Source organism: Hyperolius riggenbachi, chromosome 6 (genome assembly GCF_040937935.1).
Source record: "Hyperolius riggenbachi isolate aHypRig1 chromosome 6, aHypRig1.pri, whole genome shotgun sequence".
In the NCBI taxonomy this organism is placed as follows: Eukaryota; Metazoa; Chordata; class Amphibia; order Anura; family Hyperoliidae; genus Hyperolius; species Hyperolius riggenbachi.
This window is the reverse complement of record NC_090651.1, coordinates 74,505,797-74,577,885: the sequence shown is the minus strand read 5'-3', so window position 1 is coordinate 74,577,885 and position 72,089 is coordinate 74,505,797. Positions and strand designations below refer to the sequence as shown.

Below are 72,089 nucleotides of genomic sequence, written 5' to 3'. Positions count from 1 at the left end.
CTGTAATTTTTTATGCAAATTCAGCTGCCTGTGAACTCCGTAAGGAATTTGGCAGCATCCGTCCCTGTGAGCAGGAGGGGTGACAGTACAGAGAAGGAGAAGCAGTAGGCACAGCGACGGGGAAGGGGGGACATCTCCCCCACTTCCCACACCTGGGGCTCCCCTTCTTCGCTCCCCCCTCTGGAACTAAGTCTTGTGCGGCTGGCTGCGGGCGGGGACCTTCAGCCGGCGGAAGTTCTGTGTTCCGCTGCTCTGGTCTAGACCAGACCAGACTAGCGGCAATGCAGAACTTCATCTCGCGCTGGCCGGAACGAGGCAGAGGTAAGTCCCTGCCCACACCCAGCCGCACAAGACTTAGTTTCGTAGGGGGGAGCGAAGAAGGGGGAGCCCCAGGTGAGTGAAGGGGGGAGATGTCCCCATTTCCCTGCCGCCGTGCCTACCGCTTCTCTGCACTGCCACCCCTCCTGGGGACACCTAGAGACCTGGCTACCTATTCTGGAGACACATATACACCGGCTAACTATTCAGGGGGCATCTATACACCTGGCTACCTATTCAGGGGACATCTATATGCCTGGCTGCCTATTCAGGGGACATCTATATGCCTGGCTACCTATTCAGGGGACATCTATACACCTGGCTACCTATTCAGGGGACATCTATATGCCTGGCTACCTATTCAGGGGACATCTATATGCCTGGCTACCTATTCAGGGGACATCTATACACCTGGCTACCTATTCAGGGGACATCTATATGCCTGGCTACCTATTCAGGGGACATCTATATGCCTGGCTACCTATTCAGGGGACATCTATATGCCTGGCTACCTATTCAGGGGACATCTATACACCTGGCTACCTATTCAGGGGACATCTATATGCCTGGCTACCTATTCAGGGGGCATCTATATGCCTGGCTACCTATTCAGGGGACATCTATACACCTGGCTACCTATTCAGGGGACATCTATATGCCTGGCTACCTATTCAGGGGACATCTATATGCCTGGCTACCTATTCAGGGGACATCTATACACCTGGCTACCTATTCTGGGGACACATATACACCTGGCTAACTATTCAGGGGACATCTATAAGCCTGGCTACCTATTCAGGGGACACATATACACCTGGCTACCTATTCAGGGGACATCTATAAGCCTGGCTACCTATTCAGGGGACATCTATATGCCTGGCTACCTATTCAGGGGACATCTATACCCCTGGCTAACTATTCAGGGGACATCTATAAGCCTGGCTACCTATTCAGGGGACACATATACACCTGGCTACCTATTCAGGGGACATCTATACACCTGGCTACCTATTCAGGGGACATCTATATGCCTGGCTACCTATTCAGGGGACATCTATACCCCTGGCTACCTATTCAGGGGACATCTATATGCCTGGCTACATATTCAGGGGACATCTATACACCTGGCTACCTATTCTGGGGACACATATACACCTGGCTACCTATTCAGGGGACATCTATACCCCTGGCTAGTGATGCTCGGATAATTTTCATGATCATGGAATAGCCGTGATTCACGGGCATTTTTCCACTATTCGACTGCTGAATCCGAAGCCCGTGATGGATTTTCAATCACGGTAGTCGGCCCCGAGGCAGCCGTGATTACAAATCACACTCGTGATCGCGGCAAAAAGCCGTGATTAGATAGGTCGTGATTGGCAGAAATGACGTCTCTGGGCCAATCAGAGGCCCCCCAGCCAGGCCCCAGCAACCAATCATAGGAGGGGAGGCTATGCCCTCCCCTCCTGTATATAAAGCGGCGGCCATGATGAAAAGCTCCTTCCTTGCTAGACTGTGGCACTGAGAGGATCATCTCCAGGCCACTTGTTGCTTCAGCAAGTGAGTTTTTTTGTCCAAAACATAGAGTTTTTACTCCTATGTCACGGACGGTTGCGGGGCCGCAGGCGCGTCCTGGAACCGCCCGTGAAGAAAAAGCAATCGCACTCGATTCCCTGCATCGATTGCGCTTCAAATCAGTACAATCTGGGTTGAGTGTGTAGGGACAGCTGAAGTCCTTTTCTTAGCAAAGAGAGCACCATCCTAAAGGCTGGATGGCTCTTTTGATATGCTTCAAGCTGTGCTGATGGCCCATCCATCAGGTATAAGGTGACAAGCACCATGGCAGAAGCAATCTAGTTGGGCTAAAAGCCAGACCCACTGGCTCATTCCCAGCAGGGGAGGCGACACCTCGCTGGCTGCTCCAAACTTCAAAGAGCCTTTGCCTGGGAATAACCTGAGTCTCATAGCAAATCCATAACTTCCCAGATCTGTCGTATTTCTGGGGTTCCTGAGATGGCAGCTTCGCCAAACGTGGGGGAAGTGTAGCATGAGCCCCGGTGCTGGTTCTGAGGAAGTTTCAGAACATTCTGAGGTAAGGACTGCCAGTTAGGCAGTTTGAAAGTGCCTGATGATACCACAGGGGTCCCAACCCTCATGTCTGGTATCAGGGCGCTGGGTAAATCGAGACAGACCTGAAAATGTTAATAAATCTGCCCTGACCTGTACGGTTCTGTGAGATAGAGCCCATATATGGGTAGATATGATTTCTAGCCCCAGTACAAGGGGAGGGCTCATCTCATCTTCTAAGGGGGTGTATGGCTCCCCGCCCTCACTCCCTCCTACTGAAGCAGGGGCATAAGAATGGCAGAGGACCCAAACTCAGTGTCCTCCACACTGAACCATCTTGCACTCATCAGATGCCAGCTTGAGGATATGCTGGCATCCACCTGGTCTGAACTCTGAACTCTGGACTTTGAAACCAAGAACTTTATGATTCTTCCCACAATAAGGACATCTTTCCAGGAACTAAGTATTTTTCTCCCTTCTTTTATTTTTCATACTGGCTATTACTGTTTTAATAATTGTTGATTTTAATAATTGTCTGTATATATTAATTATTTATATTGCTGTGAATAAAAGACTTCCTCCAAGTCATTCACTGTTTCGCTACCCTGTTTATCAGCACACACAGAAATGATCCCGGGTCTCTGAAGATACGCTACTGTTTGTTTGTTGTTGGCTAGACAGAATATCGTGTGTTTAACCGTTTTATCCGCAGGATTAGTCAGTCAGTTAGTGGGCCCCACGGTCCCATGATAACCGCGGTGGTGGCAGTTTACTCTGAACCAGTGGGTGAAGTGGTAATCACCCGTGTCTCACAGGCTCCCTACTGAGTTGTCTGCGGCTAATTCTTAACGGTTCCTGCGCATTGACTGCGACCAGAGTTCGCACGATCTGTGCGCTGGCACCGTTTAGAAGGCTAAGTGCGGTCAGCCACTAGGGCTCCAGTGACAGTGTTAGGCAGCGGTTGGGACCTGTGTTGTGCTGAAAGTATCTGCGATAGCGCTAGCGCTATCGAGAAACGAACTAATTCGTTGGTGTAGCTGGAAGGCAATATATTTTTTATATATACAGAGAGACTGTGTAGCCAGTACCCCTCCCCAAAAGTTTTATTTTATTTGGCGTGGAAATGTCCGGGAACTACAAGAAAATGGGCCTGGCGGACCTGCAAAATCTTTGCCAAGAGAGAGGCATTGATGTCGGCCGCAAGAAACAAGGGGACCTGGTAACGGAATTGTTTCAATGGGATACCCAGCAACTGCAGGAGCTGGATGTGTCTGCTGAGGTAGACGCTGACCCATCTGACTCAAGGCAAGGGGAACCAGAGACTGAGACTCCTGACCGTACAGAGGTTGTGCATCCTGAGGGCCCTGCATCAACAGTTACGCAGGAGAATGTCAGTGTGGACCCCAATCCCAGAGTTTCTGAAAGTACTCGCCTGGAACCGGCCAGTACTGGACTGTCCGTTTGTACTGATCCGCTAATGCAGCAGGCATTACAAAAGCTGATGGACACTGACCTGGACAAGTACCTGCAGTACATGCGTGAAGAGCGCCAAATGCGGGAGGAACGGGAGCGGCAAGCTGCTGCTGCTGCTGCTGCAGAACGCCACGCAGAGAGGGATGCCGCTGAGCGAGAACGGGAGCGCCAATCTGCAGAGGCGCGGGAGAGACGACAGCATGAGCTCAACATGGCAAAGGTTCAACAGGCCAGCCGGAGTTCACCGCCCAGCCTCCCTGCTGAAGGAGCTGCACCACCCGTAAGTGCAAAATTTAAATTTGCTAATATTGAAAAAGACACAGACATTGACTTGTTTTTGCGGTCTTTTGAAAAAGCATGCCGTCAGTATCGTCTGTCCCAAGACCAGTGGGCCAGACATCTGACACCTTTGCTGCGCTACAAAGCGCTTGATGCCTTCGCAGAATTGCCTGCGGAGAAGGATAATGATTATGCTGCTATAAAAGACGCTATCATTACTAAGTACCAGCTGACGCCAGAAGCCTATCGGAAAAAGTTCAGGGCCTGGCAGAAAAAGCCTTCGGATTCGTACCGAGATGTGGCCAGCAGCTTGCTCACCACACTCCGCCAGTGGACACTAGGCCTCACCAAAGGGTCTTATGATGTCCTGGAGGACTTGATAGTCCTGGAACAATTTCTGAACATTTGCCCTGCTGATGTACGCCAGTTTGTGCTAGAACGCAGGCCGGCTTCAGCAACTGTCGCTGCAGACCTTGCTGAGACTTTTGCAACTACCCGGGTGGCTGATACCCGCAGAACTGTCCCATCCAGCTGGAGAGGAGGTCAGCCCAATACCTCGGCAGACCCTCCTGCCCCTGTGAGCTGTCCGCCACAGAGGCCACCCAGCGCAGCTGCTGCACCCAGGCCTGCAGCGCCTGGAGAGGTCACCTGTCACTACTGCCGCCAGCCCGGACACATGAAATTCGACTGTCCGGAGCGGAGACAGACACCACCAGCACCTGGATCATCTGCATCACCTGCACCTCACCCACAGCAGAGGCAGCCCGCCAGCGAACCACAGCCTGGATCATCAGATTTTGTCCTGTTTGCCCGCGGAAAGGAAATCCGCGACCGAACCGACCAGCAGCAACTTGTTAGAGTGAACGGCAAAGTTGTCACCGGATTTCGAGACACCGGAGCTGACATCACGTTAGTTCACTCACATCTTGTGCCAAAGGAGAGCATCAGCTCCAGCCGATCCCTTGCCCTTACTGGAGTAGAGGGCACCCTTTTTCACATAGCCCACGCGACAGTGAAGCTGGATTGGGGAGTGGGAGGAATCCAAGAAAGGGTTGTTGAGGTTATGAAGGATCTCCCAGTCCCTGTGTTGCTGGGGACGGATTTGGGCAAGCTTGTGTCCTACTATGAACCTGCCACGACCGCCTTGTCGCTCACGGGAGGAGACGGACTCTCCGCCCACCACCAGGTACTTTATACACTTGGGGGAGCACCAGGGGGAGGTGGGTTGAATGTGCCCAGTCAAGGGTACCAGGTTCAATAGTGCCTGCTTCAAAGGCACCTGAGTTTGATGTACAGACTGTCTGTTGTGATGATGCTGTAACTGTACCTGAGTTTACTGTACAACCTGTCTGTAATGAAAAAATGTCTATACCTGTCAATGTCATTACTGCATGCAATGATGATTTGAGTAATGTCCGTCTGTGCCATTCTGACAGTGTACCTGTGCTAGCAGTACCGCGCAGCTGCACTGCTCAGAACCCGAGCTCAGAACAGGTGGAGGGGGTTCCGGCCTCCTCCCCCTCCTCTGACCACAGGGATGAGACCTTTCAGCCGCTGGCCTCGTGTGACATGAGCCAGTTGGCTGAAACTGACAGCGCCGTATTCTCAGCCGCACTACAAAGTGACCCAAGCCTGAAGGTGCTCAGGCAGCAAGCCGCTGAGCCCCTCGCAGACGGGGCCGCTTTCAAGGTGTACTGGGAAGGTGGGAGACTGTACAGTGAGTCTGTACAGCCCCCTACAGGTAGATCCCACGCGAATACCAAATGGCTTGTGGTCCCGAGTGCGTTCAGGGGACATGTGCTGAAATCCGCACATGGTAATCCTCTGACAGGGCACTCAGGGGTCCGCAAGACACTTGCCGGTATTCGGAAACAGTTTTATTGGCCCCGGATGAACAGGGATGTAGCAAACTACTGCAGAGCATGTGCAGTCTGTCAGGAGCTGGGAAGGTCCAGGGATCCCCGCGGGGTTCCCTTAGGTCCACAGCCACTTAGCAGGGGAACCCCGCGTGGGCTGGCTGTTGACCTAACCAACCCACTGCCCGTTGTCAGCAGTCCCGGCAGACACCACGTCCGACTGCAGTGGCGCAAACGCCCTGTCCAGAACGGTCCATGTCGGGTCAACCCTGAGGGTAGCAGACCGCGCCCGGTCCAGGGTAACCGAGCCACAGGCTCCAATAGGTTTTCCCGCCGCACCGGCAACCCGAGACCCGTCAGCCAGGTTGGCTGACACGCAGCGGGCAGCCGACCCCAGAACGCCAACGGGGAACTAGGTCAGATCTCGCAGGTTAGCGGCAACGACACACATCTTGCTGATGAATGTCTATCTGCCTTCTCCCCAGGGAGGGCTGTCACGGACGGTTGCGGGGCCGCAGGCGCGTCCTGGAACCGCCCGTGAAGAAAAAGCAATTGCACTCGATTCCCTGCATCGATTGCGCTTCAAATCGGTGCAATCTGGGTTGAGTGTGTAGGGACAGCTGAAGTCCTTTTCTTAGCAAAGAGAGCACCATCCTAAATGCTGGATGGCTCTTTTGATATGCTAATGAGCCTGAGCCTAATCTGCCCCAGAGAGTCCCTGGCTTCAAGCTGTGCTGATGGCCCATCCATCAGGTATAAGGTGACAAGCACCATGGCAGAAGCAATCTAGTTGGGCTAAAAGCCAGACCCACTGGCTCATTCCCAGCAGGGGAGGCGACACCTCGCTGGCTGCTCCAAACTTCAAAGAGCCTTTGCCTGGGAATAACCTGAGTCTCATAGCAAATCCATAACTTCCCAGATCTGTCATATTTCTGGGGTTCCTGAGATGGCAGCTTCGCCAAACGTGGGGGAAGTGTAGCATGAGCCCCGGTGCTGGTTCTGAGGAAGTTTCAGAACATTCTGAGGTAAGGACTGCCAGTTAGGCAGTTTGAAAGTGCCTGATGATACCACAGGGGTCCCACCCCTCATGTCTGGTATCAGGGCGCTGGGTAAATCGAGACAGACCTGAAAATGTTAATAAATCTGCCCTGACCTGTACGGTTCTGTGAGATAGAGCCCATATATGGGTAGATATGATTTCTAGCCCCAGTACAAGGGGAGGGCTCATCTCATCTTCTAAGGGGGTGTATGGCTCCCCGCCCTCACTCCCTCCTACTGAAGCAGGGGCATAAGAATGGCAGAGGACCCAAACTCAGTGTCCTCCACACTGAACCATCTTGCACTCATCAGATGCCAGCTTGAGGATATGCTGGCATCCACCTGGTCTGAACTCTGAACTCTGGACTTTGAAACCAAGAACTTTATGATTCTTCCCACAATAAGGACATCTTTCCAGGAACTAAGTATTTTTCTCCCTTCTTTTATTTTTCATACTGGCTATTACTGTTTTAATAATTGTTGATTTTAATAATTGTCTGTATATATTAATTATTTATATTGCTGTGAATAAAAGACTTCCTCCAAGTCATTCACTGTTTCGCTACCCTGCTTATCAGCACACACAGAAATGATCCCGGGTCTCTGAAGATACGCTACTGTTTGTTTGTTGTTGGCTAGACAGAATATCGTGTGTTTAACCGTTTTATCCGCAGGATTAGTCAGTCAGTTAGTGGGCCCCACGGTCCCATGATAACCGCGGTGGTGGCAGTTTACTCTGAACCAGTGGGTGAAGTGGTAATCACCCGTGTCTCACAGGCTCCCTTCTGAGTTGTCTGCAGCTAATTCTTAACGGTTCCTGCGCATTGACTGCGACCAGAGTTCGCACGATCTGTGCGCTGGCACCGTTTAGAAGGCTAAGTGCGGTCAGCCACTAGGGCTCCAGTGACATCCTAACAGTGCTCTTATACTGTAGTATACACTTGTATTCAGCTAGCTAACCAGTGAGTGATTACTTAACTTCCCTGGCGGTAAGCCCGAGCTGAGCTCGGGCTATGCCGCGCCGGAGGATTTCTCAGGGCCTGCTGGGGCGATTCGCCCCATTCAAAGTGCTGTGCGCGCAGCCAGCACTTTGCTAGCCGCGCGCACAGCTCGATCGCCGCCGCTCTGCGGCGATCGCCCGCACGCAGCGGCGAAAGAGGCCCCCCCCCCGCCAGAGCCCTGCGCTGCCCGGACCAATGAGTTCCGGGCAGCGCTATGGGCTGGATCGAGTGCGCATGACGTCAGGACGTCGGTTGACGTCCATGACGTCATGCCGATCGTCGCCATGGCGACAGGAGAAGCCAAACAGGGGAACGCGTTATATACGCGCTCCCCTGTTTGCTATTGATGCCGGCGACGATCGCACTAGAGGGCCACATGCGCCCTCTAGTGGTGTTTCATGTAGCTACCACTCTGGTAGCTTTACATGAAACAAAAAAAAAAATACAAAAAAAAGGATTTTTGCCCATTTTTTAAAAAAAAATTAACCGCCAAGGAGGTTAAGTTAGTTGTAGTCAGTGTAGTTCAGTGAGAGAGTGTAGTGATTGATTGCTGGGCTGGCACTGCTGTGCTTAGTGCAGTGCAGGCAGACTGACTGATTCTATCAACTACTGCTCTATTACTGACTGTATACTTGTATTTAGCTAGCCAGTGAGTGATTACTCAAGTTAGTTGTAGTCAGTGTAGCTCTATTACTGTATACTTGTTAGCTAGCTAAGCCAGCCAGCCAGCCAGCCAGTGATCAACTTCAGTTAGTTGCAGACAGTCACTGCCACTGTTGTTCAGTCACTAAGTTTATTCAGTGACATTGTACTGTTCTATTAGTGCACTGCAGACAGACCGCTGTCCACTAATTTTTGTGTTCTATATATTACTGTATCTGACACTTGTATTCAGCTCATAGCCAGTGATCAACGTTAGTTAGTTGCATTCACTGCAACTTCTCAGTCACTACGTTTAGTCAGTGACATTGTACTGTTCTATTAGTGCAGGGAGACCGCTGTCCACTAATTTTTGTGTTCTATATTTTATTGTATCCGACACTTGTATTCAGCTTATAGCCAGTGATCAACTTCAGTTAGTTGCAGTCACTGCCACTGGTCAGTCACTAAGTTTAGTCAGTGACATTGTACTGTTCTATTAGTACAGGCAGTTACTTTGCTGTGCTCATAGTGCAGTCAGACCGTGGCGCTGTCCAGTGATTTTCGTGTTCTACTACTGTATTCAGTATTTGCACTGTCTGCGCATTTGTTTGTATTTTTTTTTTTAGGTTCTTTTCTGAAAAATCAATAAAAGGCCCCTGTTATACTCCATCTGTCCCCAGGCCCACACACATATTGACTGTAAAAAGCAGCACACTTTCTCCACCTTAAAATCTTGTGCATAGTATGCAACATGTCTGGCAGGGGTCGTGGGTGTGGCAGGAGAGGGAGTGCCATTGCTTCCGCCACTTCTGGACCTGGTCCACGGCCAGGGAGAGGGCGCTCAGCTGTAGGGGGTGCAACAGAGAGGCATCTATCCACAGCACAGCCTGAGCCAAATCAGCCAACACCGGTGTCACCCATTTTCAGCACCTTGCCTCGCCGTGTGGTCTTTCAGGAGCTTGAATCACAGGCATTGATGGACATGATGACGCAGGAGCAGCCCATCATGAATTTCTCCCAGGCCTCCACTGTGAGTAGCACTCCCAGCAGCAGCAGCTAACGCCCCACGCAAGTTGTGACAGTCACCCCAGCAGCCAGTGGTCAGCAGCCCTCCCCGGACAAGAGCGTTCTGTCCCTCAGTCCGGCGTCTGGGCAAGTATTGATGGCTGCCATTGATATGATGGGGCCTGATGTGGAGGAGGAGGTTAGGCTTGGGCCAGCATCCCAAGTTTCTTTTGAGGACGATGAGGGGTCTGTGTCTGGAGATGTTAGGGTGGAAGAGGTGGTGGGGGGTTCAGGAGAAGAGATTTTTCTGAAGAAGTGGATGATTATCAGGACCATACTTATGCGCCTGATGGCCCGGAAGACAGCTCGGAGGAGAATGAGTCACTTTCACCTAGGCAATTTTATCACCAGATGTCAGGCAAGGGCAGTGGCAGGTCCAGCAGTGGGCGTGGAAGACAGGCCGTCGGCCGCTGCTTCAGCCGGCACCACCAGCAGCAGCACCACCACCACCACCATGCAACCCCCAACCAGAGGTAGAGCTGCTGCAGCCTCTGCGTGCTGTAGGGGCCCAGGGCCCTGGGTTCTTTACCTCCCCAACCTGGAATTTCTTCGCAGTGTCAACTCCCCAACCTGGAATTTCTTCGCAGCCGTCACTACACAAACAGCTGTTTGCGGTGCGTTACACAGTGAGTTTGGTCTGTCAGTGTGAAGTAGTACACTAATTACACTACCTGATTGATGTATACACATGCAAGATGTTTTAAAGCACTTTAGGCCTCCAATTTAGCATGCAATGTGATTTCTGCCCTTAAAACACTGCTGTGCGTCAAATCCAGATTTTTCCCCCGGGACTTTTGGCATGTATCCCACTCCCCCATGCAAAAACTCAGATATTAGACCCCTTGAAACATCTTTTCCATCACTTTTGTGGCCAGCATAAACGTTTCTAATTTTCAAAGCTTGCCTCCTCATTGAAGTCTATTGCGGTTCGCGAAAGTTCGCGAACCGAACTTTTTGTGGATAGTCACGTTCAAGGTTCATCTCTACACAAACACTGGTCCACATGACAGCCCAGGGGCCCCAGGTCTCTCTCACTCACTGGGGCCCCCAAACCACCATGCGACACCTAGAGGGAAGTGCGGGCAAGCCCTGGACCTCTCACCTCCAGGGAACTCACCCCACCACCTCTAAACTGAATGCCAACTGCAACAAACACAATTGCTAACTTCCAGTCAGAGCAATATCCTGCCTCTATCTGGCCAGCAGACGCTAGTCAGCCAATCAGGTGCACTGTCATACACCCTTTGCCTGCTGTACCATACCTAGCAGGGATTACATAGATTAGCATTCAGGTGGGAGGCTTCGGTTGGACGCAATCGTGAATTGCGTCGTTTACAGGGACGCCCCGTGTAGGCACATCTCCCACACGGTCCCCTCCCTAACCACTCACCTGTCAACCGCATCCTAGAAGCTGCAAAAAATAAAATTTAAAATCACAAACACTGGTCCACATGACAGCCCAGGGGCCCCAGGTCTCTCTCACTAAGTGTCGCATGGTGGTTTGGAGGCCCCAGTGAGTGAGAGAGACCTGGGGCCCCTGGGCTGTCATGTGGACCAGGGTTTGTGATTTTAAATTTATTTTTTGCAGCTTTAAAAACGGGCTAGGTCTGTCACAGCACATTCGCGCCCGCCGTGCGCGTTAATGCACCTGTCCGCAGCGCCCACACGCCTGCCGCTTCTGGCCCCGTCCTCCCCTGCAAGCATTCAGTGTCTCTGCATCCCTGCACATGCGCAGTGCAAAAAAAGCACTGACACATGGACAAAGCAGGTCGCAGGGACACTTGCAAATTAAATATAGAGATTCCTTGAAAAAGATTTATACAAAGATGCTGGCTGGCCTCCCTGCTCGCTGTACGCTTTTTTTTGACAGTTGGATGGAGCAACTGCTGTTCAGGAAATGCTGTTAAAAACAAAGAAAACCCTGAGTACCCCCCATGAGAAGATGGGCTAGTCCAAAATCTGTCTGTAATGTCAGATTTCTACTACTTACTGTAAGTGACAGCAACATATGAGAAAAGTAATTTATGGCTCATTTTACTCCAGAAGAAACGTACTTCTTATTTGTATATGTTTACATGTATTTTAAATTTTAAGATTTTCGCGACAGAGGTCCTATTATCCAATGTGGGGGTTCACTTATGGTGGCAATAACAATGGGGGACACCTGGAACTTTTCAGTTCTATAATATATGATTAGGTGGCCTCTTCTCATTTTTTATGGAGGGACTGCTGCACTTAGGATGAGCATACATGTATCACTTTTTTATGGTAGATTCAATGTGATCACGAGGAGACCCCACAACGCATGCCTGCTCCCCCCATTTTTAATTGTTTCATGGACTAAGATATCCTTTAAAAGGCATTTTATGCAGCGGAGTAGTAATAGGGGTTGCTGAGGTTGTGACAGCATCGGAACTCCGCCTTAACCATAGTTTTAGCTCTTTATTGATCCTGTGCTGGTAATAATCATGTCTATAGATGCGTTAAATAGTAGTAATCATTAACAAACTGTTTTCCATCCTCTTCTTGCACCTCTGATACTGTGGTTGTCCATAGTAGTTCTTGGTGCTCCGTATCATTTGTTATGTATAGAGTGCTGGGGAGGTGAGGGAGGGGGGGGGGGGGGGGGGGCAATGTAAAATTTGCACCAGGGCCCATAGCTCCTTAGCTACACCACTGATTTTATGGATAAGATGTAAAAATATCACCTAGGAGAAAGCTTGGAGAAAAAAATGAATTGGATATGTGGCAGAACTAATCACTACCATCATCAGTCCTATATCGCTAGCTGTAGTGACTCAGGAGGGATGGCACAAGTTACAACATAGGCTTTAGTCTCATTCTGCAAACAATTTGGACTCGAGTTCAATTTTATTTCTCACTGCCTAAAATATCCAAGGAGCTATCGTCGGCTATGTTCTGGGTGAGTACTGGTGCTTCATTTTCAAGAATTAAATTTGCAAGAAACACTGTAGCTTCCTTACAGCTCCTAGGGGTCTGTCATGTGCAAGAACACCTATGTGGCTGCATACTGGCTGTGAACAGGAAAGAGTGGATGTGACACAATGCTGGAAACATATAATGTACTGTATACTGCTTACTGTGCACTACTCTGCATATATAGACTGGAATACATAAAGGCTACCTATTTGTAAGGGGGGCAGGAGATAAGGACACAGAAGAGCAGCTGGTATGCAGAGGAGTGGAGGTGGAGACAAAGGGTGAGTACTGGAAAGGAGGTGAGATGAGGGGGAGGGGGTACAGGGGAGCAGTAGATGTAGCAGAGATAGGAGGTGAGTACAGCAGAGCAGGTACGATACCTAGAGGAATGGAGAAGTGACATAAAGAACTTCCAGAAACTCACTATCTACCAATCACTACAGAGGGAGTACACAATGGATCCATATCTGGACTCTGGAGAGGCTACACCACCACAAAGACAGACAGACCCTGAGCCTGTACCGTCTGAGTGCCCACAGCCTGGAGATAGAGACAGGGTGGCACAGACAGACATGGAAGCTCCGGGAGGAGAGACTGTGCAGACAATGTGACCAGAGGGTCTTGGAGGATGAGGTCCACTTCCTGCTACACTGCAGTGCAGCAAATACGCACCTGTGAGGACTGTCCACCTCCAGAGACTCTCTGACCACATCCAGGATTTTACCTCCACAGATGAGGAGAGGAAACTCTACATCCTACTGGGGAAGGAGGAAACAACTGTGCAAATAGCTGCCCGATATGTCACAGCCTGCCACCAACTGAGAGGAACATGATACCACATGGACTGTACACCCCCAATACCCCCTAATGGACTGTATATCCCAGCCCCGCATATTGTCCCTTACATCCTCCACACCCTAAGGACTATATACCCCAACCCCCTATACCCTTGCCTTATTCCCACAACCCCCTCCCCATGTTAATGCTTTGTTATGCTTTGGCAATGCTAAATGTATGTGGTCCTGCTAATAAAGCTTTTTTTGGATTTGGATTTGGACTGGGGGAGACTATACTGAAGGAGGGATGGCAGAAACAGAGTGAGTTCAGTGAGGGGGCAAGCAGGGGCAAACCCAATATTTTTAAGGGGGGGGGGGGGGATTCCTGAAAGGTCTTTCTCAGCCATGCACAATATAATGTTATGGTAGTAGGACATTAGAGTATGACTATGGTAGGGATTAGATTGTGACATGACTATAATGCTGGGCATACACGGGTCGTTTTTCCCTTATCTATCGAGCCTCTGATGGCTCGATTGATAATATCCGATAGGTCCGATGACCCGCCGGATCGATTCCCTGCTCGATCCCCGCCGGCAGACAATAGTGGGTAATCGAGCGGAAGATAAGGAAGCGCCCGCGGGGATGAGCGGGAATCGATCCAGGCGGCTGCGGGGGCGCACAGGGACGCGGCGGGAGTCGATCTGGGCGGCTAATCGAGCCGCCGGGTCCACCCATGTATGCACAGCATAACTCTGTAAAGTGCTGCAGAAGATGTTAGTGCTATATACAGTAAATACATAATAATATTAATAATAATATGGTAGCATATTAGACTATGACTATGGTAGGATTAGTTTGTGAGATCCTCTGAGGACAGTCAGGGCCCATTCACAGCTGAAAGAGGCAAAACAGTTAGCGCTACTGTTTTGCACGGGTGATTTTACAATTAGCACGGTAAAATCACTGTACACTCTCGCGATTCAGAGCGATCGTGATCATTGCTTTTATAATCACTGTTTTGCGATCTTTCAAAAATCGCGAGAAAATGCTGCAGGCAACAGGTTTTGCGATTGACGTTAATCGCGAAACGCCCGTGAATGGCGGCAATTGAGGCAGTGAGATCACTGAGATGACTATGTACTCTGTTAGGTGCTGCGGAAGGTGTCAGTGCTATATAAATACATCATCTTTAGAATGATACAATGTTGAATTTGTATTTTTTTAGGGAGGAGAAGGTTGGGAGAGAGATGATGAGACAGAGACAGGAGTGTGGAAGAAAGAGAAGAGAATGGGGGACAGGTAGAGAGAGGAAAGTGAGAGGCAGTAGTATAGAGGAAGAGACATGAGTAAGTGTCAGTGGGGAAGAAAAGAGTGGGGGGGAAGAATGAGAGAGGAGAGGGAAAGAATGAGACAGGAATGGGGGTGTCAGAGAGGTGGAGAATGTGGGTGAGTACTGGAAAGGGTGTGATGGAGGGGGGGGGGGTACAAGAGAGCACAGGCGAGGAGGTGAGTATACTAGAGCAAGTGGAGGGTTATTACAGGAAAGATAGCAGAGACAGTGTGAGTTCAGGAGAGGAGGGGAGATGGGTAGGGTGAGTACAAGAGAGATGATAGGGACAGGCAGAGGGTGCAGAGGGGTGATTTAGACGGGGATGTCTGCAGTTCTTCTTGCTACAGTGAGTTCTATTGACTCAGTAATAACAGTTCTCAAAAAGAAAAAGTCCCGCCATGTTTATTCACTTCATCCACAGGTCACTAGATATACGTCCTCTGGGACTTCATCTAAGCCACAGGTCAGTAGATCTACTGACCTGTATTGAAGCAGTGCTGTGCAGGATTGGGCTTGCTCCTGTGCACATTTCTGGCACTATCTGATGCAGGACTAATTGGTGAATGGGAATATAAGTTTCCTGAGCTAATGAGATTGATTTTAACTATTAAAAATAAGCAGTGAGAATAGCCAAACAAAATGTGTGTTATCTACAGTAGCACTTTTTATTTTTAAACTGGAATTGTAAAACTGAGAAATGCATGTTTTTTCTATTTTTTTCTTTGTTTTCCCATTAAAATTCATAGAAAACAAAATTGTTTGAGGGAAAAAATGGCACACAATGAAAGCCTAGGTTGTCTTGAAAAAAACAATATATATTTCATTTCTGTGTCATAAGTAGGGATAAAGTTATTTCTGATTAAATATGAACATAGCTAAACTGTCAAAACTGCTCTGGTCAATAAGTTGAAAACAAGGTCTGGATGCGAAGTGGTTATGGTAGATTCTGAAGCAGAAGCTGAAACTATTGTTTCATTGTGGCAACAGTATTTCTCTTACACACCAAATAAACTGTAAAATACCACATGTTGAATCACATTTCAGGGGTCCTCAGATTGTGGCCTCAAAACCGATGGTGGGCTGTAGGCATGTGTGCAGAGTGCCGACCATGATTGTGATTTCCCTGTTTGGCTTAACTATGTGTTCTAAAGAGTTTTTAAATAACTTATACATTCTGTAAATTAAAACAATGAAAAGGCTATTAGCACTTTTCTTAACTGCAATTCAATATTAGTTCTTAGGTGCCCGATGCGGTAAAGTCCGCTAGTTGCCATGCGCAGGGAGCACACTGCAATTTTTGCCGTTACTAGCGCAGGGGGAGCGCCAGCCGTTAACTCTTAGTGGCAAGCATGCATTGCTATGGTAATGCACGTTATGTCGCATGTTACCAAAGCAATAGTCAAGATAACGCGCATGGTGCTAAGGCCCGTTCACATTTCTTGAATTCCGCTGTGCAATTGTTCAATGGTTCCTCACACTGCAACAGTCTTTGACCACTCCCTGACCGCCCATAGGCCACTCCCTGACACACCCTTCACCCTCATCCCCCCCCCCCCCCCCCCCCCACACACACACACACACAGCACCAGCGGGTGTATTCCAATCGTGTATCTGCCAAAACTTATCATTGTGCTTTAAAGTAAACCTGTACTGCGAAAAACCTCCCCTTGGGGGTACTCACCTGAGTGGGGGAAGCCCCCGGATCCTATTGAGGCTTCCCCCGTCCTCCACGGTCCCACAGCGGCGGAGGTTAAGCTTCCCGAACAGCGGGGATGTAAATATTTACCTCCAGGGCTCCAGCGCAGGCGCAGTATCGGCTCTGCGCCTCGGAGATAGGTGGAAATAGCCGATCGCTGTCGGGCCGCTCTACTGCGCAGGCGCAAGTCTCCTGCGCCTGCGCAGTCGAGTGGACCCGACGTAGATCGGCTATTTTCACATATCTCCGTGCGGAAAGCTGCAACAGTGCCCCCGCTGGAGTAAGGAAAGGTAAATAAATCAGCGCTTATCAGCGCTTGTCAAGATTGTCAATGGAGGATTCCGGGACACTTCGGGGGAGTCAGCCCTGGACTGCCTGCAGCTACAGGGGAGGGGGAAGCCATATTGGGATCCTGAGGCTTCCCCCTCCTGAGGTGAGTACCCCCAGGGGAACTTTTTTTTGTTACAGGGTCTCTTTAAGATAGTGCGTTTTGGAAGAAGTAGTTAAAAAGGAACTGTAGTGGAAATGACATACTTAATACATTTGCGTATTTTTTCCAATATTCATTTATAGCTTATTTAGTCAGTGTTTGCCCATTGTAAAATCTTTCCTCTCCTTGATTTATATTCTGAAATGTATCACTGGTGGAGACATCTTTAGTTCTGCCAGGTGATCTGTACGGAATGTTCGTTGCTGAGAGTTCTATGCACAGAGGGAGATGTTGCTTGCTTGGCAGTTGGAAAAAGCCGTTATTTCCCACAATGCAACAAGGTTCACAGAAAGCAAACTGTCAGGACGAAGGTCATGACTTCACACTATGAGAGGGGTTTCCCCAAAATTTCAAAGGTCGCAGCACACGTTACCGCTACAGTGAGTATACCTCACTTCCTGGTTAACTGCAAATGACACACTGCAGCTCTTGCATCACCACCACAGAACCCGCATTACCACGCTGCACCGCAACCAATGTGATAGCCCCGACGGGATGCTGCAATTTTGTGCAACGCAAAGGAACAGACCATAAGTGTAAAATAGCCCTTAGGGTTAACGGCCATTGCTCCCCCTACACTAGTAACAGTAAAATTGCTGTGCACTCCCTGAACACAGCAACTTTATCTGACTTTACTATATCAGGCCCTATAATTAATAAATGGACTAGGTATTCTTCAGCTTTTGAGACCTGTTAGGAGAGCCCTATCCTCCTAATGTTTACTGTTTTTGAAACAATATTTGTGCTGCTTGGAACTCTGCATTACATTTGTTAGTTGTATCCATGTTCCCCTTGTCGTCTTATTGTGCTTTGTAAAGCGCTGCGGAATATGTTGGCTCTATATAAATAAATAATAATGATAATAATAATAATGCAGTGGCGTAGCTAGAGGTCATGGGGCCCCATAGCAAATCTTTCATGGGGCCCTCAGATGTAGGCACCCTTAAGCAATGCAGAGGTGTATCTAGGGGGGTGCAGGCATGGCTCATGCCATGGGCGCCGCAGCACCATGGGCGCCATACCTACACCTGTGCTGCGCCACCATGCCTGCCCCCAAGCCTCCCCATCACTCAGACCTCAGATCAGATTAATTCTGTTATTTGGGGAACATGGCTACAATTTATGGATGTTGGGTGCACTTTGCTTAGTGTTAGAATAGAGGAAAGAGAGGAAATAAGAAGAGACAAGTAACTGCAGCAATATCCCAAGCCTAAAAACACAGGCAACCATACAAATGTATGTGAGAAAAGAGGCTGTTCTTAGAGAGGAGGGCACAATTTCAATGTTTGCCATAGGCTCTATATTACGCAGATACACCTCTGAAGCAATGCGACCTGCTCCTACCCCTATGGATATGAGTTATTTGGGCAATTGAAATTCTTGTGCAGTCAACACTGCACACAGTTCATGGGCACTGAGACACAATTTTAGGGTGGAGGAACAAGAAAGTTAATGGTGAATACATTAAGTACCACTTGAGCCCCCTCTGCTCCAGGGCCCCATAGCAGCTGCTATGACTACTATGGCTATTGCTACGCTATTGCCTGGACCTCTGGACCGCAGACGTTTGATACACACAGCTCTTGATAGTAATGTCACAGGACCCGGCCTCACTCCCATCTTTTCTTGATATGTTATCATAGTTTAACTCTAGAATTGTATTCACTGTTTCTGTCTCCTTGTCAAGTTTTGATAAATAAATGCTTTGGACAATATCTACAGTGTGCTTATCTCGTTCTATGATATACTCACTTTCTGTGGTTTTACATTATTTATACACTTACCTTGTTCAGCATTCCAGGAGACGTTTCTTAGGGTAGTAATAATAACCACAGCTGAGTAGCAGTCCTTAATCTGGACTGTAAGCTCTTCTCCATACACCTGGCCATACACTTGGATGGGGGGCACAAATCATCACAAAGCGGGTCACAGATGGGTCCTGGAGCCGATCCATGTGTATCTAGCAGGATGACAGCATCATCTGAAAATTTATTTTGACAGCTATGAATGATAAATATGCAGATATTTTTGTTTGAGTGATGCAACAGTATGCCTGTTCATAGTGTGACTACCTAGTAAAATGGTTGGAGGACAGCATCTGCTCAGATGATGATTCTGAGATCTGCTGTGACACTTGGTGAGGAGTGTGCTTTTGGGGGGTACCTTTAATCAGAGCCGGGACAAGGTCCTCCAGCACCCAAGGCTGAGACACCAAAGTGCGCCCCTCCATCCCTGCCACCCAGCCTTCACACACTGATTGCTATTAGACTAAGAGGCGCCACAGGGCCCACAACCTCCCCAACACCTTAATATCTAGTTATCTGGCTTGCAATCACTGCCATGTATCCCCTTTTCTTATTTATTTCTGCTTCAAACACAATTAGGAATGACAGCTGAATGAATTCTGCGCCCCCTCCTACACTGCGCCCTGAGGCTGGAGCCTCTCCAGCCTATGCCTCGGCCCGGCCCTGCCTTTAATTCAAATGAAAAGATCCTCCTTCTCATAAAAGCATATACCCAAGAATTTATTTCAATGGACATTGCTGTAAATTCTGAAGGTTTGCTGGCCTATGCTTTCTGTGGGTTCCAGTGAGAGGGATGTGACTATGACAATCACATTCCAATATCAAGTGGGTGTTTGAGCGTTGTGGGAATTTTTCTAAGCCTGGCTACCGACTCCTCTGAGCCTCTGCTCCCACCCAACCATACCTAAAATCAGGGCCGGTTCAAGTAACAATTGGGCCCTAGGGCAAAATTAGCCTGGGGCCCCCCAACAGACACCCCCTCAACCAAAAAGCATCATTAGAGGCCATTTGTTGCAGCCAACGTTCCCTCCTGGGCCCCTGAGCTGGCTGCTGACCTTCCCCCAATAACCTCCCAACTTAACAGACTCTGCAGAGTCCCTGGGGAGCAACAGTTAAGATGGGGGAGGGACACTTTGGGGGCCCCTACAGGTTTTGGGGCCCTGGGGCAATTGCCCATTTTTTCCTATGGTAGCTCCGGCCATGCCTAAAATACCAGGAGCAAAACACAGGAAGCCAACGTCTTCTATCTTGTCAACAGCTTCAATTCAATTGTATCTATCTCTGCCCAACATTGTAATAGTACAGAGCCGTACTATTACATACTCAGGGATATAATAAAAAACTCAGGAAACCAAAATTTGCAAAATATAATTTTTCTGTAACGATTGTGGGATATCTCCGTGTTCAGCGCACAAAGATGTGCGCTGACACTGCGGAGGTCCTCCACAAGCGTGTCAAGATACTAGAACCCAGCTTTTGGTGCAAGCACCAGTAGAGGGAAAATTCCTGTCGGCAGATGGCGCTGGGGAGTGCAGAGGAACCAATCCTCTGTACCTCCACAAATGCCAGACAGGAATTTGTACGAAGCGCAGAACGCAATCGCAAGAGAGGCGATTGCGAATGAGAACGAGCAAAGGGACAGATTGTATGTGTGTGCGCCAATCTAGTCGCCACCCCGCGACCGCGCATACTCAACAGCAAATATGAAATAGGAACGCGATCGCGAGAGGTGCGATCGCCAGACGTGACACAAGGCAGATCAGAACAGAATACGAGGTTAGCAAAGGCACAGCAAATAATACAATGAGAATATACGGAAAATAATAAACGCTAGCTAACCGCGAACACCGCACTCATTCGCAACAGTGCACGCGGTTATGCGCGGTCTCCACGTGATAAGCACAATAGAGACAAGCACGCCTAACTAACCATCAACAGACAAACACGAAACAAAGAATGTGAACGCTTGCTTAACGGTTACCTCATCGAGCCTACAGCAAGCGCCCGTATCAGACAAGACAGACAAACGAGAAACAGGAACTAGGCAGAAAGGATCCACCGCTCTTCCGCCAGAGCAAGTGTGATCCAAGCAGGAACACAGATCAGAAAGATCCACAGCCGCTAACGCTAGCGGCTAGTGCGATCTAAACAAGACAGATCAGATGAGGTAGCCGGTAGCAACCGCTGCTCCAGCTTACACTCCAGGAACTCAGATCAGAAGGATCCACAGCCGCTACCGCTAGAGGCTAGTGAGATCCAAACAAGACAGAGCGATTCGCTATCAATCGCCGCTGGTGACAGCGCAATCGCGACAGACAAGACAAGACAGAATAGGCAGTACAAATTATACACAAACTGACTGCACTAACTAGGAATGCAAGGAGCACTCCCCAAGAATTAACTATACTAAGATAGCAGTGGCTGACACTCCAGGTGAGTCCAGCAGGAACAAACCTCTATGAGCAGCAAAGCATTGTGGGACACACATACTACTTATAGTACACGCCTCCAATGAATGTGGCCAGGCAATTTGCATGACAACGTATGCAAATTCCTCAGCAAGCACAAGCTGCAAAACTGACAGGAGGTCTACTTTCCAGAGTCCTGCAGCATGCAGACCTGAATAATGATCAAAAGGCTGCCTGCCTGCGCAGGCAGCTGAGCGGATCGTTACATTTTCTTTGTATAATTTGTATACAGTATCTTCAATCTCGTGGTGAAGTGCATATAATTAGTAGAGACGGCAACAACATCAATTTGTTTTGGGTCCACGACCCTTCTTCAGGCGTTTATACATACAATGAATATCTTAACAATCTAAATACACAGCAGCATCTCATCTGGACAACAATTAAGCCAGGATAGACCACCAACAGAAGTTCAAGAATGAAGCCGCATGGGAGTAAAACATCCAAACCGGGTGGTCGGATTTGGATGTCCTGCTCCCATGCAATTTTTGGTTTCCTGAGTTTTTTTTATTGTATCCCTGAGTATATAACAGTACTTGTGGTGGTGATTGTGGTGCACCTACAGGGATTTTGTTTATTATTTTGACTCTTCCAATACAATATCACTGCATACAGAGCCGGGCCGAGGTAAAGGCGAGAGAGGCTCCAGCCTCAGGGCGCAGTGTAGGGGGGGGCACACAACTCACTCAGCTATCATTCCCCTATTGTGTTTGAAGCAGAGAGAAATAAGAAAAGGGGATACATGGCAGTGACTGCAAGCCAAATAACTAGAGATTAAGGTGTTGGGGGCCCTGGGCAGTGGCATCGCTAAGAAGCTGTGGGCCCCAGTGCAAGTTTAGCATACTATAGATAACAACACCAAAACCAATCAAGGACAACCACAGTGTCAGAGGTGCTGAAGGGGATGGGAAACTGAGTGTTAATGATCACTACTATTCAAATCAACTATAGAAGTGAATATTATCAGCACAGGGCCAATAAAGAGCTAATACTGTGTTTGAGGGGTGGGCCCCTCGGGCCCCTCTACCCCAAGGGCCCGGATGTGGTTGCTAGCTCTGCACCCCCTATTGCTACGCCACTGCCCCTGGGGCACCTCTTTGTGTAATAGGAATCAGTGTTGTGACGGCTGGGTGGGAGGGATGGAGGGGTGCACTTTGGTGTCTCAGCCTTGGGTGCTGGAGGCCCTTGTCCTGGCTCTGCCTGGCATACACACTAGATGGTTGGTCGAGGTTGCCTCTGCTGAGAATGTATTGTGTGTATGATGGGCCTGATGTGCCGCAGAGAGATCTGGAGTGCTGGATCATCTTGGCCTAGCACAGGCTGAGCCCACTGATCTTATCCTTACTGCTTTCCCTCCATGCTGCTCCATTATGTGCTTCCATCCCTCCCTGGTGCACTAAGTGCAGAAGTATCACCTGAGGGATAAAGTCACTCAAGACTAGTATTAATGGATGTGAATATTGAGAATGTTTAATGTAAATACAAACATTTTTTTTCAGATCGTCACTTGCTTGTAATCAGGTTGACAAGGTGCGTGTTTTAATTACTGTACTTGATCGATTCTAGTTCAGCGTTGTTAGGATCAATTTAGGGGAAATTACACAAAAGGTTCCTGTTTGGCATAGTGTGATTTATTTATTTATTTAAGTATTTATATAGCGCTGACATTTTACGCAGCGCTGTACAGAGTATATATTGTCTTGTCACTAACTGTCCCTCAGAGGGGCTCACAATCTAGTCCCTATCATAGTCATATCTCTATGCATGTATCGTGTAGTGCATGTATCATAGTCTAGGGCAGGCATGGGCAAACTTGGCCCTCGAGCTGTTACGGAACTACAAGTCCCACAATGCATTGCAGGAGTCTGACAGCCACAGTCATGACTCATAAAGGCAAATGCATTGTGGGACTTGTAGTTCCGTAACAGCTGGAGGGCCAAGTTTGCCCATGCCTGGTCTAGGGCCAATTTAGGGGGAAGCCAATTAACTTATCTTTATAGTTTTTTGAATGTGGGAGAAAACCTGGGTGCCCAGAGGAAACCCACACAGACACAGGGAGAACATACAAACTCCTTGCAGATGTTGACCTGGCTGGGATTCGAACCTGGAACCCAGAGTTGCAAGGCAAGAGCGCTAACCACTACGCCACCGTGCTGCCCCAATGTGTGTGATGTCTAAGACTGGCCATACACTGGTCGATGTGGCCAAAAGATACAGTAGATCCCTCTCAGATCATAATATCATATCTGATCCAATATTTCTACACGCTGCACGCAGATTTTTAATAGATTTGAGCATGAAATCGAATAAAAATCTAACTGCAGCATTGCACTGTTCGATGCAGTGCAACACTATAGGCTATTGATTTGCTGGATATCGACGAGACAAATCAACTCCTGTAAGACCAACTTATGATTGATTGTGCCAATATGAAAATTAAGGTGGCCATACACCTACAGATAAACACTAGATTCGACCATCAGATTAAATCTAGGAGTGATCTATTATTGCCACACACTAAGCATAGATTGTTTAAAATATTTCAGCATGAAATCTATTACAAATCTAACTGCAGCCTTGCACCGTTCAATGCAGTTCAACGCTATGGGCTGTCGATTTGCCATCATTCCCAACCTGCCGCCGATCAGTCTCTTCCATCCAGATCGAGCGACCAATTTGGGCTGAAAATTAATTATTGATTTGGGCCATCGATTATTGATTGGGCCAGCCGCGGAATCAATTTTAAACAGATTTGATTAGAATGATCGAATTAGCTGGATATCGATGGGAAAAATCAATATGTGTATGGCCACCTTTGGATTCTTCAGCCTCTAGGCACTAGAAAGAGGTCATCATAGATTGGTGCATAATCAAACATATAATCAGTTTGACACCTGACCTCTCACACATCTCTCCCAGATAGTGAAAGGGTCACCTGTGGGGTGGGGAATTAGGGATTCTAGACAGCAGAAAGTTTGCCCAGTAGGCTGAGAATTTTGTGTGATTACACAGTCCAGTTTTGTCAACCCTGAGAGCTCATTATCATATGTTTGTGAATCCCTTTCTTCCACAGGTGGATTGTCTCCTCTCCTTGGAAGGTGCCAGCTCAGAAATTGAGGCCTGGGAAGATGAAAGGATTTGGAGGTCATTGTTTGTCCCTCTGACCAGCCAGTGACCAGAATCTGCAGCCTAGGCTTTCTTATGGAAATGTTCTCACACCATTCCCCCCATTCACTAGCACAGAACACCTCTACAAGAGCCTCACTGCTAATGGAGGAAGCAACACATGCCTGATTCAGCAGCCAATTGTCACCTCTGTGCCACTAATTCCAGAGATGATTATTTCCTCGTTATCACTTCAGCTAATCAGCTTCATTAATTAATTACCACCTTGTTGTCAGAATCCTCAGCAGAACTCAGTCCAGATCTATAGCTTGCTGTACACATGCCAATTTTTCTTTTTAAATCACTTTGATCTTTTGCCCCATCTCATAATGTACAGTCAATCAACTTTTGATCAACTGCAGTTGGTTTATTGATCTGAAGGCTACAGAAGCATGTTGGAAAATGTCTGCCAAACAGGCTAGAAAGGGTAGGAGGCACCATAGCATTGTATGACTAAAGGGGCCCATACACTCAGCCGATTTTCTGGCCGACCGATCAATCAAAATCGATTGATCGATTGCAAATCAGTTGGCCAATCGACCGATCGATGGCCGATTTCCATCGAACTGGCAGGGTGGAAAATCCAGGTCGATCTGTTGAGATGGCTTATCATTTTGCATTGGCCCTAATGGAAATCTGATGGCAAACAAAATGCCATCAGATCGAATTTCAATAGATTTCAAACTGAAATCTATTGGAATGCTATCCTAGTAAAAAATGTTCTAAAAACACATCAGATAGATAAGAAATCCATCTGATGATCTATCTGCTGCTAATCTGACGAGTGTATGGGCACTTTAAGTATTTATATAGTGCCGACATTTTCTGCAGAGATATATAATACTTATAGATATATACATATAAATAGATATATAGTACAGAGCATATAATCATTATGTCACTAATGCTGGGGCTACACGGTAAGTTTCTGTACCGTGTATTGACCAGCTGATCCGGCCAGCTGATAATATTCAGCTGACCCGATCATGCCGCTCGACCCCGCCCGTTCGATCCCCGCCGACAGACAATGGCAGGGAATCGAGCGGTGATAAGGAAGCGCCGGCGGGGACAAGCGGCAATCGATCCGCACGCATGCGCGGACGAGCGGGGATGCGTCGGCATCGAGCCGCTGTATGCCCGACATAACTGTCCCTCAGAGGGGCTCACAATCCAATCCCTACTAAAGTCATATGTCTATGTATGCATTGTGTAGTGTATGAATCATAGTCTAGGGCCAATTTTAGTTGGAAGCCAATTCATTTATGTGTGTTTTGGGGATTTGGGAGGAAATCGGAGTACCTGGAGGAAACCAAAGCAGACACGGGGACAACATACAAACTCCATGCAGATAATGCCCTGGCTGGGATTCAAACCAGGGACCCAGTGCTACAAGGCAAGAGAGCTAACCACAATGGCACCTTGCTTCCCGAATCTTGTTAGATTACTTTCTTTCAAATACTTTATTTGAGAAAAAAATTGCACATAATCCAGAACAAACAGTATAATATATGATGAGGACTAGTTCCAGTTCCATCCCATATCTGCATCCTGTCCCTGTGTGTGTGTGTGTCCTTGCGTTTACGCTACTACGCATGTGCCGCAGGGACAGCCTGGGACAGGAGCAGGACGGGCCTGGAAGTTGGCTAGGGGGGTGGGTGCGCGCGCACAACCGGCGCGCATGTGACAGTGATGACAGACCTAGAGCCCGGGCTAAGGTCACTAGTACAGTGTATAATTTACTATGAACTAATAGTATTCATCATTCTATCATAACACATGAATTATCTGTTGAGCAGCATATGAAAAATGCACCATAAGCATTGAGGCTATTGTTTCCCCCTTTACCACTCCCGTTCTGTCATGCGCTGGCATGCCTGCACCCTCCTCTGTAGCAACACATCTGTACAGCTTTTGACCCCGGGCGACGGATTGATTCCTGATCCCTGCAGTGTACAGACTTTGACACATATACACTTGTGGGGTGGCAGCAGGATGATTCCCAATAGCTTTCATGTTGAAATCTTTTGGAAATCGCTGTGCAGCGTGTGGGCTAGCAATGGATCCCTCTCAGATCAGATTCGACCAGGGAGGGATCAATCTAATGGTTGACCTGGCCATACCTTGAGTAATGCAGAGCCGCATCATCCACAAGGCAATCCTAGGCAGCTGCCTTGGGCCTGTAGAGAATCTAGGGGCCTGGTGGATGCTAGGCCCCACCAAACATTACTAAAAAAAGCCAGGTGACCATCAGTGGTGGGCAAAAACTGCTATCTAGCCTTGCCCCATTTTATCTTAATCAATTCCTTGAGTGATGTATTTAATGTTGGGTACACACAATGCGTTTTTTCAGTCGATTTTCGGTTTGATCGATTTTCGATTCATTTTTCCGCTCGATTCTCTTATCTTTTCTTATCAAATTCCATTCACTTCTATGAGAAATCGAGCGATAAAACGATCGAAACTAATATCGGACATGACGGAAATTATCAATTGAACACATCTATTGAACGAAAAAACGTAATGTGTGTACCTAGCATGAGTGATTGATTTTCTACAACATTGTCCGCTCCATTTCTTTTGTGCTAGGCATACACTGTCCAATTTGTGGTATAAACTGTAAGGTAAACAATCAATATCTTCCAGATTCTGTGGCAAGGTTTTGGTCGGTGCTTTGCTACCTGTATTCTGTACAGATTGTAAATAGTGTGTTCACAGTCTGTACAGCAAAAATAAACATTGATACTGCTGAATCACCAAATCACTGTCTCCAGACTTGTGGTATATTCACTATGGGCTGGTGCACACCAAAACCCGCTAGCAGATCCGCAAAATGCTAGCAGATTTTGAAACGCTTTTTCTTCTTTTTCTGTAGCGTTTCAGCTAGCGTTTTGCGGTTTTGTCTAGCGGTTTTGGTGTAGTAGATTTCCTGTATTGTTACAGTAAAGCTGTTACTGAACAGCTTCTGTAACAAAAACCGCCTGCAAACCGCTCTGAAGTGCCGTTTTTCAGAGCGGTTTGCGTTTTTCCTATACTTAACATTGAGGCAGAAACGCATCCGCAATCCAAAAAATGCCTCACCCAGGCATTTTTCGTTTCTGCAAAACGCCTGCCGCTCTGGTGTGCACCACCCCATTGAGATACATTACCCAAGCGGATCCGCTCCCGCAAGCGGATCTCAAACTGCAGCCGAAACGCTCTGGTGTGCACTAGGCCTATAAGCAGAATAACGTGTGTAAAGTCTTTCCGCACGATGAGTAGAGCGTGATGTAATACCTTACATGCAATGCATTACGCTCTACTCATTGCGCGGTAAAATTCTACGCACGTAATTCTGCTTCATGCAGTTTAGTGAATACACTCCTTGGTTTGCACTGTGCCAGTCCCAGATTAGTACATAAAAAGCACCAGGTAGCTATCCCACGGTGTTACGGTAACTTTAACCTTCCTGTTTCGCTACAAAATGGAAAACACAGCTTTGGGCGAAGCTCCATTCTCATGTCTCAGTGAAATCTGAAGTATAGACTTTCCAGAGTAAGTGATATGAAACTCAGCATTTCTTCTTTGCTCTAACAGATTATTTACAGCATACAACATACTGGAACCCCCCCAAAAATATTAGCAGAACAGCATTCAAACAACTTTTGTTTACATTCCTTTGTCTGCTACAATTAGCATCTAGCCAGCAGCATGCTGACACTGAACTGCTTACATTGTAGAACCACTGATCACTAGATGCATTTTAGAATATAAATATAGCTGCTATGCAGTAATATGCAATTGCAGCTTTCAGAGCAGATGAACTGTACTTTGGAAAGTATTACTTGTAAATGGACAATAATACCTGTGCACAAAAGCAAATATGATAACTGTATGGGTAATAAAAGGTAGGAAAACACATGTTTATTGAGTATTATGTCAGAGTTAATGCAAAAGATTGTTAATGTGAGTTAATCTAAATGGAACTACAAGTACCAGCACTTCCACTACAGCTGGTGTTTACTACTTTCTAGACTGTTTCTATTCTGGGGTGACATTGCAATATTCAGGGATGGGGACAATATGCAGCCATGTGACAGAAAACTCCCCGACAGTCCAGGGGAATACTTCTTCCCGCACTGTCACTTCTCTCTCTCACTTCCCCTTCTAGCCATTGTCCCACCAGGTCGCTGCCACTCCCGATTGCGCTGATTGTACCATAAGGTCATTGTGGCCAGTGTGGAATTTTATCACTAGTACACTAATATGACAAGAAATAAGCAGATAGTGTGTCCGCTGTATTGTCCTTAGAACAATGGCTGACCTTACTTGATAGAACCGCACACAAAAATCTGTAGAATAAACACTTAATGGTCCTGAAGGAATTCTGAACTTTCACTGCTCACAAAATCCCTGATCTCTGATGTCTTCTCTGCGGGATGAGGGGCAGCGAGCAACCTCTTAAGCCGCATCTACACGAGGAGATGCGGCCGCGATGCTCCTTATCAATCGAGCCGCTGATGCGGCTCGATTGATAAGATCCGACAGGACGGATCTCCGCACCGCCGATTTCCTGCTCGCTCCCTGCGAGGGGACAATGGCAGGGAATCGAGCGGAAGATAAGCGGCGCCGGCGGGGACGAGCGGGGAATCGGATGCGGCGCACGCGCGGCGAGCGGGGCCTCGGCGGGCATGCGGAAGAGGCGATCCGGCGGCTAATCGAGCCGCCGGATCGCAGCCTCATCTACCCGTGTAGATGAGGCTTTATGCCTGGTACACACCATGCAATTTCCCGTCAGTTAGACGGGTCAAAGTGATTATTCCCAACAGGTCCAATCTGATTTCAGATCGTTATTCTGATTGTTTTTCTGGTCATTTTTTTTACAAAACCAATCAGAAAGATGATCGGAAATCATATTGGACCTGTCCGAAATAGTTGATTCAATCCGTCTGACCGGAAATTGCATGGTGTGCACCAGGCATTATGCACAGCCTTGCTTTTAAGCTAGGTACTGACCAGGCATGGGCAAACTTGGCCCTCCAGCTGTTGAGGAACTGCAAGTCCCACAATGCATTGCAGGAGTCTGAAAGCCACAGTCATGACTCATAAAGGCAAATGCATTGTGGGATTTGTAGTTCCTTAACAGCTGGAGGGCCAAGTTTGCCCATGCCTGGTACAGACTATGCAATTTCCCATTAGATCGACATGTTATCTGAAAGGAAATTGCATCGTGTATTGAAGAAACTTCTTCCGATTGAAAATGGGATCGATATTCAGATCATTACTTCAGAAAATCGATTCTGTTATACATTAGGAGCAGATCAGACAAGTCGGAAAAAATTGGTGTCACCCATCAATCTGATTGGAAGTTGCAAAGTGAGGCTGTAATGGGTCACTGTTTAACAGTTGTTGCTGTCATTAATGGGGTACGACTGAACCTTAGCATAGTCCCCATATGATCTGACTACTGACTGGACTAGCTCCGCCCACCTCCCCATGTGATGCCTGCCTGACCATAACTACTGACTGGACTAGCTCCGCCCACCTCACCATGTGATGCCTGCCTGACCATAACTACTGACTGGACTAGCTCCGCCCACCTCCCCATGTAATGCCTGCCTGACCATAACTACTGACTGGACTAACTCCTTCCACCTCCCCATGTGATGCCTGCCTGACCATAACTACTGACCGGACTAACTCCTTCCACCTCTCCATGTGATGCCTGTCTGACCATAACTACTGACTGGACTAACTTTTTCCACCTCCCCATGTGATGCCTGCCTGACCATAACTACTGACTGGACTAACTCCTTCCACCTCCCCATGTGATGCCTGCCTGACCATAACTCCTGACTGGACTAAATCCTTCCACCTCCCCATGTGATGCCTGTCTGACCTTGGTGCACTTAGGGCCATTGAGGTGGACAATGCAGGCCATCACCTGGGATAAAGTGGCGGAAGAGGGAGTAATGGGCCCATGCAGTGTGTGCATGGTCCACCCCACCCTATGCCTGTGGATCACAGACTTTCTAAGTAACAGATCCCAGGCCGTCAAGCTGGACACTATCACCTCGCAAGCAAGGACCACCAATACAGGGGCCCCTCAAGGATGTGTGCTGTTGCCGTTCCTGTTCTCCCTTTATACAAACAACTGCAGGTCCACAGCGAACTCTTTTAAAGTTATCAAGTTTGCTGATGATACCACTATAGTGGGCCTCATCTCTGGGAATGATGAGCAGGCGTACCGTCATCAGGTTGACAGAATTTGCCAGTGGTGTAGGGAGAATGGCCTGGTCCTCAACACTGGAAAAACCGTTGAGCTGATTGTCGACTTCAGAAGGCACGCTCCCACCCCACCTCCAATCTGTATCGATGGCACAGAAGTGGAAAGTGTCCCCTGTGCACGCCTCCTAGGCACTACAATTTCCAAAGACCTGACTTGGAAAGCAAACACGACCTCCACCCAGAAAAAAGCCCAGCAGAGACTATTTTTCCTCCACCAACTGAAGAAGTTCGGCATGGCCCAGGAACGTCTGACGAGCTTCTACACTGCCACGCTCGAATCTGTCCTCTGCTCCTCCATCTTGGTCTGGTATGCTGGCTCCTCCTCTAACAACAGACTCAAGCTACAGAGGGTCATAAGATCAGCGGAAAATATCATTGGGAAACCTCTTCCCTCCCTGGATCAACTTTTTAACTCCAGACTGTGCTCCAGAGCTCTGAGGATCATCAAGGACCCATCTCACCCAGGCTTCCGCTTCTTCAGCCAGCTTCCCTCGGGTCAGAGATTCCGGTCCATCTACACCAGGACCACAAGGCACAGGAACAGCTTCTTCCCTTCAGCTTTTAAATCTTGGACTCTCCTCACACCGGACAAAATTAGCGGCCAACTCAATATTTTACTCTATGGACTCTATGGACTCTCCTCACACCGGACAAAATTAGCGGCCAACTCAATATTTTACTACGTTTTAACTCCTGTATTTTTCTTTAAATATTGTTTGTTTGTTTGTATGTATGTCCTATTTCACACTAGCCCTGTACCTGCCAAAACCAATTCCGGGCACGACCTGGTTGTGCTTGGCGAAATAAAGAGATTCTGATTCTGAAGTAACTCACCTCTCCAGGATCCACACGTGACCCGACCCATCTTTATCTTCCTATGCGTCCTTGTCACCATGGCTCCAGCACCGTCTGTCATGATGTGATAACAGATGGTGCTGGCTCTATAAAGATGCAACGCCTAGGAGGATGACGATGGGTTGTGTGTGTTCTCACTGGATCCTGGGGTGTGAGTTACTTCACCTTCTATGGCTACCTATACTGGGGGTCCTCTCTGGCTACCTGTACTGGGGGCCCTATTTGGCTACCTATACTGGGGTTCTCTCTCTGGCTACCTAATACTGGGGGTGTCCCCTCTGCCTACCTAATACTGTGAGTGCCCCTTTACCTACCTATTACTAGGGGTGCCCTCTCTGGCTACTTTACTTAAGAGGGATTCTCTCAGCGCTATTAAGCCTAGAAACTGCCCTGTGCAGACACCAGCAGAAAATGGCACTAGGGCGCAGGAAATATTGTGGCAAAGATAGTCAGGTGTGCAAGGGGAGGGGGGGGGGGGGGGGGCAAGCCAGCCATAGGGTCGTCCATGGGCAGATCTTTCATCTGCTAGCACAAAAATGAGGTCATCATAGATTCATAGTCAAACATATGATCAGTTTGTCACCTGATATCTCACACATCCCTCCCAGATAGTGAAAGGGTCGCCTGTGGGGGGAAATTAGGGAATCCTAGAGAGTCAGAAAGTTCACCCAGGAGGCTGAAAATCTTGTGTGGAATACACAGCAGAGTTTTGTCAACCCTGAGTGCGCATTAGCATATGTTTGTGAATCCCTTTCTTCCACAGGTGGATTGTCACCTCTCCTTGGAAGGTGCCAGTTCAGAAATAGAGGCCTGGGAGGATTATAGATGAGATGGTGGTGGGGGAATGGGATGCTCTCTCTGGCTACCTGTACCGGGGGTGCCCTCTCTGGCCACCTATACTGGGGGGGTGGGGGGGTCCTCTCTGGCTAGTATGATAATATGAGATGCTAACTTTCTGAGTTTGTTGCAAATCGCATGCAGTTTGAAATTTAGCCAATCAAAATCAGCATCTACTGCATCTGAGTGGCTGAATTCCAAGCCGCACACAATTTGCTACAAAATTGGCAACAACTCGGAAAATTTTGGTTCCCTTATCATCTACTGCTGGTGTGATAAACTGTAGGATACACTACTGCTCCTACTTGATGGAGCACAATAGAGAGAGAGCCCTGCCGTGACAATGCATGATAGTAGACTGGCTTCTGAGAACAACGCGTTCATCACTGTGGTTTACAGACCCAAAATGTCGGATCTCTAAGTAACATCAAGAGAAGCCTGGAAAAATGCTCGATTCTCAGTGAGGATTGCCCCAACTGATCACCTTGGCTGAGTTCCCTCTAGCGTGTTTATAAGGGTACTTTCACACAGACACTGGGCATGGCGCTGTAACTGACACTCTTTTGTGCACTGTATCACCGTGCGATTTAAAGAGGAACTTTAACCAGGGATTGAACTTCATTCCAATCATTAGCTGATGCCCTCCTTCCCACAAGAAAATGTTAACTTTTTTTTCGAATAGATCATCAGGGGTCTGTATGGCTGATATTGTGATGAAACCCCTCCCTCAGTGTGATTTCAGCACCTAGGTACTAACATCACACTGTAGGAGCCTTATTGCATTGTGGGAAATAACAGCCGTTTCCAACTGCCAAAAAAGCAGCATCTCCTTCCACATACAACACCTGACAGCATTGAAGATGTCACCATGTGATAAATGTCACATGACTAAATAATCTATACATTAATATTGGAAAAAAAGCCATTTTCTTCATTGTTATTTTCACTACAGTTCCTCTTTAAATTCTATGAAGACATCACACCTCATCAGTTGTGCTGCATTGCAACTGATTCTGCTGTTAGACTGCAGAACATGCACTTCAGTCTCCGTTACTAGAATTGCATAGGTTGCCAAACACAATATGAGCCAATGGAGCTGCTCAGTGCATTGGTCAGTTGCCTGCGTTACATCGTGTGCCACTGAAAATTGTGTTTTTGGCAGTGTCATGTGCATATTACCGGTATAATCATATTTGCAATGTTCCAGTGGGAAACTAGCAGAGACACGTGGCAATGGTGTGGTGGCCGGTGATGAACAGAATGTCTATTATCATGCAAAGCAGCTTGGAGGAAGCAAGCATCTTCTGAACTAGCTGGGGAAAGATACTGATAGTCTCAAGAAAGTGATTCATTACAACAGGGTGTGAGGAGGATACTGAGGCTGATGAGAAAAGAACTAACTAAGGAATCTGGGCAGACAGGATGTTTATAGAGTCAGGTTATGGGAAATTGAGAATCACAGTTTATCGCTTATGTTCTGCAATCTTTACCTCCATTATAACTCGAGCATAACACTAATTTTTCAAGCGTAACACTAATTTTTTATTTGTATAACGCCAACATCTTCTGTAGCGCTGTACATAGTGCAAAACAAATACTGGGGAACATACTGTATATACATGAGACGTTTAAGACTCTGTACAGTCATGACATCCATAATACAAGTACAAATACATACATAGTTAACGTGTGGATTGAGATATCACTAAAATTGGTACACGTTCATATGGTAAATCACAGCAGAATAAGATAGAGTAGGAAGTGGTCCCGCTCGGGAGCACTCGGTCTCCCAAAGACTTCTGAAGCATCCTGTGGCAGCACATAATAGTTTTTCACTGATTGGTCAAATACTGCTAACGGCAGTGACAGCACTGTAAAACTTGCATCGGGGCCCACAGCTCCTTAGCTACGCCACTGGATGACATAACAAAGAAATAGCATAGAAGTACCTCTCTAGCTTTGTAACAATTTCCTGTGGAAGCTTGTTATGGGAACTGAAACACTGTAAATAGTTAAAATGATACAAATGATACTTATTTATTCGATTGCAGGAATCCTAGACCTGGCTGGGTCACAAGGTCAGGGTCAGTGATAAGAAGCCTAGAATATAATATGTAACTAACTAGTGATATAAAGGCGCATACACATATCATACTTTTTCAAACTACAGGTCTTTAGACCTGCCCGCGGGGCGGTCGTTCTGACGACAGGAGTACGTGAGAACAAGCTGTCGTCAGACTGATAAGACCAGTCTTAGCAAACCTGGTCATAAATGTAGATACTTACCTTGGTAGAGGCTTCCTACTTCCTCCTCTCGACCAGCGATACAGTGCTGGAATCCTCAGAAGTTCACAACTGCATTTCTATACACAAATGAGCCTGGCCGCACTGCGCCGTCGCAGTACCCTCTGCTTAGATAAGTACCCATTTGGGGCACTTTTTTTTAACCTTCAGGTATACTTTAAGATTAGCCCGAAAAGAGAACCATGGGGCAAGACTGCTGAGTGCTTTATCAGAAGCGGGCTCCTGTACACACGCTAGCATCTCTCCCGAGGCTTCTTTGGTCACCTCAGTCGAGTTTGATCTAGCATGTGTATTAGAGATCAGCACAGAAGTCTGGCAACTGGCATTGTTTATTACAGAATAGAGATAGCAGCCTCTGTATTCTTTCTCTTTCAGATTCCCTAAAGGCTGCTGTACGTGGTAGTGTTATTGGCCAATGCCACCAGTTAGGAGTTTCTCTGTTGTGAATCTAGTTGGTGTACGATGGGTCGCCGACAGATCTTTTCAGTCAAGTCAGGACCCCCTTTGTCGAAGCACATTTACAATGATCTTGATTATGCCTTGACAAAGGGGACCCTGCCTGGCCCCGAAACGATCATTGGTAATACAATTGATTGTGTAGGTGGTAAGGGGGGCAATAAAAAGTTCCTGCTAGAGTGGTGTGCGGACCTTCCTTGGATACTTGTATTGTCTGATGCACTATACACAGGCAGCACACAGCAATTTTACTGATATTAACGCTGTGGTGAGAACATCACCTGCTAAACATTAGCTCCACATGCCAAAGGGCTGTAACCCACTAGAGTGATTTTTTTTTAGGGAGGTTTTCAAAACGCTAGCGATTTCCCTAAACGCTCAACTAATGTTAATGTATGGTCCAAATTTCACTGGAGCGATTGTGATTACAAAAATCTCAAATGCAGGACATGCAGCATTTTTGCGTTAGCGTTTCTGCAATGTAAAGTATATAAACGCTGGCATAATCGCTCATGAATCACTATACAGATTGATTTGCTAGCATTTTTAAATTACTGTACACTGTAAAAAAAAAATGATTAATTGAAAGGACCAATCAGAATTAAAAATGCTAATCACAAATGACTACACAATCGCTGGCAAAAACCTTACACTTCTTAAAATTGCTACCAAAATTGCCAGAAAACGCTCATGAAATAGCATACAAAAACGCTCATTAAAAACGCTAGCGATTCCGATTAGCGATATCGCTTTGTAGTGGGTTCCAGGCCTTACCGGGTTAATGCACCATGTAATGCACATTACCATAGCAACATGAGCATTAATCCAGTAGCACATGTTGTGTTAATCGGTTAATGGGCGGTGTTCTTGTAACGTTAGTACTGGAAAAATTGCCATGTGCTGTCTGCATGTTTACTAATGTATAGTGCATCAGGTCCCATTACGCCTATTTTTACAGTGGCAAAATATTCTTTACCCAATATTCCCCAGGGCTCAATAATATTCCCTATGTTGTTCACCATATACATGCTGCCACTCAGAAAAATCATCCAAAAACATGGTCTGACCTACCAGTGCTATGCTGATGACACCCAGCTATATTTTTTCATTCAAACTGACATGACAGACACCATTCCAAAAATAAACACATGCTTAGCTGAGCTTCAGGAATGGATGAATGACAGCTGGCTTAAACTAAATGCTGACAAAACGGAGGTTCTTGTCATCGGAGGTCAGCGCCTAACAGCAAAGCAGCTCCAGACACAGTCAGACTCAGCACCACTGAGGTTAGGGAACTCAGAGCTTACTAGCTCAACACTGTGTGCAGTTTGAGTTTACTAATTGATGGGGAATTTAACTTCAGGAATAAAATTTCAGCTGTTGTGAAACATTCCTTCTTTCACCTAAGGAATATTGCAAAAATTAAGTAACTCATTACTTCAGAAGATCTTCCAACCCTAGTTCACGCCTTCATCACATCACAGCTGGACTGTTGCACTGCCCTCTATGCAGGCCTTCCAAACATAGACCTACACTGTCTGCAGCTAGTACAAAATGCTGCCACAAGACTGTTAACAAACCAACCCTGCCATTTCCACATAACACCAATCCTTTGCTCACTACACTGGCTACCCATAAAATGGAGAATCCTTTGGCTGATGGTGTAATGGTTAAGGGCTCTGCCTCTGACACAGGAGACCAGGGTTCGAATCTCGGCTCTGCCTGTTCAGTAAGCCAGCACTAATTCAGTAGGAGACCTTTGGCAAGTCTCCCTTACACTGCTACTGCCAATAGAGCGCGCCCTAGTGGCTGCTGCTCTGCTCTGGTGCTTTGAGTCCGCAAGGAGAAAAGCGCAATATAAATGTTATTTTTCTTGTCTTGTCTTTTCAAAACCTCTATGATAAAATTCAAATTCCTACACAACCTGGGCGGCTGGGCCCCAGATACCTAAAAGGATTGGTTGCAACTGCATCACACCTATCTCAGATCAATAACTTGACCACCCCCAGAGTCCAACTAAAAACCTTTGGAGCCAGAGCATGGAGCCATGCTGCCCCTATCCTTTGGAATCCCTTGCCACACTTAATCAAAACACCTCCAACCCCGGACACGTAAGGCCTCGTTCACATTAAGCAACGTGTAGGGCCATGTGTTCTGGACTCAAGCGCACCTGATTACACGCCATCTGCGTTGCCGTGTGTTGCTGATCCCATTCATTACAGTGAATGGGATCAGCGATGCTCTTTGCCAAAATGCATGCAGCAATGCGATAGCGCATTGCACTGCTGCACAGCGCGCCTAGTCTGAATGTCAGAAGTGCTCTCGGCAGCGAGTATAATGTGAACGAGGCCTAAATCAAAACTGAAAAGTCAGCCGAGCCATTTAGTACGCATCACTATTTAATGATCTGAGACAAGCTAATGCGCTTTGGGTCCTTCAGGAGAAAAGTGCTTTTTGTTGTTGTGCTTTTGTTTACATTTTATTATTATTATTTATTAATATTATAATTATTATTATAATTTTTGCAAGTAGTTCCAGGAAGTATTTTGCTACATTATAAATATAGCAAAGTATCACAAATGTGTAAACCATTATTTTGGCCACATTATAAATATAGCAAAGTATCACAAATGTTAAAGAGAAACTCTGACCAAAAATTTAACTTTATCCCAATCAGTAGCTGATAACCCCTTTTACATGAGAAATCTATTCCTTTTCACAAACAGACCATCAGGGGGTGCTGTATGACTGATATTGTGGTGAAACCCCTCCCACAAGAAAAGTTGGAACTTTTGGCAGTTTCCTGTCTGTGAACCTTGTTGCATTGTGGAAAATAGCTGTTCACAGCTGTTTCCAACTGCCAAAAACCATGCAGCAGCTACATCACCTGCCAACAGTAAAATGTTCACTGGAGTTCCCCTTTAAATCACAAGTTTCAAAACTTTTTTTTTAAGTTTTATAATACCGGAATAACAGCCAAGGTGAAAAATTGTCAGTTATCGAAAGCCTAAAAAAATATTTTGCTGCATTATAAACAGGAAACAGCTCCTCAGTACAAAGCATTAAACATTGCTACTTTTGCTATGTGACTTTGGTGTAGAAGTGCTGCTTGAGTGGCAGCCAGCACTGATCTCTAGTCACACATGGCTCACAGCAGCTCCGCTCACGACAAGTCGACCCGCTGCGAAGAATGAATGGAGACACGTGGCTGTTCTCTCCTTTGTGGCCCCTCCTCTTCATCCTCTAGAAACGCCCTAACATCTTGTCGATCCCGCCTCCTCCCCTCGTCTTTTCATCTGCCCTCAACACAGCCCCACCTCCCGTTCTCTGGCACGCCCTCCTTTTTTAATCACACCTTCCCATCAGGGCGGTCCCGCCTCATGCAATACAGAAGATGCTCCTTCTGCGCTCTCCGGCTCCGCCTCCTCCTCCTCTCAGACCTATCATCCTTCCAGTATCTCCCCTGGAACGCCTTCTCCTATCCAAACTCCGCCTTAGCTGTCCTCCCTGCCTGACGTCACGCCACTCGGGTAATATAAGTTGCGGGTCGGCTGCCGGCGGGTGAGTGTAGCTGCGGGCGGCGGGATGGAGACCGCTTGTTATATCCAGTCACACCCCTATCAGGGTAGCCTATTGCCCGAGCCCACCCGGGCCGGAGCTGTCAGCCCCACCAAGATCGTGCGGGACCCCGAAAGTGGGAGGAGCTACACCCGGGGGAGACTGTTGGGCAAGGTGAGGACCCCCATTAATGTCGGGCAGCTTATGATCAGCTAAAAATTCACAATGGCTGCAAAATATGTTTAATTATATCTATTATTACATATATGTGATTTTGGTTAATTAAATGTGTGCTTAATAAAGGGCTTGCCAGAAGCATGGATCATAGGCTACAGTGTGTTTAAATCTGACTCTTTTTGTTGACATTGATTAATTTTTTTTTTACTAATTTGTGCATGGCAGTGATTGCTGTTAATCCAGAACAATTTAGGTTATAGCTGCCAATCAGTATAAATCAGCATTAATGGTATAATTTTTTTTTTCTTCGGATTTGCTCTTTTGATGCAATTCTTTTTATGGTTGCTTTCTACAGAAAACTGCAGTGTGCAGTGAAAAATGATGTAAAATCATTCTATAGTTGATTGGGGAAATTTCCTAATCTACCAGTTTATGAGAACAATTAATTACCTCATAATTATGTATGTTTTGTAAAAAACGAGATTGCATCTGAGTAAATTGTGGTGTTCATGGGCATCTGTATGCATTCTGGTGATGAATGGTAATCTCTTGGTAGCCATGGCTGTGTAATGTTGTGGTTTGTGTTGTGTGGCACTGTAACATTGCAGTGCTGTTATTGATGGGCTGGCCCTTATAGCAGTGCCTTTACTGGTGACAAGTCCTGAATACCAATGTCCCCCTAGCATCATCCCCTGTAACTAGCGTTCTGGGCTTTTCTGTTTTTCTGTCTTGCACTGATTTTATTGGCTGTCCTGTATCTCTGCACCCAATAAGCTGTTGCGGTGGAATGGATAATTCTGGAGTCCTGGACTTGCGTATTACCGATGGCTTTGTCAGGGTAGTGATGTTTACTGTTGGGTGGAACATGATCATTAATATTCTGAATTCATTTCTTGGCTGTGATTGCTATTCCTGCAGTGACCTTTGAAATGTTGTAATTGCCTGTGTGCCACCTATAATGTATGCTGGGACTGTACTGTAGTATAGAGGATGGACAGATGGGTCTGTCCTGCTTTCTTCAGGTGTGGTACAATGGCTAGTGCCCATGTTACACTCAGGTATCTAGTAAGCACTGGTGAGGGTTTCAGGATTTGAGGTGGAATGAGCTCAGGCTGTGACTGACAAGTCGGAGGTGACTGGCTGTGCTGGTATGTGGCTGCTGCAGGCACAGGCTAGGTGGGTACAGTGCCCTGACTCATCTCCTCACTGGTGTTCCCTGTCTAATACTGGGTGGCAGTTAAATTTCTGTGTTCCTACTTGCAGAGTTCAGAACACTAGACACAATACAATTCCTTCTATGCTTTTAAATTTAGTAAATAGAAGGGTGTGAAAATTCCACAGCACACTGTAAATGGGATCACTTGCCTTGTATAAAATGTTGGGGGTTTAGGGGGGTTGAGTGAGAGCCTAAAATGTCTCACAAAGCAAATAAAAGTACTGGCTTTTGACTACTGAACACTATTGACAAAAGGAACTCTGTGATGGGCAAGTCAACTTCTATACATTACACAAGCATTTCCCACACTTTCAGCATGAACAGACCCTAATGCCAGTTAAACTTTATAAGATTTTTCTGACAGATTTACTATCAGATTATTTCCAACATGCCTGCTCTGATTACTGATTGCTTTTTTTTTTTTTTTTTTTCCCTTCCTTCCCAATTCTTATAATCTAATCAGATGGTCGAATGGCCACCATGTGCCTGATGCATTGCCACCTTAAAGGTGGCAATACACTGGTCGATTTGCCATCAGATTGACCAACCGCTCCCTCTCTGATTGAATCTGATCAGAGAGGGATTGTATGGCTGCCTTTACTGCAAACAGATTGTGAATCGATTTCAGCCTGAACCCGATCACAATCTGTGGAACTGCTGCCCGCCCGCATACATTACCTGATCCGGCTGGCTAGAGTTCCCCGGTCTCCGATGTCTTCTTCTCTGCGCTCTGCTCCAGCTTCACTGAACTTCCTGTCCGGGGAAGTTTAAACAGTAGAGGTCGCTCTACTGTTTAAATGTCCTGCTGGACTCTGAGCCCAGCGGAGAAGGAGCAGCGGGGACACGCGCCAGCGGGACAGGTAATGTATTGCGTCGGGCATTAGAACGCTGCTATCGCCGCACTCCTGACCCATCGGCGATCGAGCAATCTTCCGCATGGACAGGAACGTCGAACGACTGATTTCGGTCAGAAATCGATCATTCGGTCAACGTTTGCGCAACAATTTCACAGCAGATTCGATCAGTGATCGAATCTGCTGCATATTGGCGGGAAAAACGTTTGGTGTATGGGCCCCTTAACAGTCATTCATGTCAGTCTAGTGATGTGGTATGGCGATTCACTAAATGTTGAGATACCTGTAATGAACCCAAGTGACAAATATCTGATAGCTGTGCATAGCTATTTATTATATAATAGAATGGCATGGTTCTTTCTGGTAGAAACTACATTCATCTATGCATTTTTTTTTTGATTTTTTTTTTTTATATTTTTTTTTTTTTTTGCAGCGATTGAATGTCCTTTTACACTTTCATGGTACTCTTTCCCACCGCAGCTCATCGCAGTGGTCCTTGATGTCAATGGGGTTGATTCATCAAGCTGCGCAGCTTAAATGTAGCAGCATGAGTTACCATCTCCCCATGTATGGTAGTGCTGCGTAGCAGGCGCTGGTTACTTGTGTGCGCTCTTTTTAATCCCATCCTGAGCTCTGTTGGGTCCTGTGGCTTTCTAGGTTGTGATCCCTGCACTTTGGCCCAATAGGCTGTCTGTCACTTGAGGCATCTTAAAGAATCAACCCCACTGAGACCTGAACCACTGCCTGTGGTGTGACCGTTTTCCGGGTAACGCGCAAGCGGCACTATGGTGCGACTTCTGCGGTAATCCTGGAAGTGGACTGTAAGTTGCGTGTATGTTATCTGTCACACTGGCTATACTGGGCAATGCAATTTTGTCAAATCGCACCACACCAGTGTAATGCCTGGTACACACCATGCAATTTCCCGTCAGATGAGTTGCGATCATTTTCAGCTCCCTTGTATACAAAATCAAACTATCGGAAATCAGACCTGATGGATATAGTCATTTGTTGCTTACAGCAGGAGGTATAAAACACCTTATGGAAGTTAATATAGTTGGGGGTAGAATGTCAGCACTGCATAAACCATAGCAGTGTGTTCCAGCAGTAATGGCATATTCAGGTCTGAACTGTGTGAAGCTTTCCCTGTTAATACCACTGATCCCCTGGCGCACAGACAATGCTCGCTGGCTCGTGAACATTTGCCTGGCTTTGGCTGATCTTGTGCTGTCATTGTTCGCTGTTCTCTGCAGTGTAGTTTTCATCTGCAGGATGTGCCTGTGTTACTGCATCTCCCTGCTGCTTCCCATTCACTGCGCTCCATCTCCTGCCGCCTCTGCGGCTATTAATGGCCCTGCTGATAGGGGAAGCGCACTAGCTTCAGCAGCAACGTGTCTCCAGCTATTGAGGCATGGATGCTGCAGCATGCGCCACCATAAACTGGCGGGGCATGCTGTGGCTTGTAGTTGCTTGGCTGGTGGGCAGAGTATCGCTAGTCTGGATTTCCCAGCTTTTGTCTGGTCAGAATTGTAAAAATGAAAGCTCACTGCCATTGCTGCAGAAAAGGCTCATCTGTCAATACAAACAGAAGTGAGACAGACCGGTTCTATAAATAGTACAGAGGAAGTGATGCAGTCTCCTCGTTTATTTTAAGATCTATTGATTGGTGATCTGTGTGGAACTGGAAGGCATTGTTGCATGTTCCCAGTCTGGCTGCAGCATCTGAATGAAGACATCTATCTGCACCCATTCTTGGCTTATAGGGTATCTCGATCTAGCGAACTTGTGCCAAGAATGTGCCACTATAGATTAATAGACAGATTAGCAGCCTCTTATCCTGAATGTTCTATAATCCACAGAGCATGCAAATAGAATACTGATGCACTTTGTTCATCTCCCAATGCCGTAAACAATTTTGTGTCAAGCCACGATTGAGAATCCTGATAAGGAAAGTCACAGGAAATCCACTCATATCTAATAGCTGATAAATGGCGTTTTGAAATTCGCAACATGTTTGGGCATGTCTAAGGCAGTTGTGGTTCATTTCATAGGCCTCTACTGCAGTCCAGACCAGTGATCTGGGAACCTAGCTCTCCAGCTGTTAAGGAACTACAAGTCCTGCAATGCATTGCAGTAGTCTGACAGCCACAGTCATGATTTATAGAGGCAAATGCATTGTGGGACTTGTAGTTCCTTAACAGCTGGAGAGCCAAGTTTGCAGATCACTGGTCCAGACAATCTCTGACCTATGAGATCTGGGCAGTCCCTGTAGAATTTGGCTGTATGTGCGTAAGCATTATTTGGTATTTAGCGCCGACCTCTTCTGCAGTGCTGTACAATAGTCTGTCACTAAGTGCCCCTCAGAGGACCCACAATCTAATCCCTATCATAGTAATGTCTATGTATTGTGTAGTGTATGTATCGTAGTCTAGGGCCAATTTAGGGGGAAGCCTAATAACTTATCTGTATGAAGGGCTTCTCCTCCACAGGATACAGGATGAGCTAAAAAAATGATTTCATGAAGTTTGGATGCCTTTTAAGAAACTTAAAAGTTCTGACCCCGAGGGAAACTTTTCTTTTTCTTGTACAATATATCCTGTCATCAGCATCTCATGTAACCAGATTTGCAATGTCCTGGGGCTTGGAATGGCTTGGCTTGTACTACACCTTACAATCCGTACAGACGTTAAAATGTTTGATGGACAAATGACAGAAACCTTTAGCTGTCAGTCTTTCTGTACAGCTTGGCTAATGTACCCGTCAACACTAGTTCTCAGCTGACTGCTCTGTCTGTCGAATAGAGAAATGCACCCTGTATGTATTTAGTTTAGCCTGTCTAATTCCCCCTCATCTGTGATTAATCAAAAGTTGTAATTTGCTCTCTCCCCTGTCACGTTACAGCCACAGCAGATAAGGCAGATAACCTCATTTGAAAGCACATGATGCGAACTGTCTTCTTCCATGAATCAGGAAGTGGAAACACTGCAGATTTATTGTAGGATTTGTGTGAGCTGTAACAAATGTTTTTCTTTAAAGGTTATGCTGTTTATCTTTTTAGAGCAGAGAGGAAGTTCTGAGTTCAGGTCAGCTTTAACTGTTTAACTGAACATGTGTGGACAGTCAGGACCATGCCATAGCTTTCAAAACCAGTAGAAAGAAAACAATCGGTGCAAAAATTGGGCCATTCCCCAGGGCAACCACTCTGAATCCTTGATCTGTGGTTATGATTTTGATAAATTTGCTTTCAGCCAAAATAACCACTTCACCAGCAACGTGCGTGTGGCTATGTTAACACTTGACCATTCTGGTGGGTTTTGGTGGATAAGTAGTGTTTGTAATTCTGTAGTGCTCTTTAATCCAAGACTTGTCATTGGTGTTTGTTTCATCCAATTAAATTTTTTTTGTTTCCAGGGTGGATTTGCACGATGCTATGAAATGACAGATGTGCTCACTAACAAGACCTACGCAGTAAAAGTGATTCCACACAGTCGTGTCGCCAAACCTCACCAGCGGGAGAAGGTGAGTCCTTTGGAGTTTGAACAGGAGTATCGCTACTGTAGCTGAACCATGGTTGCGCTGTAGATTTCCACATGACAGTCTTGTGTTCTGCTGCACTACAGTCACACTGCAGATGCAGCACAAGCTCCTCACAAGGCTCTGAGGGCTCAACTACAGAAGATGCCCAGACATACTAAAAAAAAACCCAGCAAAGTCTAAATGGTGGTAAACTGACTCCAAACCAGTCTAGTCAAACTTGCTGTTGCTGAGGGCAGTTTTCATTGGCCTGTAAAGTCTCTGACGTCTGACAGACTCAGCAGTAAAAGGAGAATTTTTTTTTTTCAGTCTCCTCAATGTTCAAAGCGCTGTACCGCCGTTTATGTGCTGTGATTTATTTCTTGAGGAGGTGGTGCGGACACACCTGTGCCAATTGTCCGCTTGTTAAACGTTAATTATTCACCAAACACTTCATATGAGAGGGCATTTGAAGACCTTTATCATCCTTTTCCCACACGCAAAGCCACACCTGACATTCAGGTCATTTAGTTAGTTCGTTTCTCCATGAACTGTTCAGTAAATATCAGATTAGTATGTAGAAATGTCACTGGCAACGCTTCTGAAATATGTAAAAGGCTTCAGGAATGTATAAAATGTTAGTATGGTTAGGGGAAGGATGTGTTTACAAGTAGGTGACAAGCTCTTACAGGCTGCCAACCTTTATGTCCAGAAAACAAACCGGAGAGTTTCCTTATAGGTGTGTATAGATTAGTGTTTGATTTGGATTTAATCTATGGCATAACTACACATATTGATGTGCGGGAAATATATTCAGTCTTGACTGCTGTAACATTCTTGCAGGCCTTTTATATGCTCCATATATAGGTTGTGCTTGTGTATATATACACTTGTGACACTGGCTGAAACTATATAGATGAGAATACAAAATCTCTATACAGCAAGTATTTGGCTTACCAGCTCACTGAAGGCCAGTTGTAGGCACAAGGCTTTGTATAGACAGTGCTTACCTGAGTACAAGCTCCTTAAGTGGCTTATATAGCACTAATATTATCCTAACCTGTCCCTGAAAGGAGATTCCGATCTAATATCTACCATGCACCCAACTAATATTCTCTAATGTAGTCTAGAGCAAATGTAGGGGGGGGGGGGGGGGGGGAGACACTAACTACTCTACACCATGGTTTTTTTTTTTTTTTAATGTGGGAAGAACCCCATACACTGCATACAAACTACATGCAGATGCCGTCTTATCACGGAGTGCTATTCACTGAGTCTTTACATTACCGGGGAGGAACACTGTACTGCAGTAGTGAACTCCAGAGCTGCAGGCTGATATTCTCAGGGCTCTGTACCCAATCCTTTGCAGTATGAGCAGAGCCTAGTATGAATTCCTTTCATTGGGTTACTTCAGGTTACAGTACCCTCTTAACAGGATTTCAAGCTGTAGGACCCTTATCTGCCACAAAAGCAATTTGGGCCCTCCCCTCTTCAGATTGTGGATTTAGAACCACCTGGAGCTGAGTTTTTAATACTTGCGTATGCTTGGATGTTTTGACCCTTTGTTTTTATTTTGCAGATTGTGAATGAAATTGAACTCCACCGTGAGCTGCATCACAAAAATGTCGTAAAATTCTGCCACCATTTTGAGGATGGCGAAAACATCTACATTTTCCTTGAGATCTGCAGTCGCAAAGTGAGTGTGAAAGAGACTTTCTAATCTGTTTAGTGACGCAATCGCCATGTGAGTGCGGGGTCTGTTGCAGCTCCTGACTCTAGTTGTCTCGATAACGGGACTTTCTCCAGCCAGGGCTTGAGTAGTGGTTTCCTGAGGGGGTTGTAATCCGTTAGTGTGGTTTCCTGCATGTGCAGCCTGTGACTGGGTTGGAGCGATTTGACATTTTGCAAATGATGATGCTTGCAACTTTTTCAGCTTGCTGGTGGCCAGGCTGTGAGCCAGATAGGGCTACTGAAATCATAAGGTGTAGCTCACAGCAGCTTTAGGAATTAAGCTGGTTTGTGGAAAATGTAATGTGTAATTAGCCTCTATTAGCATTATATTCAGGGGCATAACTAGTGGGAAGCAGCCCTGGTAATGGGGGGGGGGGGGGGGGGGGGGGCTCCAAGCTGTGAGCGTCCCCAAATACTATTTTTCTCTTCCAATACTGGGGGATATACTTCAGTTCAGGTGTTTTTGTGACTACACTTGTTATGGGTGTGAAGACCATGATGGCCACACTTGCTTACACACTATTATGCCTCAATCACCTGCGATCTAGCAAAGTCTAGTGTGGAAATGGGTTATCCCCTTCGCCAAGGCAGATAGCACCTGGCCAATCACTATTTGTGCAGTGGGATATCTTCTGCTCCCCTCTAATCAGCTAATTTGTACCTCAACTACGCAATCCCTTTTTATCCAGAATGTGTAAGTTAAGAATGTGAAGGCTGCTATGGTTAACCTTGTTCTATAAGTTGCAAGGGCATAGCAATAGCCATAGCAGCTGCTGTGTGGCCCTGGAGCAGAGGGGTACCCAGGTGGTACTTGATGTATTCACCATTAACTTTCTTGTTACTCCACTCTATGATTTTGTCAGTACCCATGCACTATATGCAGTGTAGATCGAATAATTTAAATTTCCCAATTAACTTATATCTATAGGGTAGTGGCATGTTTAATGCCTACATCTGATGACCCCATGAAGTTTTGCTATGGGGCCTGACTATCACTAGCTATGCTGCTAAGTTGCCTGGCTTTTGTAAGGATTTGCCTCTTAATATAAAGCACATAACTCTAACTACAGTCATATAAGTTGTTAGGAGTTTCCATGTAGAAGATGCAGTGGTGAGCCTTGATGACTGATGCTCTAGGCCTGCAGACCATACGTTACACGTGAGACAGCTGCAGGCTTTGTTCAGTCTGCTGTCTGATGGGTGGGCCGACAGCAGAATGCCCCTTTGTCTAAATGACTAGTCTTGTACCCCTCACACCCCCTCCTGTACTGAGGCTCCAGTATAACCTGTGCTCGGTAAATAACAAGCAGCTGTGCTCGGGGCAGATGCTTCTTTGAGGGCCTTTGTCTGGGCTTAAAACTACAAATAAACCATGGATCCCTTCACCGGCCATGAATCTTTCCAGGCTTCATCCATGGCTGACAGTCTGTAATTCATACCTGTTCTGCAGCTCTACTCTGAGCAGTGTAGCTGCCTTCCAGTAGCAGCCATTGAGGACGCATTTAGACCACTGCCCATGCAGCTTAAAAAACTGGTTTTAAGTTGGACAGTTGCCACACTTCGCTCATCAGATGTATTCAAGTGAAACGTGAAAGGAATACAGATGCTGCGCTCAGTCCCTTAACTATGCTAGTTGCCTGGCTGTCATGCTGAGCTTTTGGCTTTAGTTGTTTAGTCCCACCCCTGCAACCAGCATGCAGCCAGCAGTCATATCTGCTCTGCATGCTTATTCTGGGTCAGTGACTTATAGTATTGGAGACAGAGCATCGGCACAGAAGGGCAACTGGCATTGTTGAATGAGTATCTTTATTTTTGTTCCCCTTTAAGTAGGGTGGAACTTCTAGTTCTATTGCTCTAGTTTTTGTAGTCCAAGTGTAGGACTATCTGTCTGTAAACAGATCACGTTATTCAAAGATGGTCAGTGAGATGCCAGTAAATCTGGGTCAGGGAGTGAGAATTCCAATTGGGATAAAACAATTAAAAATGAGGGCTCTCCTAACCCTGGCTATTCACAACCTAAAACGTTCTGTCTTCACTAAACTGACAGACCCTGCAGAGCTCTATAATGGTGCAGAAGATGGCTATTAGAGCACAGACCTGACTTCCAGTAATTGGGCCTTCCAGAGGGCTTTTCTGGGAGAAAATACAACCATTTTGAAAATGGAGAACAGGACTGGCAGAATTTGGCTCCTACAAGCTACTTTACTTGGCCAGGCCCTTCCATGTTGTGATGTCAGATATGAAGGCCTGTTTGTAGCAGGTGCATTCAGATACTGGGGAAACTTCCTCACAGCAATTTCAAATTCACACTTTTATGTGTGAATTCTCTAAATGAGATCACTTTTTTTTTTTTTTTTTTTGCTTGTAAAATACATGCATCACTTGGTGCAGGTAAATGTTTACTCAGCAAATGTGTGGTGTTTTTGTCACTATACATTCATTTTTCATTTCAGTGGAAATTGCTTTCTGGAAAATTTCTGGGAATAAGAATTCCTGCACCCCTTCCCCTCCCCTCTTGGTTCAGTTGGGCATATCCTATCTTTAGCATAGGGTTTGCACCTTGCCAAATGCTTTGTACTGTGAAGTTTGTTCTGTGTGAGGTAATTATCTCTTGGCTAGGAGTTTGTTTGCTCTGCTAGGCTGGTTTTTGCCTTGGGCCATGAGATTCCAGAGCTGCCTTGTTACATCGTCTGTTTCCTCCCCACAGTCCCTGGCTCATATCTGGAAGGCCCGGCACACTCTGCTTGAACCTGAAGTCAGATATTACCTGCGGCAAATCATATGCGGCCTAAAGTATCTGCACGTCCGCGGTATCCTGCACCGTGACCTCAAGCTAGGTGAGTAATTCTCCAGCACCGCAACATGCCTAGTATAAACAGGTTTATGTAAACTCTATGGGTGATCTGTTCAAATTTATTCACCCTTAAATGATTAAGGGTGTTGGCCATTCAGGTATTCATATATGATGGAGTTTGTGTATTTATATAGCACTGACATCTTTCACAGCACTTTGACTGGTACACCATGCAATTTCCTGTCAGACTGCTCGAAACCATTTTTTTTCTGACAGGTCTGATCTGACTTCTGATTGAGTTTGTATAGAAGTGGTCAGAAAACTGTAGGAAATCAGATTGGACATGTTAGAAATAATCATTTTGACCTGTCTGGGACATTGCATGGTGTACCAGGCATGAGAGCCCATAGTTGTCTCCCTAAACATCCCTTTGAGCTCACTATAATCCCTTCCATAAGTCCTCTGATGTCTCTAATAGACATAAGATACTTATTTTGCAATCTGGGAGGAAACTTACACACGATCATACAAACTCCATGCAGATAGTATTCTTGCCTGCATCTAAATGAGACACGGGCAAGGCAAATGGCTATGGACCATCACTATTCTTTCCTTCTCAAACTCGAGGTTTTTCTTAAACACCACAGAATGGTATCTATAAAAAAGGTCATTTTTGTTTGTTTTTAATTCCAAGCTCTGTCATGATGGCCAACTGGGTTCCCTCCAGTACAGACTGCCAGACTCTGGGTGGTTCAGGACAGGGTACCCCATAGGCATGTGCAATAGGAGAGGTGATTTCAGTGCCCTATTGACTGGGTGTTGCTATGGTCAAACTAAGACCAGGCTGTTGGAGAAGCTGAAAAACTTATATGTATACAATTTCTTGCATCAGAAGGCCATTTATGCTCTTTACAGCACACAGTAAATTACTTGCCACAGAGAACAAAATGTGACTGGATACCCACTTGTATAGTGTTCCTTGTACATTTTGCACTTTTTTGGTTAAATTTGATATCTTCTCTGCAGGAAATTTCTTCATCAATGATAGTATGGAACTGAAAGTGGGAGATTTTGGGTTAGCAGCAAGACTGGAACCCCCTGAATTGAGGAAGAAGTGAGTAGTATATATTGTCACTTTTACTATTTCTGCTTAAAGCACACCTAAAGTGAGATGGATATGGAGGCCTCCATATTTATTTCCTCTTAAACCATGCACATTGCCTTGCACTCCTGCTGATTCACTGCTTTAAATACTTCTAGCCAAAAGATCCTGAATAAGCATGCAGATCAGGAGTTTCTGACAAATCTGTCAATACTAGCTGCATGCATGTTACAAGTGTGGTTCACACTACTGCAGCCAGTTCAGCAGGACTGTCAGGGAACCGCTATTGAAAAGGAAACCAACATGGCAGCCTCCATATCTCTACCTCTAGGACAAACCTGGAGCCCTGCATCTTAAAGAGAACCAGAGATGAAGCACCCTCATGTATTTTATTACATTTATCAGTGGGAACATGACAGTAAACACCTACCCTGCTTTTAGTTTTATTCTTCTCAGTCTAATCTATCTGTTATCAACTGTGATAAGAATCCACCGACTATTCAGTCGAGGTTTGACCTGGAATCATTATAGCTGAGTCGCTCTCTTCTGTGGAGTCTTTTCAAGCCCAAGCCTTCCCCCTCCTGGCTCAAATTTCATGCTTTACATACTGAGAGCTGTGATGAGATGGGGGGGGGGGGGTGCTGCTGCAGGAAAAATCTCTGTCTAACAGACAAGTGTGGCTGTGTGATCTGTGTGCTCTCTCTGTGCAGCCTGTCATTATCTACTGTATGCAGTTTCATTACCATGAGAGACATTTCCTACAGGCAGCCACAAAGCATACCAGAATATGACGTTGAAAGCACACAGATGAAAGCCTACAGCAGCCCTGCTTGTCTATAGTCTCATATAGCCTAGACAGCACATCCAGAACACCTCATAGCCTGGAAACAGAAGGAATATGAGCCAGCGGCCATATTGGATATTTCCTGGAGCAATAATGAAAAAAAAAAAAAGCACTCAAAAAGGCACACCAGAGTGGCGAAATTATCGGGTAGAGCATTTATTCTTTACAAGCTATCAACTGATATGTTTATTTTGTGTGAATCGTTCATCTCTGGTTCCCTTTAACCCTTTGTGTTCATTTTTCAGAACAATCTGCGGCACCCCCAATTATCTGGCTCCTGAGGTTCTCTACCGACATGGCCATGGTCCGGAATCTGACGTCTGGTCGCTGGGATGCGTCATGTAAGTTCAGGAAGTCTCTTATCATGGGAAAAGGGTTATTTTGAACTGTGTAGCCTCTGTGGTTCTGGAAAGCTGTTGACTCTGGGAGGCATTTAGTGTCTGGCTTAGTGGAAAATTCAGTTCGTTCTTTTCTCTGGTCGTTGTCACACAGGAAAGCTGTGGCTGTGCTCTGCTTATGCAACTGCTCCACTACTTCCTGTGTTGCAGCCATACTTCACTCTGTGCAAACACTGGCTGAGAAATCTCGCCCTGTGACTGGTGCTGCCTTAGCATCCTCAATGTAAAGGTCATTAAGTGACAACAGTTGGCGTAAGAGGAAAAGCATACTGCTCATCTTCCTCTGAGATCACAGGAATCCTCACTGGGATTGTTCTACACAACCCTCCAGGGGTTAATTTATCTATTTATACTCCTGTAATCTGGAACATGTCACCCTTTTCCACAGCTTTTACGTTATTCAGGATTTATGGAAAGGGGAAACTTTACCTCTGTTGCCTGGAGTTAATATTCCAACACTAGTTCTAGCAGTTGCTCAGAAGGGTTTAATAAAGGGGGTCACATTTCTGCACATGAAGGCTTCTGGTTATAGACACTGAAGAAAAATGATGATCTATATGATGAATTGTATGTGTAGTACAGATAATTACTAGAATATTAGTAGAAAAACTCATTCAATTTTTTTTTATTTTTTTTTTAACAATGCCTCATTCTCTAATATTTGCAGTTTTACACACTACTCAGCATTCTAAATGATTTTGCAGAGCAGCCAACTGAACTTTTGAACCCTTCTCTGCAGAGGAAAATATAGAATGACTGACAGTTGAGATAGCAAGCTTCAGAAGACAGAGCTCAAAGTGTTGGAGCTCAATGGCTCTTAGATAACTGGAGCTTCTTAACTCTTCCTGTACTGTAAACAATATTAGACATGTCTCTGCTCCTAATGTTTTTATTTCTTAGCTGTACTACACATACAAATCCATTATTTATATCTATCTTATAGATTCTTTTTTTTTTTTTTTTTTTTTTTTTTTTTTTTTTTTTTGTCTCTTTAAAGTAGCATTTGCTGCTATACTACAGTTGTGGTCTGAGACTGTTCTGTATTTTAGAATTGGGGACTTGGGAGTCTGAGCTCTGAGTTGCTCATTTTGAGGTCTCCATAAGGGGCAAAATAGCTCTGCATCTGCTGCCACCTGGTTGGTGCTTCTGGAAACATTAGCATGGTTCTGATGGCATTTTGTTCCCTGCAGGTACACTTTGCTGTGCGGCACACCGCCATTTGAGACCTCGGATTTAAAGGAAACGTACCGCTGTATAAAGCAGGTGAAATACACATTGCCAGCCTGCCTCTCTTCAGCCGCTAAACACCTAATCATGGGCGTCCTGAAACGAAGCCCCAGCGACCGGTTGACCTTAGACCAGATTTTGGATCATGAATTTTTCACAAAGGTGCGTACCCATCTCCAGTGAGCAGCTATCTAATTCTTGATATTGTGAACGTAAGGCTTTAAAGCCTCATACACCCTTACAAGGCATGTTACTGGCGGGGATCAGGACTCTATCCCTTCAGTGACCTTGCAGGGCTGACACTGTACAAACACAATGTTAACCTTTAGGCTGGCTACTTGTTCTGTTGCTGTGTGGGGGAGGAGGGCTGACAGAGTAGCTTGTGAGTGTTCACATGATGGGTGGAGTGGGGAGTACAGTTGTCTCAGCTGAGTTGACTGGAGGTTTGGGTGGCCATTGTTGACACGCTAGATTCTCTGCAGAAGCATTCATCGGCCACCTCAGCTGAGGTTTTACTAACCTGCCTAATTCTGCTGTTCTTCTTCAGGGCTACACTCCAGAGAGGCTGCCACCCAGTAGCTGCATAATGGTACCAGACCTGCACCCACCACACCCTGCCAAGACCCTCTTTGCCAAGGTTGCCAAAAGCTTATTCGGCAAAGGCAAGTCAAAAGGTAAGACATAATGGTGACATTTCCATGGCTTGTCCGAGACCTGAACTGCAAGTCCCACATACTGTCTTGTGCTGGAACTTGTGGTTTCACCAGTTATAAGAGTATAGTTCTGTTTCTAATATTTTCCTCTTTCTGTAGCAAAGAAAGGGCCTTCCGAGGACAAGGATGACATCTCCAAACTGGTGACTGGCCTGGTGAAGACCTCAATCTGCCGACAACTCAGCTACAAAACTGTGGATGGGAATGAGGTGAGGGTTAAGCAGGAAGTTCTAATCCCCATTTGGCCTTATCCACTCTTGACCAGCATTAAAGTACACCTGAACTGAGGCAGTGGCTGGATGGTGTACTGGTTAAGGGCTCTGCCTCTGACACAGGAGACCTGGGTTCGAATCTCGGCTCTGCCTGTTCAGTAAGCCAGTAATTCAGTAAGGAGTTCTTTGGGTAAGACTCCCTAACACTGCTACTGCCTACTGAGTGCGCTCTAGTGGCTGCCTCGCAAGTGTGGGGGAAAACTATCAGGTCGCAAAATTGCACAGAAAATCTTACCGTGTACCCAGCAAGAAGCCCAGTACACACTTTCAATTATGATTGGGCAAGCTTGGTCACTGGCCATCTCCATGTAGTATGAGCACTTACCTATACAATCCACTCGTATTCCATATCTATTGATCCTCATACTACATGGAGTTGGTAAAATTGGTCAGTGGCTAGCCAATCCTATGATAATTGTGTACCAGGCTTCAGGTTCCATACACGCATCCAATTTTAATCTGCAGAAGACTAGCCACTTTTACCATTCTTAAGGTGGGTACACACGTCAGATAAAAGTATTTGGAAAATGAAAGATCGCAGACCATTTTTACCCCCTTTCATGTAGTATGAGAGCCATACTCTACACAGTCTATTCTATGGAGCTGAACTCCCCATCAGATAAAAATCTTTGCAAGATGCTGCATACACGCAACAGATCAGTATCTGCAAAAGATCTGTTCCTGCAAAAGATCCATTCCTGCAAAAACACATTCATAGTCTATCTGCAGATCTCATACACACCTTGTTTAACTGACAATTATCTGTAGATCAGATCCACCAGGTTGGATCTTCAGATCTTCAGATCGGCAGATAATTGTCTGATCTGCAGATGAATGTCTATTAAACAAGGTGTGTATGGGATCTGCAGATATCAGACTGAGTGCATTTTGCAGGAATGGATCTTTTGCAGGAACAGATCTTATGCAGATACTGATCTGTTGAATGCGTGCAGCATCTTGCAAAGATTTTCATCTGATGTGGAGTTCAGCTCCATAGAATACTGTGTAGAGTATGGCTCTCATACTACATGGAAGGGGGTAAAATTGGTCTGATATTTCTTTTTCCAAAGACTTTTTTATCTGACATGTGTATGTACCTTTTTAGTATGAGGGTAAACACATTTTGAATACTGTGAACAGACTGTGTAGATATGCTCTCATACTACACGAAAGTGGTAAAATTGGATATGTATGGACCTTAACTGCTTCCTCCTCAGCCACATTAAATTTCAGACCCTTATCCATGTTGTGTTGATCTTGGTAGCAATCTGGGTGTATATGAACTTTCTTCTGAATGTAACCTTATCTATTCCCAGAAGGTGAAGTTGCCATGCAAACATATGTATTTTTGTCTGCAGGTTGCCCCTGTTGCTGGTCATGCCCTTACTGGCAGCTGCAGCCCTGTAGAAACACTAACCGAAGAGGCTTCTGGGAAATCTGTTTCCAGATCCATCCGTGGCAGTCTGGTTAGCAGTGATGGTAAGAATATCTTTACCCACATAAAAAGCACTATAAGATGCTTATTAACTAGCAGAATCCTACTCTTCAGGTGTTTACCTGTTATATATTTTTATGTACAGCTCTTGAAGACTGTATTACTGCATCTGGAGTGATGGAAACTGCTCTTGACGTTCTCAGAGAAAGCCTGTCTTCTATGCCTGCAGGTAAGCCTGCTGCTTTAAAAAGCATGGAGCAATCTTGGACATTTTATTTTTGTCACCTAGTGGGCTATACATGAGTTATAAGTATCTTACTGTGGAATTTTTCAGCATTGTGTGGTCACTTACTCTAGAACATGCATGTCGAACTCTGGCTTAGCCATCAAATATGGCCTGTAAGTAGTTACGCCACTTTGCTTTCACTTTGCATTGTTTGACCCACTCTAGACCACCAACTATACTGGAGGTGAAGCCCTGGATCACAAGTAGCCATATGGGGGAGGGGGGTGCTAGATACCAGGGAAGTGTATAGGGGAGGGGGCCTTAAGACACCAGGGAGAACTTTATAGTGGAGATAGCTGGCCACAAGACATTGAGGATGACCTGCAGCATGATCCCAGTGTTCAATTTCATCAAACTTTTTGTATTTGAGTGACACCCCTGCTCTAGAATGTAGCTTTAGCTGTTGTAAGTCTCCAACTCCATCTAAAGTTACATTTCCTCTCCCAACAGGTGAAGGACACCCAACTCCTCTTTCCAGACACGAGAACTTTATATGGGTGAGCAAATGGGTGGATTACTCTAACAAGTATGGCTTTGGATACCAGCTGTCAAACCGATGCATTGGCGTCCTCTTCAACAATGGCACGCACATGGTGCTGCCAGCTAGCCGCAGGTAAGGAAATGTACAGTAACTTGTGCCATGATCTGCTGGGTGATCCCAGCTTGAAAAATTGACCACCCCACCCATCTCCTATACAGCCATGCTGACTCTGGTTCTGTTTTGTTCAGGAATGTTCACTACAACCTGACCAATAGCCGTCATTTTGTGTTCCCCCTATCGGCTGTGCCGGAGCAGCTGCAGGGCCAGATGAGCGTCTTGCAGTATTTTGCGACCTACATGGAGAAAAACCTAATGAAGGTGAGTCTGAAACTCTTGCTCACCCCTTTGTCCTCTCCGATCACTGATATCCTTGTCTTGTCTGACACTGGTGTGCTATAAAATTTGAATTGCAAATAGAGATTTACATAGACCTCACAGATGCTGGGTTATATGCAAAATCAAGCCTCAAATGTTCCACTCTGTCATATTCAGTCATACATAAACATCAATACAATGGCAACCTGATTTTTCCAGCTACTGGCTGTGATGTATTGAGGATAAAACTTAAGACAGCCATACACACACCTAGGTCTCTTTAGATTCTCTTCAGCAACTGCATGGCATTTAACTCTCAGCCAGAACATTTCTTGTAACAAGTGGTTTGGTTTCCTTCAAGGTCAAATGAAGAGACCTATGGAGGCTGCTAGGTTTCCTTTTTAAATACCAGTTGCCTGGCAGACCTACAGCTGTTAAATCCAATATAGCATCTGGTGAAGTTCCCAAACATTGGCTGCTTTGTGCACCACAGTGCTCTGGCACCCTGTAGGCTGCCGGTTTCAGTATATTTGCTGCCGCCCCCTGCCCTGCAGCCACACCCACAAAGCCTGGGAACTGACTTTTGATACATTGGTCATTTGATCAGAATTTCGTGACTGTTCTTGGCTACAGTAGGCTTAATGTGGCCACACACTATGCAATCTGACTGTACAAATCTTATACAATCTCACCAACATCATGTAGTATAACCACAACAGATTTACTTTGCTTCTGATATATTTTTCAGTTAAGGTGGCCATACACTGGTCAATTTGCCATCAGATCGATCAACAGATCCCTCTCTGATCGAATCTGATCAGAGGGATCGTATGGCTGCCTTTACTGCAAACAGATTGTGATCAGTTTCATTCTGAAATCGATTCACAATCTGTGGAGCTGCTGCCGCCAGCTATAAATGATCTGATCTGGCCGATGCAACTCCCCGGTCTCCGCTGTCTTCTCTACGTGCTGGGTTTCCGGACCGGCTGGCTTCACTGAACTTCCTGTCCAGGGGAAGTTTAAACAGTAGAGGGCGCTCTACTTTTTAAACTTCCTGCCGGGACAGGAAGTTCAGTGAAGCTGGAGACCGGGAGAGTTGCGCCGGCCGGAACAGGTAATGTATTGCATCGCGCATTCTAATGCTGCCATCGACACACTCCCGACCCGCTGGTGATCGAGAAAAACCTTCTACACGGACGGATGGATGAGAACTATTGATTTCGGACGGAAATCGATCGTTCTGTCAGCGTTTGTGCAATGATTTCACAGCAGATTCACCGTGATCGAATTTGCTGTATATCGGCCGGAAAATCGTTAGGTGTATGGGCCTCTCGTTTCTTTACTACATGAAAGTGCTAAAATTGGTGATTGTACAGTCAGATTGCATGGTGTGGCCACCTTTACTAAATTAGAATGAGCACTCTGCCACTAGACTTTTTTTTTTTTTTTTTTTTTTTTTCTCCCCTCGATGGTCTTTAAAAATAAGCTGATATTGATCTGGCATGTCTCACCAATAACCTGCATGCACCTAATGGAGTCAGAACATTTGATTTACATACTCATTCTTAAATCCAAAGTGGCACCTTCTATTGCATCACATTTCCTTGCTAGGGGTTATGGTTTGCCAGCAGTGAGTGCTTCCAAAGATTTCAGCAATGTGTAATGGTCCTGATCAACTGAAGAAATCTGGCTAATGATGGAGAAATGCTGGGTAATCAAGAAACTTAGATGTAGTAACTTGCTTCAGAGTCGGGGTGGGCTAGAATCCAGGCCCAAGTTTGGAATGTGTGGACTTTAACGCTAGTATGAGGGTAGCCTACAAGATCCCTCAGGTGTGGTCAGATGTTGCACATATTGGTTTCACCACTCTGTGGGTTTCTGGTAACCGCCCAGGAATGTCACACAACCTGTTCATCATTCTGCTTCACTTACCGGGAAGAGGCTGGAAATTGGCCTACAGTTGCTTTAAACTCTATTTGCATCAGCATTTGCCTACTAGGAGATAAACTTGCTGCGTAGGCTTTGATATCCTGTTTTATAGTTTCAAAGTCTACCTGTGACTCATGAGATTCTTTTGTTTGCAGGGAGGAGACCTTCCATGCTATGAGGAGGCAAGTCAGCCCCTTCTGCTGCTGCTTCAGTGGGTGAAGACTGAACATGCGCTGCTCATGCTATTTAACAATGGAACCCTCCAGGTGAGACATTGTAGCAAAGCTGGCTAGATGGGTACATTTCATAGAACAATCCATCTGATATGAAGCTTTCTGCATTTCAGGAACTCCTCCTGAACTTTCTATTCTCTTCCCAGTAGCCAGGCTCGGTTACTGGGCCAAATGCTGGGAAAGAAATGGAATGTTGGTTATCCTAATGGTCAGGCTCAGTTTTCCATATTCACTGCTGCAATCTATGTAGTGCCGATACAGTACAAAACTATGGCAAACGCCTTTTGTACTGTTGCCTGAAGATTCAACAAACCCTATACCCCCCCCCCCCCCCCCCCCTTCCTTTCTTCCTCTACACAGATCAATCCATCGAAAAAGTAGCCGGTCCAATCCCCTCGTCAATATATAAATTGTAATTTGATCATATGATCATACAAATTTCTCTAGATGTTTTGTAAGATTTGGGGTTTATATAGATAGAATCTGTCTATTGAAACACTCAAAATACTATATAGTGTAATGGACAAGGGCTCTACCACTGACAGACCTAGGTTAAAATCTTGGCTTTTCCTGTTCAGTAAGCCAGCACCTATTCAGTAAGGAGTCCTTGGGCTAGTCTCCCCAACACAGCTGCAGCTCAAGCGCTTGATGCCACCAGGAGAAAAGCGCAATACAAATGTTTTGTCTATATGGGGTACCTTTACTCCATTGGGGGGAAAATGGCTTTCTTTGCAGAATCTCATGTATTGACTTTATTTATTTTTCCCCTTGCTCACCAGGTGAATTTCTACAATGACCACACCAAGCTGATTCTAAGTAAGCCGCATGATGCCTATCTCCTCACATACATAAACCGGGACAGAAACTCTCAGACGTTCCTGCTCAGCTCCCTGGTGGAGGGTGGCTGCAGCCTGGACATGTACCATCGGCTGAAATACACCCTAAAACTGCTGCAACAGAAAGCTGAGTCCTAAACCTGGAGCACTCTGTACTACCATCATACGAGGAGGATGCTGGACTCTGCACCTTCATCAGAACTGATGGACAGATCTTCACCGGAACTGATGGACAGACCTGGAGTGTCAAGAGGCTTCAGTTGTCTTACTGGGTTCACGTTTTATATGGATGTATGAAAGTTTTAGTCAGTCCAAGAGTGGTGTCTGAACTTTGATCCTCTCTTCTACAATCCAATAGCTCTTTAGAGCTTTTTGGTGCTTCGGTGGAAATTTCTTCTAGAAACTGTAGGACACTGAACTGCCTTCATTTATGTTCTATATATGCCAGCCTGGACTGGCACTTATAATCACAGGAAGATCCTCACTTGCCATATCATGCTGCACTTGCGGTTCTCTCTACTGTCTGAGTTGTGGGTAAAACACCCTGGCTCCTCTTCACTCCTGGACTGGTACACCAAAGGGATTTTATTCCTTAGACACTTAGCAAGAGTCCCAGCAAAATGCTTGTCTGTCTGTACAGCTACCCCAATGTCAGAGCTCTACACAGCAGGGATTAATGACAGTGGGTTAAACTATTGACTTGCTGCCTTTAAAGATTCTGAGCTTTCTTTGTATTGTGGCTGTTTAAAATGAGCCTTCACCCTGCGCCCCCCCCTCCCCTCTCCACTGCACAATGGTGGCAGCTGCCCTTTTCAGCCCAGTCAGTTTATAGCTGAGCAGCTGTTCCAGAGTGAAGTGTCCCATTGCTGAATGGGATGTCCCCACCTCTCTGCTTGGTGCAATATGTAATATACTGTGAGTCCATTCACCAAAGAGGCCCTGTAACAGGATCTCCAGGGAGAGGCTTTATCATCTCAAAGTTTAGTGGTAGCAGATCTCCCAAAATCTCTTACTTTTTCTTTCTGGGATTTCTAATACAGGGTTTTCCCTGCTTTTTGGAATTTCAGCCTTGGGGCTATAGTATGTCAAGCTTTGTAGCGGCTTTAGCTCTCCGGCTGCAGTTGCTAGTAATGTTGTCATTCATTGTAGTTGATAACAATGAAAATCTAGCAGAAACCTGCAGCTATAGACTTGTGGTTGGCTATAAATTGTCATTTTATTGCCAGCTTAAGGTTGGGGTTGGCCTCCTTATCTGTTAAAGAATGTGTTCAAAGGTTCTGTTCAACAACTGAAGCTTTCCCTTCTGCCTGACCAGTTCCAACCAATGGTTATGCACAGCAGCATCTCAAATTGTTCTGTTCCATTCTTAGCTAATTAAAGGAGAACCTTTTTTTTTAGGTGGCATTGTCTGGTGCTAAAGGCTGCCAACTGCTTCCAGAAGCTAGGTTTAGTGGAAGATTTTTTTTTGATCATGCATGTGTTGATGGTACATCTTATTGTAGCTTCAACCAGTCGGATCAGGTACCAGATACTTGCTCTTTAGATAGGTTCTCTTTAAACATTTACATTTGCTCCTTGCCAGTTTCAGTTCCTATACCCTTCTTTGTTGTAAAATTTTTGGAAAATGGGCACGTCTCACTCTTTACACTAATTTACCAAAGGCAAATTTGAATTTTGGAATTTGCTCATCTAAGCAAAACTTTATTTTTGTTTTCTCACAAAGGTGTAACACAAAATATTGTCCTGTTTATCAGACAACCTCCTCTTACCAAAGACCCTTCAGATTGAGTGCTCCTCTGAATCAGAATGCTGTTGCACACCTGAACAGTGTTATGGGCAGTCACAGCACTTTCATTTGTGCCCCGCCCCCTCCACAACCAATCTCTGAAAACGCTACGCTGTGGGGCTGCAAAGATGGCAGCTGGTTGCCCCTCACCCCCTTCCTCGTGAGAAGCCTGAGTGTTCAGGCCGTTACTTGAAATCTGCCTTGTTTATGGTACGAGGCCTGCATCTGTTTTGCAGGTCTCATGAAGCTGTTTTGGTTCTTCCATTCCTTAATTATAAGGTTTATTTATGTTTTATTTATAAAGAATGTATTTATTTTTAATGTATTGTTTTCCTAGGTCACGTTAATCGAGCAGAGAAAGTGAAATAAACCATTTTTATACAAAAACAAATAAATATGTTCTGAAAAACGCATCCTGTGTGTTGGGCATGTAATGTAAATGCGTCTAACAGTATGTGCTGACTGTGTCCTGATTGCTGTCCCACTGATGTACTTGCCAGACCTGTTTGCCCTGAGGAAGGCCCCTGTGTCTTGAAAAGCTGGCTCTGTCTGCATTAATAATTTTATGAAAATTGATTTGTACAGTACTTGCTAAAAGTAGAGTAGAATCCCTATATAGTAAAACTCCCAAGGTCCCGGGAAAGTCATTCACTATAATCCGGCCATAATCGAGCACATAGTATACTATTACTGGGTCTTAATTCAGTCAGTTGGGAGCCCTTTCTTTATTTCATTACTTAACTTAATGACAGTATGTTTAGGCTGAAGTTCCTCTTTAAGCAAGCAGACGGTGTGTAAGCTAGGTCAAAGTGCTCAATATGCAGGGCTTTGCATACAATAATCACACAACCGCTTGCACAGGGAGCAGGTACAGTGCTGATATATGCTATTGCCGCACATTTCTGTGCAGCCTGGATGATACTGTAGTGTTGCAGCCATGCACAAGCCAGTCAGATGGACAATTCTCTCAGTAATCAGGCAGCCGCTTACACACAGGAAGCTTGGGTCTCACTGGCTGGTGCTTTTGAGGTATCCACATTGGCCCAGATTAGTGTGCATATGGTGAGATCCATATAAAGTGTGCTTGGTGCCACATGAAAAACTCATATTGGCCCCATGCTCCTTAGTTACGCCACTGGGCACCAGTGCCTAGAAATAGATCAGTCAAATTCAGCTGCTGAATTTGGACAATTTCCAAGCTGCATAAACTTCATCAACTCTGAATTATTTGCCTCTCCTTGGCCAGTGTTTCTCAAACCTGCCCTTGTGACTCCAAATGTGCATGTTTTGCTGGCAACCTCCCCTATGCACAGGTGGGGTAATTAGTGCCTCAGCTAGGTGGATTCCATGTAGCTGCACCACCTGTGCATAGGTGAGGTTGCCTGCAAAACATTAGAGAACCAGAGACTAAGCACCCTCATGTATTTTATTACATTTATCAGTGGGAACATGACAGTAAACACCTATCATGCTTTAAGTTTTATTCTTCTCCGTCTAATCTGTTATCAACTGTGATAACAATCCACTGACTGATTCAGTCTAGGTTTGACCTGGAATCATTATAGCTCAGTCACTCTTCTGTGGAGTCTTTTCAAGCCCAAGCCTGCCCCCTCCTGGCTCAGATTTCCTACTCAGAGCTGTTGACATGGGAGGGGCTGCTGCTGCCGAGAAAGCTCTGAAACAGACAAGTGTCTGCGTTGTGCAGCCAGTCATTATCTACTGTATGCAGTTTCATTTCTATGAGAGACTTCCTACAGGCAGCCACACAGCATGCCAGAATAATAAAGTTGAAAGCACACAGATGAAAGCCTGCAGCAGCCCTGCTTGTCTATAGTCTCATAGAGGCTAGACAGCACATCCAGAAAAGCTTATAACCTGGAAGCAGAAGGGATATGAGCTGGTGGCCATATTGGATATTTCCTGGAGCAATAATGGATAAACACTCAAAGGCACACCAGAGTGGCGAAATTATCAGAGCATTTATTCTTTACAAGCTATTGACCGATAAGTTTATTTTGTGTGAATTGTTCATCTCTGGTTCCCTTTAAGGGCCTGTTTCCACTGGAGTGAATCTGCATGCATTTTAGACAATACAAGTGGATGGGTCTGTTTCCGCTTCAGTATTTCTGAGCGTTTTTCTGTGCAGAAAATCTGCATGGTAGATCCCGCAGAATTCGCATACCACTATGCGATTCGCATACACTGTAATAGGAAATTCGCATGTGTTTTCGTATGAATTTTACTGTGAATTACCAGGTGTTTTTGCATAAAAGCACACAAGCACTGTCATGGTTAAATTAGCATACATACTAACATATGCGAAAGCCTGCAAATTCTTGGTAAAATTCGCGTACACGTGCAAATTAATTTTGCATTTTCTGTGACTAATTCGCACCGCACAAGGTGAAACAGGCCCTAACTGTTGGAGTCGTGAGGACAGGCTTGAGAAAAACTGTTCTATGCCAGTGATCTGGCAGTGAACTTGGCTCTCCAGCTGTTAGACACTAAAGCGGAAAAAATAGTTTGCGTATGTGTTGTACAGCTAATGCTGGGCATACACGGCTCGATTCTGCGCTCTATTCTGCACGCAATTCTCTTACCTTCCGCTTTTGTCTATGCAGAATCGTGCACGGAAATTATCGGGCGGGTGATCGGACATTTCGGAATTTATCTATTGAGCCATCTAAATTGCTCAAAATCCAGCCGTGTATTCCCAGCATAACAAATAAAACATTAGGAGCAGAGACGGAAGTCTATTTCCAGTACAGGAAGTTTAAGTCAGTTATCTATGCAAAGGAGCCATTGAGCTCCACGACTTGAGCACCAAACACATAACAGCGATCTTTTATGCAGCATAATTATCACATTTTTTAAACAACCAAAAGTTGCCGTGACGTAGATCAGCAATCCCCGGCCTCTGATTGGCCGGGGATGGCGCAGGACGGACTTCCGTCCTGCGCATTACTGCTGAAGAGAGGGAGGGAGGGCGGAAATGGCTGCAGAGGGGGGCTTTGAGGAGCCCCCCCTGCTACTCCGTAATAGCTGGCGGCGATCAGACCCCCCCCAGCAGGAGATCAGACCCCCCCAGCAGCTTATGTGAGTATATACAGTAATTATCCATATTACATAACCAATTCATACCGTGTTTCCCCTAAAGTAAGACATCCCCTGAATGTAAGCCCTAGCAGCAGCCCGCATGACACCAGCAAGTCATGCTCTCTACAAAGCCTGGATACGGTTCTACAGTCCTGTATGTCAGGCAATTTGTGTTTTTGTTGGAGCCAGCCCTCCTGATCTGTCGTGATAAGCATCAGCAGCACTTCACCTCTTTCCAGGACACACGGATTAGCCTATCATAGCTCTGGGGAGCCTGACAGAGTTCTCTGCCTGCAAGAAATAGACTTCCCCACATGATCAGCAGAATTAATTTCTTGAGAGCCAATATCTGCAAACCACAAGCTCTGTGCATGCTGCTTGTTTCAGCATGGCATGCAGTATATGCATCTTGTATAAGAAAACTACCAGTATTTCCCCCAAAATAAGACATCCTCTGAAAATAAGCCCTAGCACATCTTTTGGAGCAAAAATTGAGTTATTTTCGGGCAAACACTATCCTTTGTTTTCACTTCGGTGTCTCTTTAAGCATGCCTCATATCCTTTTTTAAAAGGTTTTCAATCCCTTTCTTGAAGCAGCATCAATCTCCCCACCCATAGGCTAGAGGAATTAAAGGGGGTGGTGGGCTTCATGTTAATGCTGCAGAAAAAAAACTTACTGGCATTCTGCAGTCAAGCAGCACAGGGAGAGAAGAGGTTAACCTGATAGATGCAGGTTGAATTGTGTGGCAGTAGACAGAAGATATCTCCCTTAATGCTGAAATGTCTTGTCCTATGCCTCACCAGGTGGCCAGCCCTCCAGTAAACTGCGCCCCATTCAAATTTTGCAGCAGAAATTGTTTTACAGGACTGTCATTCTGTATAGCTTTAATACAGCTTGTAAAAGTTGTAAAATGACATAACTATTGCTGTCCACTTAGGATTTGCTTGAGTCACAAGCTAAAAGGCCCAGGTAAAAGAACCACTGACAAAATGCAACACACGTATGCATCTGTTTCTGCCCCCTTATTAATCTACACTGCTGAATGACCCATTTCCTGTGTATCTCACTTCTAGGTATTAATGACTTGTCAACCTGTTTTGACTAGCCCATCTCATGGAAGTTTCTCAAGGTCAATATCAAGGACTATTCATATGTGCTGGCCTACCTGCATGCCACAAATCTGGCTGATGGACTGTGCCACTTCTGTTCAGGGAGTACTACCTGAGAAATGTTATGACATCTTGAATCTCCCATGAGGTGGATAAGTCAAAACCTGTCAGAGGTTTAGAATTGTCAGTTTAAAAATTACTGAGTAAAGGCTACAAAGGCACGTTCTTGTGTGTACACATGTATATTTTTTAAATTTTAGCATGGTGTTAAAGATGAGCTGACTGCTCACCGTTTACTCCAGGGTGGCTGGTCTAGCACCGGAACAGTGCTGAACCTATTCATGTGCATTGAAGTGAGCGGTAGCAGGCAATCAGATGCTTCATGTCACACACATCACCCACTAGTAGACAAAAACAACCCAAATGCAGTAGGTTCACTGGCTGAAGTGACAGCAGCTGGTTCAACTGTCTGAGTTGGGCCTCGATGAAACTAGCTGTCAGCAGTAAATGGTGACTGACTAATAGACTTGTTTCACAAATGCATGTGCAATACCTGAAAGTGTTCCTTTACAGGTACAACTCACAGCTGTGACATTCTTGTGTGGAGTTTTTTTTTTGCACTTTTCCAATGACACTTTGTTTGATCGTGTTAGCAGGCTGTGCTCCTCTGGTGGTAGGAACAGTAAAATTGCTGTGCGCTGCCTGTGTTGCACACTTTCTGTAAATCCAATAAACTTCATTTCACTTCTCCAAATATCACTGTCTCCCGTGATATATTTAACTGATTTTTTTTATTGTAATCGATTTATACAGGAAAATTGTGACAATTAACAAGGTTGCCCAAACTTTCACATCCCACTGTATATATACTGTATACAATATATTCCAGAGGCACTTCATTTCTTCATAGCAGTTTGAGTACCAAGCCAGCTTATGGCAAACCAGAACTCTAGGAGTGTGAGGGGGCTACAATGGACCAAAAACTACTCATACTAAAATGCTATGGAAAATAAGTTTACTTTCTTGAAACAGAATGTACTTGCAATAATTCAGGTTGGAGTGAGCTTTGAGATGTCTCCCACAATGCATCACTGCTGAAATATGCAAATCACCCGTTATTGTCCCTGTAAGCTAAACACGCCTCCAGATCCGTTGGAATGCAATGATGTGTCAGGTTGTTTAAATATACAGAGCCATAATAATCCAACATGCATAAGACTGTTTCAGACTGGTTGGTCTTCATCAGTACATGGCATGGATTAATGTGGCTCTATGGGGTAGGACTTGAAACACCCAGTTTCACAACAATTTGAAAGACTGTATGGAGCAATTCAGATTTAAAGTGGTTGATTTTTTTTTTGTGTGTGTGAAAATTCAGTCCTCTCCTTACATTGCAGAGATGTTAATTTCAGCATCACAAAGCGAACATAGTGAATCCAGCGCAGGAGATTTGAATGCAGCCATAGGCCGTAATAGGAATTACGGCTATAGCAGTGCACAGGGAGTAACTTTGGCGCCATCAGAAGACAAAGCTGAAGTTACTTTTAAAACACAATTCGGCTTCCAGCAATTGTATTTGAATTATTTCATTCCCCACCATCCATGGCGGCCTGGAGGGGGAATAGTATTTAGCACGTCCGGGAACTTGTGCAGCAGCAGGATCAGCCATATACCGGCTGTATCCTGCGCCCAAGTCTCCCGCGCCGATTCCTCTCGTACGCAACACAAAGTATTGTACCAAAGAGTGCTAGATGGAGAGGTCCTTACACTGTAATCATTTGGTCAGCCTCAGTTGCACAAGGCTTCATGCTTTCAATTCAAGCTTGCCATTGTTGCAGAGAAAATATAACGTGAAATGGACAGCTACGCAATTTAAAACTGCAAATCATAGCGCCCCCAAGCAACATGCCCCAGTAGTGATGGCCATGGCTATAATAACAAGTGGGGGCCACTATAGCCCTTCTCAGAAGTGGAATGGAAGCAAGGCCTGCTCTACAAGGGAGGTTGTTAAAGTGGATCCGAGATAAACTTTTACTCATTGCATAATTGTGTTCCTTTCATATAGTTTATAGGGCGTTCCTCAAACCAAAACAAAAAAAAGTATTTGGCTTAATACTCTCCCTATAAACTAAACAAACCTCGCCCACAGCTTTTTAGAGTGCCTTGGCACCGTAGCAAGGGCTTATGGGAGCTCAGTCTGGGCAGGAAGAGGAGGTTACGAGCCAGAGATTTCAGAGGCAGAGGGACTGAATTTGTCACATTACACATAGGTAAGCTGATAGCATCTCCAGCCCTCAGCCTGTGACAAACAGAACAGGGCTGCCCTCATTAAATCACAGGAATAAATAATCATAAACTATTGAAGCTGTTTGCAGCTAGATTTGCTGGGCAAACTATCTAAACTTTAGATAAGATATATAGACAAGTTACTTGGTATAGTTAGTTTTCCATCTCGGATCCGCTTTAAGGAGACAAGCTTCGGTCCCCTGTGACCCTGAACCCTCCATGACTGCAGGGACGGTTTTCTTAACAGTTACACAATGACATTAAAATTCAAAATGGCTTGAGTGGAACTGACAGATTTCATATATTTTTAAATAGAAATCGTGAAATCACTTGTGTACTGTACAGTGTGAATACTCATAACATGGAGTGTGAGAGATCTGTCACAGGCAGCTAGAGCCGCTAGCATTAGTGACTCTGCTGTGCTCAGTCAACTGCGTATGACTTGACTTCAGTCATAGTTTTTGTCTTGTAGTGCATAATACAGTGAGAACAACATTTTTCATCTGCTCCTCTCCAAACGTTATTCATAGTAGAGTCCATGTACCATGGCAATGGCAAACAAGTTAGCATTTGAAAATGATGCAGAAGCAAAGTTATCCTGCTGAGGGTCCCACAGGGAGCGGCTGACCACATTGACCCCTTGGCTGCTTTTCTGGCCCAGAAAGACATTGCACACCAGCTTGTACCTGCCTGGGCACTGCTCCTTTATCTTACTGCGGATGATGTCAGACAGGTTCTGTGTCAGTTGGCCGCTGGTCAGTGGGTTGTAGTTTGTGTCTAGCAAATAATTCTTCATAACAGCCTCCAGAACCCTTTTGGCCCAGGTGGGGTTGAACTTGCAGCCTTCATCAGGCCCCATCTTGTAAGTGTTTTCATATCGAATTTCTTTGATGGGTTGATAGAGGGGGAGCCCAGAGAAACTGACCCGCCCGTAGTGGGCCCAGGGCCCCAGAGACAGGCGCTTATTTAACCCCATTGCACAGAGAGAGTTCTTACGGGAGAAGGGGGAGTTCATAGTGCTGATGACTGAGTTCCGGCGGGAATATGCAGTATGGTGCTCCTCAATGCTTCTCAAACGCATCAACGGACGAGGAGACATGTCTATAGTGTGGGAGCTTCTGCGAGTCATGAGGGCAGCCGGCCTGGAGGGTGTTTGGCCTGGGATTTCTCCTGCTGCCTGGGCTAATTGGGCCAGAGACACGTCCGGGAGGGATGAACGATGAACAGCCATTGTCCTGATCTGAAGAAGATACAACAATTCAATGATAAGTTACAAGTTACACAAAAAGGAAAGCTATTACAGTAACAAGAAATTCCATTTTTGTTGACAAAAATCAAAACTTTCAGTTTGGCACTATATGTTGAAAGCTTGAATGATTTACTTTTGTTCAAATCTAAAACAGTCACCTTTGTAAAATGAGTTGCAAAGAAGATACATCTGAGCTTGCTATCAATTTTGAAAATTCCTAAGCCTTGTATACATGCTTATCTTCCTGTCGCCGATCAGTGTTTAAAGGGCCAAACACGCTAGAATTAAGGCGGCGCGCACAAACGAGCGACTGCGCTCATAAAACATTACCTGGCAAAAAGAAAAAGCAAGGAGTTTAAAGTGACACTGAAGCGAAAAAAACAACAAATTGATATAATGATTTGTATGTGTAGTACTGATAATTAATAGAACATTAGTAGCAAAGTAAATAGTATCATATTTTTATTTTTTTATAACATTGTATAATTCTGTCATATTTGCAACTACAAACCACACTCTGTATTTTAAACTATAAAACAAGCAGAGCTATTGACCCTTTGAACTTCCCTGCAGTAAAATCTTATCTAAATCTGCCTCTGATTGTTTAATGTATCAGCGCTCCAGAAAACAGCACTTTAGCCAATTTAAAGTTTGGCCGGAGCACTCACAGAAGCTCTTTTGCATATAAAACTGGAGTTTCTTAACTCTTCCTGTACTGGAAACAATATTATAATCATTTTTTTTGCTACTAATGCTCTGTTTCTTAGCTGTACTACATATACAATTCATTATATCAAGTTTATTTTCGCTTCAGTGTCCCTTTAAGCATTGTTCACACACCAATATTCCAAAATATTATGATGTTTGAATACTGCACGGTCAAGTGGAAGTGACATTTCACACAACATGCATGCTCTGAACAATGTCATTTGAAAGATGAACATACCAACCAACCACTCAATAGCTGCTCAACAGTTGTCAGAATTGATCTCCCAGTCGGGTCAGCCAAAATAGCTCATCATTGTCATTTAACATAGTCTGGCTACTTTTTTTTTTATATACCAATCGTCTTCCAGTATAGTAATATCTGTCATTCATTCGATGTTTCAAATGACTTTTATCCAACGTGTGTACAAGGCGTAAGAAAGCATTTAGCCCTTCCCACACACTACACAGTGCCTTTATAAAAGGGCTAAGTAAAATAGTATTGATGAACAGTTTCTTATTGCAGGCAGGAGAGAGTGGGTGAAAAGACTTCTGTAAATGCTTTATTGTACACTACTTGGGGAAAGAGGGTTGATAGAAGATGGGGAGACTGCCAAGCTGTAGTGCTGGCCACCGAGAGTAAAACTCTCTTTGCAGTGGGAGGAGGTGGGCAGGGTCAGGTGATCTGCTTTGTGTTGGTGAAGCAATTCCCACTCTTCTAACAGCACAGAAGTATAGGACCAAGCCAACCAGGTACTTTTAAAATATATTTGTTGCAAAAACGTGCAATGCAGAAAACCTTTTTGTATTTCTAATTCATGCAAATTTATTTAATGCATAAAAACATAAGTCTGAATTAGAGCTTGAAAAATTCTACAAATAGTGCTACATACATTTCTACAGCTTTCTCATACAAAGAAGCTGACCAACAAGCGTTACATACCAAGTCGTCGCCTTCCTACAAATCAGACAGCAAAGGTCTAATCACAATCCAGACCCCTCCAGAGAGCGATACAGCTTTATGAATAAATTCAGCGTCTGCTCTGGGTATCTGAAGTATCAGAATTAACCATCGAGAGCTAAAGATGTTTAATGAGTTGTGGTTTGTTGCTTGGAAATTTTATGCGTACATTACAAAGATATGGCTTGTCACAGACTGATAACACCACAGCAAACTGTATCTCTGACGTTAACCCGGGGAAAAGATTTTACCAGGCTCAGGTGGAGGCTTAGAGTGACCAGGCGATAAAGTCACTTGTCAATGCTCCAGCCATGTACGTCACGGATGGGCTGGTGAGGATACGGGAGTATGCTGCAAGTCCTAACATGCTCAATGTTTGTGGAGATGACTCCTATTCATAAAGGATTATTGATCTGTCTTCAGATAGATCTGCCCAGAGAATTCTGAGGCTAGGCACACATGAATCCATTTTTTTCCAGCTGGTTTGATCACCATGACATCTATTGCCAGTTTACCCAATCAATTCACTGTTATTTTGGGCAATGTACCAATTGAAAGTGTGATTGGACAGTAAGAGTTCGATGGCTGCATAGCACTGTGCTGCATCGAGAACTACAATTCCGTTTGCAAGGTGCTCTGTAGATGTCTGCAATATTCAGTGGACAGTGTGGTGTAGAAATCAACCATAATTGAATTGATTTACATTCAAGGAGGAATTTATCAACTAGGAATATCAGACCATAATCAACCCATGTATGCCTTGCATCACCTGAAGTGGGCAGAGGACTAAAAGATACTTAACTCCGTAGTTGGAAGCCTCTGGAAGATCCGGAGGCTTCTCTGATTTTCGTAAAGCCCATCATTCTAGCACAGGTTTCCTCTTCATCTTCTGGGCGTGGTGGGCGTGGATGAGTGAAGCCGGACTGGACATCCACAAGTAATATCCAGGCATGCCCAGTAGAATAAATCTGCTTGTGCACAGCTTTTTGACTCCATTCATGCGCACTTTTTTCTACTGGGCATGCACAGATCTTTTGTGCCTATGCCCAGTTTGGATGAGCTCATACACAACCATCATGGTCAGAAGAAACCCATTGGACTCATTTGTGTCCAATAGGTGTAGAGCAGGGATGTCAAACCGGTCCTTTGAGGGCCGAGATTCTCACACATTTTCGACACAGCTCAAATTAATTGATGGAGGAGATAGAGGAGAGTGCCTCTATGGTGCAATACCTTTAATTCGGTTTGCAATTTGCAAAAGAAATGCACATACAAGATTGGAATAATTTGCAAGCATATCTCACATGCTCAATGTTCCACTCCTCAGACATCAACCGTGGCCAGCAGGGGAAATCAACAAGGGTACGTGATGGGTCTGGAGTCCAGGCAAGCTCCGTGTGCCAGGTGATAATGACGACGCATTTTAACACACCAGTGTGTGATCACAAATAGGAAGTGTGAGATAATGCTCATACCCCTCTGTCGACGTCCGAGGAGTGGAACATTGAGCATGTGAGATATGCTTGCAAATTTATGTGATCTTGTATGCAGGGCCGGGCCGAGGCATAGGCTGGAGAGGCTCCAGCCTCAGGGCGCAGTGTAGGAGGGGGCGTAGAATTCATTCAGCTGTCATTCCTAATTGTGTTTGAAGCAGAAAGAAATAAGAAAAGGGGATACATGGCAGTGACTGCAAGCCAGATAACTAGATATTAAGGTGCTGCAGAGGTTGTGGGCCCTGTGGCCCTCTTAGTCTAACAGCAATCAGTGTGTGACAGCTGAGGTGGGAGGGATGGA

General features: G+C 45.5%; 2 protein-coding genes across 2 annotated transcripts in view; one reads left to right on the top strand and one right to left on the bottom strand.

Moving 5' to 3' along the window:
- Positions 1-38,705: 38,705 nt before the first annotated feature.
- Positions 38,706-61,301, top strand: PLK3 (polo like kinase 3). Its single transcript, XM_068239526.1, has 15 exons — positions 38,706-38,860; positions 44,345-44,452; positions 46,026-46,142; positions 48,885-49,014; positions 49,998-50,085; positions 51,163-51,258; positions 52,506-52,704; positions 53,090-53,216; positions 53,355-53,464; positions 54,886-55,006; positions 55,108-55,191; positions 55,699-55,861; positions 55,978-56,107; positions 58,189-58,299; positions 59,046-61,301. The coding sequence occupies exons 1-15, from the start codon at positions 38,714-38,716 to the stop codon at positions 59,238-59,240; spliced, it is 1,926 nt and encodes a 641-aa protein (XP_068095627.1). The 5' UTR covers positions 38,706-38,713; the 3' UTR covers positions 59,241-61,301.
- A 4,565-nt stretch (positions 61,302-65,866) lies between these two features.
- The window catches only part of DYNLT4 (dynein light chain Tctex-type 4), a 16,323-nt gene continuing 10,100 nt past the window's right edge, over positions 65,867-72,089 (bottom strand). Inside the window, exon 2 of the mRNA XM_068242531.1 lies at positions 65,867-68,620. Coding sequence (XP_068098632.1) covers positions 67,901-68,611 — 711 coding nt within the window. The 5' untranslated portion in view covers positions 68,612-68,620 and the 3' untranslated portion in view covers positions 65,867-67,900. The remainder of the gene's footprint in view (positions 68,621-72,089) is intronic.

Bases quoted from the DNA above. Each gene is read 5' to 3' on its own strand.
- PLK3 (XM_068239526.1), top strand. From the start codon at position 38,714: ATGGAGACCGCTTGTTATATCCAGTCACACCCCTATCAGGGTAGCCTA. The intron at 52,705-53,089 runs GTGCGTACCCAT...GTTCTTCTTCAG, and splicing joins ATCATGAATTTTTCACAAAG to GGCTACACTCCAGAGAGGCT. The intron at 55,192-55,698 runs GTAAGCCTGCTG...CTCTCCCAACAG, and splicing joins CCTGTCTTCTATGCCTGCAG to GTGAAGGACACCCAACTCCT.